This window comes from Piliocolobus tephrosceles, chromosome 9 (genome assembly GCF_002776525.5).
Source record: "Piliocolobus tephrosceles isolate RC106 chromosome 9, ASM277652v3, whole genome shotgun sequence".
Taxonomy (NCBI): Eukaryota; Metazoa; Chordata; class Mammalia; order Primates; family Cercopithecidae; genus Piliocolobus; species Piliocolobus tephrosceles.
The window spans coordinates 22,959,206-23,031,294 of NC_045442.1; the positions used below are offsets into that span (position 1 = coordinate 22,959,206).

Below are 72,089 nucleotides of genomic sequence, written 5' to 3' on the forward strand. Positions count from 1 at the left end.
AGCCCAGATCCTTAGATGGTCAACCTGACTTCTCAGGCTGAGGGAGTCAGTGAAGGAGCAAGTGAAAAGTTGAGACCACTCTCCAACAGGCCTGGGACATGCAGGTGAGCCCAGGCCCCATAAGCTGGAACCATGGAGGAGTTCATAAAAGGTTACTCCCATCCTGCAAGAGCAGTTCATCCCACTGGTCTCAGCTCTACCTCTCTAACACCCCCCAAAAAGGAGAGCCAACTCCAACAACCCCTTAGTGTCCCTGGAGATAGTGCTTTCTGCATTCCACATCCCACTGACAGATTTTTGGCTTCCTTTGATAACCCTAATAAAATGTGCCAGTAATAATTTATTTTTCCTTGGGAGTGCAAAAGGCTTATTGGGGAAAAAAAAAGAAAACAAAAAAAAGATAATTTGTTTTGCCTTAATTAAGAACTCCTGCTTGGAGTCAGTAAAGGAATGACCCTCCACGGCCTGATGATCAAACTCAGGGTTAAAGGTCTTGGCTCTCCACCCACTCCTAGTCTCCATGCCTCTGAACTCTCCATGACACCTTCTCTCTATTAGGTGCTGGACAAGACCTCCCTCACTGCCTTCTGAGGTTTGTTTTTACAACAGTAAGAGCTTCCATTTACTGAAAGCCCACTCTGGGCCAGGCCCCATACAAGCAAATGACCTGCAATCTCATTGATTCCTCATGGCCACCCGGAAGAGTGCCATTATTGTGTCTACTCGGAGATGGTGAGTCACACAGCAAGTGGCAAAGACTCAAATTGCATGTACTTGCTTCTGAGCCACACTGCCTTAGTCAGCTGAAAGTGAGCCAGGAGACCCCCAAAAGCCAGACAAGGACCCTGCCTTGAGTCGGCTATTCCTGGGATGAGATAAGAATTGAAAGTCAGAGTCAACTGCCTTCCCTCTGGGCCCTCTGGCACAGTGATTACCCTCATAGGTCTGGAGTCCAAAAGGCATGGGGTCAAATCCAGGCTGCTTCCATGCTGTGTGGCCTTGGGCAAGGTACTCAAGTTCTCCAACTCTCAGTTTTCTCATTTGTGAAATGAAATAACAAGCTGTTGTACAGTTTAGACTCATAGGGCTGGAACTGAGTCAACTCAGGCAGCAGGGGTGTCAAGGGCGCCCTTATGAACAGGCCACAGCATAGCAGGTCTGAGCAGGAACTCTGGAGACTGGCTTCTTGGGTTCAAATTCTATCTTTACCATTTATTAACTGTGCGACTTCAGGCTGGTAACGTGGCCTGCCTGAGCCTCGGTTTCTTCATTTACTAAAAAAAAAGAAAATGGGTAACTGCTTCTTCTCCTTCCCTCTCCTTTCCTTGCTGAACAATTCACGGGGTGGGAGGACTGGGGAGGAGAACACTGCAGTGTCAGAGTCTGTGGAGGGTTAGGAGGGCATCCGTTTGGGAGGTGGCATGTCACAGGAATCAGAATGGGAAGAGGGCAAAGCCCCAATGGAGGGGCAGCCCAGCACGAAAGGTAAGAGACCAAGTCGGGTGAGAAGGGACTCTGCTGGTTCAGGGAAGTGGTGGCCCAATATGGAGAGTCATAGAACAGGTGGGGCAAAGAGAACATACACTGTGAAGGGCAGAGGCCCAGCCTGGCATGGGTGTCAGAGTCCAAGTGGAGTGAAGAGGGCGTCCACATGTGGGGAGGCTGAGTTCCCGAGCTGATGACAGCATCTATGCATAGGTGACAGGTGGCCTGGAACGGGGGATTTGGGGCCCAAGCAGAGAGAAGAGTGTCTGATAAGGGAAGGATTAGTGGAGGACATGGACATTGGTCACCTACAGGGGGATTAATCAAAGAAGGCAACACATTCAGGATAATGAAACCAGAATTCTTGCCACTGGAGAAATGGGTTGCAAAGATGTAAAGGGAGAAAATGAGAATAAATTCTATGGTGTGAAATTGGAACTGGAAGTTTCAGCGTGAATTTATTTCTGTATGTATTTTATCTATATTTATTTCTTATATAGAGAATATAAATAAATCTAGAAGTAAATGTGTATCATTTATGTGTACCTTTTTGAAGACTTTTGAAATAAGCACAAACTTACAGAAAATTTGGAAGTACAAGTAACTTATTTTCTTCTATTTGAGAGTAAGAAACTGACCCGATGCCTCATTATTCCTGAACACTTTACTGACTTTTTTTTTTTTTTTTTTTTGAGGTTGGCGGGGTATGAGGACAGTGGGGGAGCATTAAGACAAAGCCTTTCTGTCAGCCAGGCTGGAATACAGGGGTATGATCACAGCTCACTGCAGCCGCAAGCCCCTGGGCTCAAGTGATCCTCCCAACTCAGTCTCCTGAGTAGCTGGCACCACAGATGTGCACAACCATGCCCAGCTAATTTTTTTTTTTATTTTTTGTAGAGACAGGGGTCTCCCTATGTTGCCCAGGTTGGTCCCTAGTGTGTGATTTATCCTGCATAAACTCAATATAAAGCAGGGATTTGACATAGTTGCATTACTCTCTTGTAATCCTCAGACACTATCCGAGTTTTGCCAGTTGTCCCAATCATTTTCTTTAGAGCAAAACGATCCAGCTCCAAATCATACAGTGCATTTAGTTGTCATGTTTCTTCAGCTTCCTTAAATCCTGAAAGATGGAATAGTTCCTTGATCTTTCCTTGACTTTCATGATCTTGACACTTTTAAAGATAACAGGTCAGCCGGGCATGGTGGCTCACGCCTATAATCCCAGCACTTTGGGAGGCTGAGGTGGGTGGATCACCTGAGGTCAGGAGTTCGAGACCAGCCTGGCCAACATGGTGAAACCCCATCTCTACTAAAAATACCAAAAAAAAAAAAAAAAAAAATTAGCCAGATGTGGTGGCATGCACCCAAGCTACCCAGGTGTAATCCCAGCTACCTGGGAAGCTGAGGCAAGAGAATCACTTGAACCCAGGAGGCAGAGGTTGCAGTGAGCCGAGATCGCACCACTGCACTCCAGCCTGGGCAACAGAGTGAGACTCCATCTCAAAAAAAAAAAAGGAAAAAAGGCGGCATGGTGGCTCACGCCTGTAATCCTAGCACTTAGGGAGGCCGAGGCGGGCAGATCACGAGGTCAGGAGATCGAGACCATCCTAGCTTAACACTGTGAAACCCCGTCTCTACTAAAAATACAAAAACAAGGCCGGCCATGGTGGCAGGTGGCTATAATCCCAGCTACTCAGGAGGCTGAGGCAGGAGAATGGCTTGAACCCAGGAGGTGCAGCTTGCAGTGAGCCGAGATCGCACCACTGCACTCCAGCCTGCGTGACAGAGCGAGACTCCATCTCAAAAAAAAAAAAAAAAAAAGGTAACAGGTCAGTTATTTTGTAGAATGTCCCCTAAGTGTCCCTTAAGTCTCCTTCATACTTGGATTCAGGTTATGCAACTTTGGCAGGAGTATCACAGAAGTGATATTTCTCACTGCATCTTATCAAGTGGTTCCTGGTTTCAATTTGTCCCGTTAACAATGATGTTCATTTTGATCTGTTGACTAAGATGGTGTCTGCTCATCTTCTCCATTCTTTTGCAATCAGTAACTCCTTTGTAATCAGTAAGAATTCTGTGAAAAACCATTAGGATGCTGCTGCATTTGTGCAAACTAGAGTCAGTGGTGGCTTTCACTGAGTTAATGGTAAAGTAGTGGAGAGGCAGGGACATGTTTCATAAAATTCAGGAAATAAAACCCACAGGTCATGGTAGCTATTTGGATATGAGGAATGGGAGAAAGGGAGAAACTAACAATGATGCTAATAGAGTTCCCATCTGGGTTGCTGGGTGCTGCAAATGCACTTGGTAGGTGTGTAAATTGGTTCAACCATTGTGGAAAGTGGTGTGGTGATTCCTCAAAAAGCTAAAAACAGAACTACTATTCAATCCAACAATCCCATTATTGGGTATACCCAAAGAAATATAAATCATTCCACCATAAAGACACATTCACATGTATGTTCATTGCAGCACTATTCACAATAGCAAAGACATGGAATAGACCTAAATGCCCATCAATGATAGACTGGATAAAGAAAATGTGGTATATATACACCATGGAATACTGTGCAGCCATAAAAAAGAACGAGATCATGTCCTTCACAGGAACATGGATAGAGCTGGAGGCTATCATCCTCTGCAAACTAATGCAGGACAGAAAACCAAATACCACATGTTCTCACTTATAAGTAGGAGCTAAATGATGAGAACATGTGGACACAAAGAGGAAAACAACAGACTGTTTAAGGAAGTCTATTTAAGGACAGAGTGTAGGAGGAGGGAAAGGATCAGAAAAAAAATAACTGTTGGGTACTAGGTTTAGTACCTGGGTAATAAAATAATCTGTACAACAAATCCCCACTACACAAGTTTACCTATAACAAACCTGCACATGTACCCCTGAACCTAAAAGTTAAAAAAATTAAAAAATGATATTCTGATTGTAAAATATAAATGGAAAGTAAAAAACAAAACAAAACAAACTTAAAATAGCTAAAAACAGTTTTGATAAAGGTAGAAATCCAGAGGACCTACACTACTAAATTTGAGAATTACCATTAAGTTACACTTATCAAGACCATATGGAATGACAGATAGAGAGATCAACAGATGAGAATAGAGTGAGAAATAGGCCTATACATATATAGTCAATTGATTTTCAGTGGTGCCAGGATAATTCAATGGGAGAAATACAATCTTTTTAACAAATGGTATTGGATCCAATGGACAGCTTCATGAAAAATACTTAAACCTTGGGCTGGGCACAGTGGCTCATGCCTGTAATCCCAGCAATTTGGGAGGCCAAGGTGGGCAGATTACGTGAAGCCAGGAGTTCAAGACCCACCTGGCCAACATGGTAAAACCCCATCCCTACTAAAAATACAAAACTTAGCCAGGTGTGGTGGCGCACGCCTGTAATTCCAGCTACTCAGGAGGCTGAGGCAGGAGAATCACTTGAAATGGGAGGCGGAAATTGTGACATTGCACTCCAGACAGAGTGAGACTCCATCTCAATAAAATAAAATAAATTTTGACTCTCACTTCACACCACACACAAAAATTAACTCAAAATGAATCATAGACCTAAATGTAAATGCTGATTATAAATTTTCAAATAAAAATAGAAAAAAATCTTTGCACAAACTTTAAAGATTAATAAATTAGATTTCATTAAAAGTAGAACTTCTGCTCTTCAAAAGCCACCATTAAGAAAATGAAAAGGTAAGGCACAAACGAAGAAAATGTTCACAGCACATATATCTAACAAAGAGCTTGAATCCAGAATATAGGAGGAACTTTACAACTCTGTATTAAAAATGCAAATCAGGAGATTTTTTATGATGAACAAAGACTGAAAACATAGAAGAAGATAAGCAAATGGCCAAGAAGTAATTTTAAAAAGCTCAACATTATTAGTTACCAGGGAAATGCAAAGTAAAACCATAATAAGAGCATCGTACACCCAGTAAAATGGCTCAAATCTAAAAGACTGGTGATATAAAATGTTGGTGAGGGTACAGAGGAACTGGAACTCTCATATACTGCTGGTGGGAAAATAATATGATACAACTACTTGGAGAGCAGTTTGGCAGTTCCTAATAGAGTTCAAATATACTTACTATACAACCTCTACAACCCAGAAATTGCTCACCTACTGAAATTAAATTCCTCCAGAAGAATTTAAAATATGATACGTCTACACAAAGACCACTATACAAATGCTCTCAGCAGCTTTATTCATAATAGCCAAAAACTAGAAACAATCTAAATATTCATCAGTAGTATGTGGATTTAAAAAATTGTGGTATGTTTATATGATGGAATATTACATAGCAATAAAAAGGAGTACAATAGCAACATATGAATTTCAAAGGCCAGGCACGGTGGCTCAAGCCTGTAATCCCAGCACTTTGGGAGGCCGAGACAGGTGGATCACGAGGTCAGGAGATCGAGACCATCCTGGCGAACACGGTGAAACCCCGTCTTTACTAAAAAATACAAGAAAACTAGCCGGGCGAGATGGCGGGCGCCTGTAGTCCCAGCTACTCGGGAGGCTGAGCCAGGAGAATGGCGTGAACCTGGGAGGCGGAGCTTGCAGTGAGCTGAGATCCGGCCACTGCACTCTAGTCTGGGCGACAGAGTGAGACTCCGTCTCAAAAAAAATAATAATTAAAAAAAATTTTTAAAAAAATGAATTTCAAAAATGTGTGGAGGAAAAGAAGCAAGATACAGAAGAGTATAATGTATTATTCCATATATTTGAATTTCTAGAAATGAAAAATTAATTTATATTGACAAAAAGCAGATAAATGGTTTCCTGGGACCAAGGGGACTGACTACAAAGGGGCATGAGAAACCTTTTTGGGAGTGGTAAAAATGTGCTAATTTATCTGAGGTATGTAACTATGAGTAGAATTACTAATCATAGGGTGGTTGTATGTTCTGGTTTTATGAATCATCAGACTTTTTCCCAAAGTGGCTGTACCAATGGTGGTGGTTTACATTCCCACCATCAGTATACAGGAGTCTCACTTGCTCTCTGTCCTCAACACTTGATACTGTGAGTCTTTTTAATTTTAGCCACACTGGTGGATATGTAGTAGTAATTTGTGATTTTAATTCACATTCTCTGAAGATTTTCCAATGTGTATTGGCTTTGGGAAATGCTTTTGCCCATTTTAAAAATTAAAATTGAGTTATCTGTATTTTTCTGATTATATTGTAGAATTTCTTTGTATAATGTGGAATTGAGTTATTTGCCAAATATAAATGTCAGTATAGCTTAAATTTGTATTATTCTTTTTATAAGTGAGGACGAACATCTTTTCATTGATTAAGAACCACTTGTATTTCTTTTTCTGAAGAGTCTTTATCCTTTGCCCATTTTAAAAATTGTTTTGGCATTATTTCATATAAATGATAGGAACTCTTTATATTATATGTTATGAAGATAAGATTAGCCTTTTGCCTTAATGTCAATGGCAATTTTTTTTTTCTTAGCTCGACACTTGTCTTTTGGCTTCGCTTATGGTGTATTTTTTGGACATGCAAAAAATTCTTTTTTTAAAAGAATTTTCTTTTAGATGTGTGGTCATTTTTAAGTCCAATGTCCCCATTAGATACCAAAAAGAGGTGATGTCAGACAATGTCAGGCAATGTCTAGCCACCTTGAACTGAGCCTATGGAAGGGCCTGAGCTAGTGGGGAGGGGAACAGGGTCTCAAGTCCTCTTTCTGCTACTTATGAGCTGTGGATCCTTAGGCAAGTCCCTTTACCTCCCCTTGGTGCAGTTTCTTTTTCTGCAAAATGGGGATATTGGGGACCACCTTACAGAGTTGATGTAACAATTAAATGAGATATTATACGAAAAGCACCTAACGCACAGCTGGCACAGAGTATAAACACTCCATACAAGGTACTTCTCTCTCTCTAAATGGTGTGTGTGTGTGTGTGTGTGTGTGTGTGTGTGTGTATAACAGGTGTAAGTAAATGTGTGTGTGTCTGTGAGTAGGAGGAAGCAGGGCCCAGCTGTAGGATACAACACACAGTTGGCTCGATTACTCATGGCCTCAAGATTAAAAAGCAGCTCCAAGTATTTACAGGCCCCCGGATAATTGCAAATCCCACAGCCTGGCTCCAGGCCAGAGCACTCTGCCTACCCTACCCTCCCCCACCTCCTCCACTGGTGGTCAGAACCTGGCTCCCCTACTCCCTCCGTGTGATGGCCTGGCCCATAGATACCCAGAGGATTTGAGACTCCAGGGTGGTCTTGAAGGGGAGAGACTGGGGCCTTGGTGGTCTGCTAAGCCTTCTGGAGATCCCCATCTGGACTGCTTGCCTGCTCTGGGGACCTCTCCAGGCAAGGGGATCAGTGTAGAGTCAGTGAGTAGAGGGGCTCTACATGGCCTGGGACTCTCCCCCTTAACACCTTGGCTCAGCCAGACTTGCAAATCTCATTCTTCAACACACTGGAGTTCACAGAGCGAGTGGGGCTTTATGTCTCAGTGTTTCTGAGAAAGGGCCAGGAATTCCTTTTTTGTGTATCCATTCATCCAGAGCTCTGGGAGAGCTGGCAGTTTAAAGGAGTCCCGCTGAGAATCTTCTAGGCAGACCAGGTACCTCTTCCCTGTGGAGCTTTGTGAAGCTGTTTTTCTCTGACTTTGCTAAAGATGAGAGGTGCATAGACACCTCTGGAACTAGCTGGAAAGGTGGCATGAGGCCAGGCAGGTCTCTCTGTTTCCCCAGTAGTGCCAGTCAGCCTCACAGGGCTCTGGTGCTAGGAAAAGGCTCACAGGCAGCACATCCATGCTCCTTCTTGTTCTACTCACTAGGGAAGTGGGCACCAAGAAGGGATATGATTTGCCTGAGGTCACTACATTAGAAGCAAATCCAAGCAGAGATCTAGAAACCAGGAGCACATTCTTTCCTCCCTTCGTGTTCCCAGCATCAGACATAGGGTCTTTAGTGTAATGGGAGCTCAAAGTGATGGTTGGCTGAATTCAAATACCAGGTTTCCTGATGACAGATCCAGTACTGATTCAGTTCTCTCCCAAGATGGCACTGGAAATATTCTACGCAAAGAAATACTTTGTAAAATACTTGTTGAGCGTAACTGTGGTAGATTAAAGATGAATGCAAAATCATGGCTATTCCTCCATGGAGAGGTGGAGCCCAATTCTCCTCTGTGTGAAACTAGGCTGGGCTTAGTACCTGCCTGACAAATTGAATGATGTGGAAGTGATGTTCTAGGACTTACGAGGCTAGGTCAAAAGGAATTTAGCGGCTTCCACTTTAGCCATTAGTTAGCACCCCCTCTCGCAAAACCTGAGCTTCCATGTAGGAAGTCCAGCCACACTGAGACCACCAGGCCAGAGAACTCACTTGCAGGCCTCTGGCTGACAGCATCTCTGAGTCCAGCCTTCTCACTTCCCCTAAACACACACCAGACACGGGAGTGATGCCGTCTTGGGCCCTCCAGTCCATCTGCTCTCTCCAACCCACTTAGGCAACCACCACTAATGCCATGTGAGGCAAAGAATCACCTAGTGAGTCCTGCGTGGATTTCCAATCTTCAAATTCATAAGATGCAATCAAATGGTGCTTGTTTTAATCTACCTGAGTTTTGGTGCTATTTGTTACACAATAATAAATAACTGTAGGAAAACTTTCCCTCTTCAGGAGCTGCTGTTGAGCCCGTTCCAGAGTGAGTACACGCAAACTTACCCCGCCCCAAATATTACAAATGTAACCTGGCTGCCAACTGGCACAAAAAGCTAAACCTAAGTCTCACGTAGCAAGCACTGCGCGCAAGGCAGTCTGTTCACACATAGTTCTCAAGCTACCTTTTAAGATAGTTTCATGTGGTGTCTCCATTTTACCTGAGAGGAAACGGAGACGAAGGTTAACAAACTTGCCCAAGACCACACAACTAACAAGTTGCGCAGCTGAGACTCAAAACCCACGCCTTTTTCCAGAGTCTACGTGTATTGTCTCCCTCGACGAATGGGTGCTACCTGGGGCTCTCCCCACTTAGAAGACATCATGCCCCTACAGGCTGTGCTGGTGACACAAGGGACTCTGAAGTAGACGTGGGAGTGAGGGTTCCAAAGCCCAGGAGAGCTGCCTCCAGGGTGATGAATGAGTCCAAACCCCAGGCCCAGCCTCGTTCTATCCACCCAAGCCCCCTCCTCAGGCCCCTGTCACAGCTGCCACCATCACAGCCTCCTATCCAATTACAAGCCCCAGACCGCCCCCCTCCCTGCCTCCTCTTCCTCCTCCTTCCAGTCCGCAGGAGGGCAGAGACCCATCCTTCCTGGGAACAGTGCTAAAGCTGGAGCACAAATCTGTCAAAGGCCGTGCCAGCTGCTGTCATCGCTGTGGCCCCCGCTTGCTGAGCTCATTCCCTGGGGTTCAAGGCAGCTGGTGCTGAAGAGGGACAGGAATGAGGGCCCTGCAGTGAGGATGTGTGGAATCCTGCAGTTGCCTTTGTTTAGATGTGTCAGACCACGCCAGGCCTGGGCTCTGCACCTGCTGCTGGAGGAAGTCACCTCCTACCTCCCACCCAGTGCATGAACATGTACACACATACAGTGCCACGTCTACCTCCCGCTCAGGACACGCTCGCTCTCTGTCTCACACACATACACACAGAGTGTCTCCTCTACCTCCCACTTCAGTGTGTGCTCACACACATACACATACATATGCTGACATAGTGTCCCTCCCACTCAGGGTATGTTTATGCTCAGCCTCCCACTCAGGGTATGTTTATGTACAATACACACACACACAGTGTCCCTTCTACCTCTGACATCAGTGTTCAGTGTGTGCTGACACACACACACATCCAGTGTCACCTCTACCACCCATTCAGCGGCCTCCCACACACTTGGCTCAGTGTGTGGAAGTGATGTGGAAGCTCCCACACAGGCCTGATAATTCTGGTCTTCCCCACTTAGTTGGTGACTCTTTCCTAATCTATTTTTATTTTCAGAGATGGGGTCTCAGGGTCTCAGGGCCTCACTCTGTTGCCTAGACTGGAGTGAGTGTTGCAATCAGGGCTCGCTGCAGCCTCCAACTCCTGAGCTCAAGGGATCCTCCTGCCTTAGACTCCCAAGTACCTTAGACTCCCAAGTAGCTGGGACTAAAGGTGTGTACCACCACTGCTGGATAAATTTTTTTTTTAAGTTTTTGTCGAGACTTTTTTCACTTTGGCCAGGCTGGTCTTGAACTCCTGGACTCCCGTGACCTTCCTGCCACAGCCTTCTGAGTAGCTGAGATTACAAGCATAAGCTACCATGCTTGACCCTGTTCTTAATCTAAGTTTCAGTTTTCTCATCAGAAAAATTGGTTAATCAAAGCATCAACTTACAGGTTTTTATATTTCAGGTCCTCACCAAATGATGGTTGAATAAAACCAAAGAGTCACTCCCCAAATCTATCATTCATCCCTATGGTGCAGGTCCCTAACCCCACTCCCTGTACACTTTCCCTTCCTTCCCACCATCCCACGCACACACGGACCTTGACCTGAGCTGCTCTTTATCAGGCCTGCCTTCCTCATGGCCACCCTCTGAGGCCTGAAGTGGGTGGTCAGAGGAGCTTCCTATGTTTTGGAAATGTATCTAATACTTGGAAAGACGTGACAAGCTCACTGGATGTTCTGTCAAAGCCACACTACAGCATGGTCCAACAGACCCTCTAAGGGTCATCTGACTCTCCAAGGGAAAGTAGCTTTAGTTGACCCACTATTTTCTGCTGATTAGACCCAGACTCTGTAAATGAGATGTTAACTTGCAGGGAAATAGGGGGCTGATAAACTGGAAGTGGCTCTTGTCTGCTAGAAAAGATAAACCTAGGGCGGGGCACAGTGGTTCATGCCTATAATCCCAGCATTTTGGGAGGGAGGCAGAGGTGGGTGGATCACGAGGTCAGGAGTTCGAGATCAGCCTGACCAATATGGTAAAACCCCCTCTCTACTAAAAATACAAAAATTAGCCGGGTATGGTGGCGGGCACCTGTAGTCCCAGCTACTCAGAAGGCTGAGGTAGGAGAAATGCTTGAACCTGGGAGGCGGAGGTTGCAGTGAGCCAAGATCGCACTACTGACTCCAGCCTGGGCAACACAGTGAGACTCCATCTCAAAATACTAAAATAAAATAAAAAAAGATAAGCCCAAATGTTAATGTCCTAGAGAACTTTTGTCATCCTGCTGGTTCCCTCATTAATAAGTCCCTGTAAGAGAATCATGATTTCAACTTTGCAAAAATTATGCTTCAACACTGATCTCAGGTTTCCAGAGGAGGTCAGAACTGGGGTGAGAGAACCTCTGAGGGTGGAAATTGGGAGGAAGAAGGTTGAAGTCGCTGTGAAGGATGACAGGCCATAGGGTGGAGAAGGCTGAGCTTAAGGCAGGAAGTGCCCCTGTGTCCTGAGTAAATGGTGCTGAGGATGCTGGTGGGAATATGTTGGGTGGGAGTGTTTGGGGGAGGCAGGGGAAGAGGAGCAGACAGAACTGGAAGAGGTGATTGCTCAAAAACAGTGGTCAAGCAAAGTGGCCACCGAACCAGGAGCTCATTGGTCTCTCTTCCTAAACCTGAGAGAGAAGGTGGATGAGGAAATCCGGTCTCTATGAGGGAGTGTTTCAAAGAAAAGAAACCTCAAAAAAAATTCTCATGGAGTAAAAGGAAGGTTCCAGAAGGCTTGGTGATACGAGTTTTTTGGAGGAGGTGGGGGTGAATATGGAAGATGGCAGGATGTAAGGAGCGGCTCCTGAGGTCCAGGAATGAAGGCAGCAGGGTGGGAAGCCTTCTGGAAGGAAGCTGAATCATAATGAGGCCTGTGACAGACTGACCAGGTCTGGGGCTTCCTACTGGAACAGGGCCTGGTGTGGACTCAGAGATCAGGGATGCTTCAGGTCTGAGTTCTGAATGCTGGGCAGGGACCACTGGGGTTTTTCTTAGTGGGCTAGGCTAGAGGAAACAACTATGGAGTTGGTCACACTTCATGCGTGACCACAGCAGCTTTTAACAGAAGTTCCCCAGAAACCACTGGTACAAGGACAATATCAGGTGGCAAGGAGCAGCCATAAGGCCCCCCAGCAGCATATCTGCACCACCAGGGCTGTGATTACCCCCAAGTCCCACCCTCAGAGCTGCTGCCGGCATAGGCTCATCAGCTGTGAACTTCAGGTTTCCCCTAATGAGGAGGCCGATGAATCAAACTGGCTAGTTTACAATTACTCTCCGCTCAAGAAAGGAATGAGCTTAATAGCCCCGAGTAAAATGGGGCAGTAACACATTACGTGGCTGGTCAGGATGGAGACATTGGCTCACCGTTCTCTGTAACCCCAGATCTCCAGCTTGGGGGCCTCTCTAAAGTTCTGCCAGTTTCAGGGACTCCCCTCTATATCCAGTTGCTGTGCCACTGTTTATTTATTGTAGTAAAGATAAATTTCACTTTCCTCATTGGATAAAAACACACAAAACAAAAAATCTCTGCTGCTTTCTTTTGTAAAGATGCCTCAGAAAGGACGTCTCCCAGGTTCACAAACCATCCTTTCCAAAGGTCAAAGTTTTAGCCGACCTAACTCCACTCTTTGAGGTCAATACATTTCCCTGGTTAGCAGGTCTCACCTGTGGCCCTCCTGGGCCCTGCCCGAGACCCAGTGTGGAATCTCCAAGGGGAGAGACTAGAAAAATCACTTTCAAGTGAATTTGATAATGAGGCAAGGACTGAGTAGGTTTAGATTAGAACCTCTGCAGTTTGCTAACGAGATAGTACACTGGGTTCCATACACATTTCTAGACAAAGTTCTGGCAAAGCTATTCCAGAATCTTACCTCACCACTAGGTTCCCCTCGGGTTGGGGGGTTGGGGGGCAGATGAACTAGGCCCCACAGCATGCAGCTTCTCTCTAGCATCCATTCCTCATTTCTCTATGGGTAGAATCTAGTTAAAGAGAACCATGGCAAAGACAGAAGCAGTCTGTGGGGCAGTCTCCGAGGGTGAAGCAGCCAGGGTATTGCAGGAGCTAGCCTACCACAGGTGGAACACTCACTTATTGCAAGAGGCTAGACGTCACTGTGGACCTCTGAGGTGGACGAGGCCTGCGGTGAAGCTGACTTCCACCACTTACAGCTGCATGGCCATGAAGGGTAATAACTTCTTTAAGGCATAGTCCACTCCTTCAGAACATGAAGAGAACAGTAGTTCTTTCAGGGTTGCTGTGAGCTTTGTCTACCAGGAAGAACAGAAATTACTCAGCATAGAACCTGACACATAGTCAGTGCTCAGTGAGTGCCAGCTACTATGTATTCAATAAACACCGGGTATAAATAACAAAAACAAAACAAAAACAGATAGTCCTGGCCCCAGCACAGAACTTACAGGGTACAGGATCTTAAAGGGACATTTACCTCTAAAATAATAGAAGACAATGGGTATTTGTTTTTAAAGTGACAGGAAAATAACTGTGGGTCAGAAATGAATTTTTTTCTGACCCCTAAAAGCAGGAAAAAAAAAAAGAGGAGAGTTCTGACCTTGCCCCTTCTTTAGACTTAAGTTTGTTGGAGCTAACAGAGTATAGCAGCACAGAAAAGGGGTGTGTCTTACACACCGCAGAGCATTTAGCTTTGGGACAAATTGTTACCCCTGCACCTGCCGTCATGTGTCTGACAGGTTGGCTACCTGGAACTGTTTCGAGTTGTCAACTTCCATATCCCTCCTGATATGGTTGGCTCTGTGTTTCCACCCAAATCTCATCTTGTAGTTCCCATAATCTCCACGGCTTGTGGGAGGGACCAGGTGGGGATAATTGATTCATGGGGGAGGTTTTTCCCCATCCTGCTCTCGTGATAGTGAGTTAGTTCTCACGAGATCTGATGGTTTTATAAGGGATTCCCCCCGCTTCACTGGGTGCTCAGGCTCTCTTCTGCTACCCTGTGAGGAGGTGTTTTTTCCACCGTGATTGTGCGTTTCCTGAGGGCTTCCCCAGCCATGTGGAACTGTGAGTCAATTGAACCTCATTTCTTTATAAATTTCCAAGTCTCAGATATTCCCTTAATGGTAGTGTGAGAACAGACTAATACACCTCCCTACATCAAGTGTCCCAAGTTTCTCCTTAAAAACCCTCTTATGGCCGAGCGCGGTGGCTCACACCTGTAATCCCAGCATTTTGGGAGGCTGAGGGGGGCAGATCATTTGAGGTTAGGAGTTCGAGACCAGTTTGACCTACATAGTGAAATTGCATCTCTACTAAAATGCAAAAATTAGCCGGGCATGGTGGTGGGCACCTGTAATCCCAGCCACTCGGGAGGCTGAGGCAGGAGAATTCCTTGAACCCAGGAGGTAGAGGTTGCAGTGAACTGAGATCGTGCCATTGCACTCCAACCTGGGCTACAGAGCAAGACTCCCTCTCAAACAATAAAACCCTCTTATACCTGCAAACTACAAAGTGAAACATAATTAATTGGATGTGAGAACCAAAAGAGAAATGAAATGCTTGGGGGCAGAACCACAATCCTGCTTTTCAGAGTGGGGAGATGAAGCAGGGCTGGGGCAGGTTCCTGTGAGAAAGCAGAGTGCTAAGCGGCAGGGTCAGGAACAGGCACAGGGTAGTGCTAGCGCTCCGCATGCAACCTTCCCCAGTCCTCCCGCTACCAATCCTCCACTAGCCTTTTCCTTTTCAAAAGTGGGAGTAGAGACTAGGGTTGGGCCAGGTGAGAGGAGTTGAAAGTTAACTGCTAGAGAATAGCAGAATCAAAGGCACTCAGCCGGCAACCTCCTCTGCCGAGATGCACGTGGGGCATACGCGAGAAAAGGGGCTCCTGGTTTTGAATTTGCAGCTCCTCCTCAGGTACCATCTGAAAGAGCCTCCATCACCCAGGATCTTGTTAAAAGAAAGCCTTCTGCTTTTGTGGCATGGCGTCCCAAGGGTGTGAGGACGGAGATAGCAGGAAACAATACACCACAGATTTATAGACAGCTTTGAAACCAACAAAGGTGCTTTTGCCCTTCCTTGTGGCTGGTCTATCTACAAGTGTTGACACTGGTTTCATTTTAAATTTAAAATGGCGGCTAGAGAGGTTGGTGGAATAGGATAAGCCAAGACTCTACTCTCACTTTCACTGCTTTCCGACAGAAATTGTTAGACAAGTTACTTTGCCTTCATGAAACTTAGTTCCTCTTCTGCAAACTGGGGTTAACACCACCCACTTCAAAGTCGCTGCCCTTAAGACAGATGATAAAAGGGCCCATCTGGTACCTGGTAGGTAATTATTATGCACAATGTGCATACATTGATATACAAAAAGAAACTCTCTGAAAGACTAATCCTTCTGCCCCAAGGAATCAAGAAATTACTTGAAATCAATGAACCCCTCTTTTTCATCTACTCAGCCAAGGGCAGAAGTTAGATGGACAGACCCCCTGCCTAGAAGCATGTCCATAAGAAAAAGAAAAACCAAAAGACAAGGGTCACTGGGAAGACCTCTTTGGCACCAGCTTCAGTGGTTTCTGGTTTTTGAGGTTTCTCAGAATCTCACAAATGAGATGAGCTCTGTCCATCACCAGGCCAGGCTCAACGGTCTTGCCAGCATTCCCATCAGTATCAAGGCAGAATGTTGCATCTCGGAGGATGAGATTTAGCCTGCTGTGTGACCACTGTGCTGAGGTAGAGGGGCAGGGCTGTGTGTGGCTCCCACATGCCTGCTCACCATGGGGATGAACCCTTTATTCTTAAACAGTAGGGAAACGGGACTTCTGGAACAATCCTAAGGCACATAATAGCCACATAATCCCAAGGCTACAGGGATTCTAATAAGATTTCTAATAAGAAAAGAAGTCAGCAAGTATTCCCTTCACTCTGAAAGAACATAAGAGACCCCGATTTAGACTGTCTTGTTGGGGAGATGACTTAAAAATGGTGAACCGAAAAGCAACATAATAGGTGAAGCCGTTTCAATTAAGGGATGCCAGGTTAGAGACAGCGAACGAGGAAAATTATAATAGAACAACCTCTTCTGGGTTTATATGAGGATTCAGAAAGTATAGAGGAAGAAAACTGCTTTGAGGAGAAACAAATAGGGCTACTGCAAGAAAGGGCTACTGTGTGATGGTTGATACTGAGTGTCAACTCGATTGAATTGAATAATGCAAAGAATTGTTGCTGGGTGTGTTTGTGAGAGTGCTGCCAAAGATTAACATTTGAGTCAGTGGGCTGGGAGAGGCAGACTCACCTTCAATCTGGGTGGGTACCATCTAATCAGCTGCCAGTGCGGCTAGAATAAAACAGGCAGATGGAAAGAGCAGACTTGCTGAGACTTCCAGCCTTCATCTTTCTCCCGTGCTGGATGCTTCCTGTCCTCTAACATCGGACTCCAAGCTCTTCAGGTTTTGGACTCTTGGACTTACACCAGCGGTTGGCCAGGGGCTCTCAGGCCTTCAGCCACAGACTGAAGGCTGCACTGCTGGCTTCCCTACTTTTGAGGTTTTGAGACTGGTTTCCTTGCTCCTCAGCTTGCAGACAGCCTATTGTGAGACTTCACCTTGTGATCATGTGAGTCAATACTCCTTAGTAAACTACCCTTCATATATACATCTATCCTATTCCGTCCCTCTAGAGAACCCTAATACAGACTGCCATTTTGTTAACAAGATCCAATTAAATAGCTGCTGCATACCTTTCTAAGCAACAATCCAACCTGTTGCAAGCACTAGGTACCTTGGCTAAAAGCATCCAGTTACTGAGCTGCAGTTAACACATAGTTCAAAAACTCTTGCAACAGAAAAATCTGAAGAATATCACACCTTGACCATCTCATTGCTCCTGGAACTCTACTGTAAGAAACTAGAGTTTGTAAAACTAGACTGAAAAAATGGAGGGGTTGGCATGTGTCAAGCGCCCCCTCTAGTGACTCTGGAAAAAAAAGTGAAGTAATTTGGGATTGAGGATACTGGGAGAAAAAATAGCAGCCCAGACAGTGCTGAAGAAAGCCTCAGCCTTATCTACCTTTGCAGCCCTCATTTCTAATTCTGAGGTGGTACGATAGATTCCTGTGTTTGAAGACCTCTCCTAGCAAAGACTTCTGCCTCAGAAGTGTTAGGGACTTTTAGTACATTACACCTTAACTGCCTCTGTTAGTCCCAAACGATTTGGCCTGAAACCCATGTCCTTCGATTTTCTGTGGTGGTGGGGTTTTTTCACCCATATGTACTTCCATGTTTCCAGCCTTTATCGCCGTCATTGTTAATTGCTGAATAATTTTAGGTGTATATTTATAAAGCCAAAGCAGGACTTGTGATCACTGCACAGTTTAATGTTTGATAATCAACTTTCCAGGCACTGATCTGAACACACAGTATCCATGAGATAACATTCAAATCTTAATGTCTCTTTTCAATAATACACTTATACCAATCAATGTGAGGACTTGAGAGAGGAAATATATCCGTGTGCTTCTTGCAAACCTAATCGCTAGGCTGCCGCATGTCCCCGTGCAATTACTGGCTGCCACAAGGGCTCTTACACCCAGGAGACTCTCTGTCTCTAGGAAGGGGAGAGTGAGTGCCACATGGTGGCAGATTTATGGAGCAACGCTGGCATCCTTCATGCAGAAGACTGGCAGCCAGGAGTAATCTAGTCCCCCTAGGACACTGACACAAGTGATCGGAGTATACCTAAATAGGTGCGGTCTAAAGAAAACAGGAGTGGAGAGGCAAAGGGCAAAGAAAACCAGAGATGGTGAATTGTGCCCTTAAAATCTGTTTCTGTGTCATGTGGAGGATCCATCAACACTGTGCTCTCTCTCCCATTTACATAGTTAACTTGGGAGAAAGAAAGAGCTAATGTATTAGAGTCTGTCCTACTTCTGAAGCAGGAAAGCCAGGACTTGGTTCTGGCTCTGGGTTATTAAGCTGTGTGTGCTCACTTATTCATTTGGGTCACTTACCTAATCTGGGCTCCAAATTTCATCTACAAAATTAAAGTATTAAACTAAAAAATGTTGTATCTCTGGATCTAAATATATCCCGTGAAGTGCTAACTTAGACAAAGTGTAGATATGAAAGTCATTTTTTTATTTTTTTGAGACAGATTCTCGCTCAGTCGCCCAGGCTGAAGTGCAGTGACACAATCTCAGCTCACTGCAAGCTCCGCCTCCCGGGTTCACGCCATTCTCCTGCCTCAGCCTCCCGAGTAGCTGGGACTACAGGGACCCTCCACCAGGTCTGGCTAATTTTTTGTATTTTTAGTAGAGAGGGGTTTCACCGTGTTAGCCAGAATGCTCTTGATCTCCTGACCTCGTGTTCCACCCACCTCGGCCTCTTGAAGTGTTGGGATTACAGGCGTGAGCCACCACGCCTGGCCGAAAGCCATTTCTAAGACATGTTTTGTGAAATCTGAGCTCTTGCCAAAATAATATTCCTTCTAGAAATGTTAACGCACTTCATCAAGAATTACTTGATGTGACCAAAATAAAAGCTGTTAATACTTCTAGGCAATAGGCAATTGAAGTAGATTCTGTTCTTACTTTTCTGGGATGAAAAGAATAATTGTTTCTTCCAAAAGATAAAACTAAGGAAACAAGGATATCACTGTTGCTCAATATTCACACAAAAGGAGAAGATAATTTCCACCTAATTACATATAATTTTAAAACAAGGGCCAGGTGCAGTGGCTCACACCTGTAATTCTAACACTTTGGGAAGCCAAGGATCACTTGAGGCCAGGAGTTCAACACCAGCCTGGGCAAAGTGAGACCACCCCCCATCTACTTAAAAGAAAAAAAAAAAAAATCAGAAATCAGCCGGTGTGTTAGCACATACCTGTAATTCTACCTACTTGGGAGGGTGTGGTGGGAGGAACCCTTGAACAACCCAGGAGTTGGAGATGACATTGAGCTATTAAGCCACTGCACTCCAGCCTGAACAAGAGTGAGGCCCTGTCTCCTCTTAAAAAAAAAAAAAAAAAAAAGAAAAGAAAATACCAAATAGGGAAGGAAAGATCCTCCTAAGTAGCAAGCTAACACTTTGCTGTTACCATTTAAACTGCGTTAATGTGCAACTGGTTCCATTTACACTTCCCTCCATTTAAGATAGCGGACTAAGCATAAATACACAAACCTGGATTATTAGCATTCTAGAATGAGATATGCCTGAGTAAAAAGATACAGAATGAATAGTATTTCGTAAATATAACACTTTTTCCTCCCAGGCTCAAGTGACCCCTTCTACCTCAGCCTCCCAAGTAGTTGGGACTACAGGTGTGGCCACCACACCCAGGTAATTTTTAAATTTTTTGTAGAAATGGGATCTCACTATGTTGCCCAGGCTGGTCTCAAACTCCTGGCTCAAATGATCCTCCTGCTCCAGCTTCTAAAAGTGTTGGTATTACAGGTATGAGCCACTATACCTAGCAGAATTTTTACAAAAAGGAGTTCTTAAATCTTTAAGACAGAACATAATCTCTCTACCTCTGTGGCAAGCACCCAACAACTGGAAGCTGTATCCTGTGTAAAACCATTTACTGGGTGATAGTGAAATCTGAATACTGTTCACTTTACTTAAACACTGGTATTCTCCCTTTGTGGGAAGCTGAATCAAAGTACTAGTCCTTTTATTTAGAGTTTTTTGTTTCTTTTGTTTTTGGATGGAGTCTCACTGTCTCCCAGGCTGGAGTGCAGTGGCACCATCTCAGCTCACTGCAACCTCCACTGCCCAGGTTCAAGCGATTCTCCTGCCTCAGCCTCCCGAGTAGCTGGGACTATAGGCCCGTGTTACTTCGCCGGGCTAATTTTTGTATTTTTAGTAGAAATGGGGTTTCACCATGGTCAGGCTGGTCTTGAGCTCTTGACCTCAAGTGATCTGCTCGCCTGGGCCTCCCAAAGTGCTGGGATTACAGGCGTGAGCCACTGCACCTGGCCTAGAGAGTTGTTAAAAGAGAAGCACCTTTTAAGAATTAACTAAATATTTCCAAAGACAAGTTTGCTATTGCTTACTTTTAAAAAAGGAATCCTCCCTATTTCTCCCTTTTCTACTGACTATATTATTCACAGTAAAATTATTTCTATAAATTGCATCATTTTCTAAAATTACTTTTTCACTAATTTTAAGTAGACAAATTCTTAACCTATGTATTAACCATTTCATGTTTTACATCTTTTTCAAAAAGAGCATAAAAAGTAAATAAAAATCCTTACAAATATTCACACTGACTTCTAGGACTCTACGCTGGGAAAATAATCCTAAATTTTGGGAGTTTTATGTATAAAGTATGGGTTTTTAAAATTCATTTTTGGTACTTTAGCCAAAAGAAAACAATCTAAGTCTCCAGTGGGATATTTAACTAAATTATGCTACTTCTACTTGACAGAATAGCATATGGCTATTAAAATTTTATTTCCAAAGCATTAAAACAGCAATATTTTATAGTCTTACTAAATTAAAAATCTAAGATATAAAATTATACACCTAGAATAAACATAAAAATAAACCACAAAACTTTTTATGAAGATTTGAAGGAAATGCCCCAAAATATTAATATTGGCAGGCCAAAGTGGAAGATCACCTGAGCCCAGGAGTTCAAGGTTGCAGTGAGCTGTGATCCTGCCACTGCACTCCAACCTGGGTGATGGGATGAGACCCCCCCATCTCTTAAAATATAATGAAATGCATTTTTAACAGTATTAACAAAATCTCCAAGTGGAAGAATCAGTACTACTCTGAGGAAAGGACTCTCCAGCCAAAGAGAAGCACTTAGATTTTCTTATGAATCATTAGCTAACTCCTTGGGTAAATGTCTGTCCTTCTAAGTTTCTGGGTTGATTAAGTATGCTCAGGATTGTCACATTTTTCTATTCAGTTTCATTAGAATTAACAATTCATGACTAAGATATCGCAAAGAATATAGGTTTTTACAAAAATTTATTGTTTCATGATTTAGGTGCTTTATTGTTATAAATTTACTGGCATTTCGTCATACTAATATCTTTGGGGAAATGCTTAAGAATAATATTAAGAAGTTTTAGAATGATGCTATGTCTGTAACATCCCTTGAATCGAATCTTGGAACTTACCTTACACCAAATTCTGTATTATAAGGAGTTGGTCATATCAGAGGAAATCTACAAATCATAAACTATACACCAAGCATTCATGATGAATATTCTTAGGTAGATGTTTAAGAAAAATTCTTGGGGAAATGTGTAAGAAAGATGGTAGAAATATTAGAAAGATATTATAGTTACATAACCCTTTGAATGGAGTCATAGATAGAACATATACCAAATTATCTATTATAGATCAGTTATATTACAGCAAAGCTATAAAGTATAAATAATACCCCGAACATTTAAACTCTGAAGATTCAGTCAAAATGAAAACTCAAAGTAAACGCGCATTTTAAAACTCAATTTAAAGTCCCATTACTATTTCTTTATTTTAAAAGTATCTCTCTAGGTATTTCTGGTTTCCAGTGATGGAAGAGTAGCTCCTAACAAATTCTCCTACAGATAAAAAGTATAAACTGAGGCCAGGAGAAATCAACAAGAAAAAGAAATTAAAGGTAAATATTTCAAAGGAAGAAATAAAATTGCCTCTTTCTTGCAAATGACATGACTGTCTATGTGGAAAATGTCAATCTACAAAAAGCTACAAGGACTATCAAGGTAGTCTTCCAGGGTCACAGGAGACCCACAGTGAGGGCTGCACTTCAAGACCAACTTTCAAAGAAAAGAGTATGGAAAGGGGAAAAAATGTAACTTCACAACGAAGAAACCTGGCAAATACAATGTTGGGTAGGTGATCAAGGTAAACATCATCACTGATAAAGCATGTTAATAATATGTACTATTATACGAGGTAATGAGAATCCTTCACTTCTGTGGTATCAGCCCCAATCTAACCATGAGAAAAATATCAAACCCAATTTGAGGGGCATTCTACAAAATATCTAAATATTCCTCAAAATTGTCAAGATATAATAAACAATGACAGAAACTCTCACAGACTAGAAGAGATGTTAAGTAAATGTAATGTAGTATCCTCTTTGGGATCCTAGAAAAGAAAAAGGGCCTTAGTAGAAAAACTAGTCAAATCTGAATGAAAGCTTGAGTTTAGTTGATAGTAATATATCAATGATAAATATACTATGGTAGGGGCTGATTTTGTGCTTCCCTTCCCAAATTCACATGTTGAAGTCCTAACCCTCAATACCTCAAATGTAACTGTATTTGGAGACAGGCCTTTTAAAGAGGTGATTAAGTTAAAATGAGGCCTTACATCGAATCTGATTAGTGTTCTCACTGGAAGAGACTATGACAAATGAAAAGCCACATAAAACACTAAATTAGTCATAAACCAATTATTTAATTGAAGCTATAAAAAAGGCAGTATAAGTGATAAAACAATTAGGAAAGAATATTTAGCATTCAAAAGATTTAAAATAGCAGGACATTTTACAAAAAGTTGTACAGGAAATAAAATTCTTAAACTATAAGTACAAACATGACATTACAGAGTATCTTATAAAATACAAAGACAAATATAAAAGGACTATGATGCTTTAAGTCTGAAAACTATTAATAATGGCCAAATATGTTTAGGTTTAAATTCACAGTTCCTGGGTATGAGAATCATATTACTATACACATCTCCCAAACCAGTAGGTAGTATTTTTCCAATTAACCATGTGTGGTATCATCTTCTACAAAGTCTTTGGCCATCTCTGCTGTGATCACATCAATATGACTAACCTGAAGAATAAATGTTAAAAACAAAATCTGTTAAATACATCTGTTTGCATTGTATAGGGTAATACATACAGCCTATCACCTACATTTTTAAATTTTTGGTTTTTTTTGAGATGGAGTCTTGCTCTTGTTGCCCAGGCTGGAGCGCAGTGTCATGATCTTGGCTCACTGCAACCTCTGCCTCCCAGATTCAAGCAATTCTTCTACCTCAGCCTCCCAAGTAGCTGGGACTATAGGCACACACCACCATGCCCAGCTAATTTTGTATTTTTAGTAGAGACAGGGTTTCACCATACTGGCCAGGCTGGTCTCAAACTCCTGACCTGGTGATCCAACTGCCTTGGCCTCCCAAAGTGCTGGGATTACAGGCGTGAGCCACTGCGCACAGCCTATCACCTATATTTTACATATGAAGTAAAATAATTCTGAAGCACTGACTTAAAAAACCTTTATTTACAGTGGTGTTTGTTCAATGCATGGATTTAAAAACTATGTATTTTAATGCTCTGAAGAAATACCATGCCTAAACATCTAAACTACCTTTTGTTCACTTTCTATGACTTTGCTATTTCATCAATAATTTTAAGGTTGGGAAGACACCCAGGAAAAGCTATGCAGTCCATACAAATGAACATATGTAATTGTTCAAGACTGTGCATTACAGAAGCACTGAATAGACTGGATAGAAAGATATGGTTTGCTAATGCCAATGAAAATAAAACGAATGCAATGTCATAAAATATTGCTAAACTTCATAGTTATTTGAAAGAAAAGTTTTTTCTTTAAAAAGACATCAGATAAGCAAAGACTTTCTAAGTTTTCTTTCACTATTTAACATAAAACCAGAATTCAACAAATTGATTAAACACAAACTTAAAAAATTACCTTATTTCTGAACTTTACACCATAGAATTTGTCAGCTGACTCAAGCAGTTCAGGCCTAAAAGTAGTTGTAATAAACTGAGCATGTACAGCAAGTTCCATAATCATATCTGTAAAAAAGGAAATAGTGCTTTAACAAATTTCTCTTTTCAGCAGATCTGAAAATTTAAAAAGCAACTATCTTTACTCTTACTAAAATTCAAACCTGCCTGAGTTTGATTTTTTTATACATGTATCAGCAAATATTACCAGCTTATTGTTAAATACAAAACCAAAACTGTACTGAACTGTACCTGACACAGCCTTTCTGTGCTGAGCATCCAGAGCCTGGTCAATCTCATCAAACAAGTAAAATGGAGCTGGGTCACATTTCTGAATGGCAAAAATCAGAGCAAGAGCTACCAAGGATTTCTGTCCACCTGAAAGCTGTTGCATTTCTCTCATTTCACCTTGTTTTCCTGTAAATGACACCTAAGAATAAATAGATTATGAGTTAATATCCTAAAGGGTAGAACCACCACCATCTTCCAAAAGTAACTTGCATATAATGCACCAATCAGATATGCAAAAGACACTATAAATTCTATTATGGTAATGCTCTGAGGAAAATGGAATATAAAGGTATTTTACCCTAATTCCAACTCCAGTAAACTGGTCAACTGATGGGACACTGCTTTGTGAGCCAGAACCCCTCTCACTCTCACCGCTCCCTTCTCCTTCATCTTGAGACTGACTGCCCTCCACATCTCCTTTCTTCATCACCAAAGTAGCTTTGCCACCAGGTACTAACTTCTGGAATACTTCACTGAAGTTCTTGGATACCTAAAAAAAAGCAGACTGAAATATAAATTTTGCTTAGGTAGAATTATACATTAACAAGTAAAATATTTAAAAGCTACCAATTATTTTTTAATCTTAACAAGGATAACAGACTGGATCCTTCTAAAGGCTGTGTAAAACATTCAAGTTACTGCAAACCTATATGCCAGATTTGTTCACATGTATTAGATTCACCTGTTAATGAGGAAAAAAGCTTTAAAATCTTTACAAACTGAGTAAGAGCTGAAGCTTTTGTCCTGTGTATATTTTTACTACAAAGCAAAACATACCTGTTTGAAAGTTAACTGAATAGCTTCGTATTTCCGAAGTTCAAGTACATTCATCAGCTCCATGATCGATTTGTAACCCCTATCTAACTCTTCTTGTCGCTTTATTAACTTTTCTTTCTGCTCGGAGAAATTTACAAACTGATCCAAAGCCTTTTTGTTAACATGGCTGTACTTCTTTAATTCTGTGTTACACTGCTCAAGTTTTCGAAACAACTAAAAAGAGAAAATATGTATTCATATAAATAAATTTACATACCAAGCAATTTGTAACAAGACTTCAAATTTAAAACCAACCTGTTTGAGGCTCAGTGTCTGGTACTTTTCAAATGCTTCCTGTGGAAGTGATCCAAGTTCTCGAATTTTCTTCATACACTCCTCTTTCTTCTTCAATAGCATGCCTTGCCGATTTGTCATCTTTTCCAGTTCTTTAGTATCATGATTTATAGCATCCATATGTTCTTTTTCCATATTTTTCCAGCGTTCCATACTCTTCTGAAGCTCCTTAATTCCAGCTTCTGTTTTATCAATGGAATTGTCCAAATCTAAGATGGGGGGAAAAACAAAATTAGGCTATAATATCTAGTTTAAAGCCAGTGTTATAGCGTTATTTGAGTAAAGATTTTTATGATCAAAACTACCAAAATAGGTTTTAGAAGTTTTTGTCAATGTTTAAAATTTTCTATGAAAATTTATGAACCACTGAAGTCAGTACAAAATTAGAAGTATATATGAGTCACTCAAATATATAATTTTCATTATTCAATGTTAATGCTTATAAACTAAAGTTATTTTCTTAGCAACTATGTGATAAGAGAAACTTGAGTCAGGTATTTCATATTTTATCAACAAAATGAATCATTTATGGTCTCAATTGTCACGAACATTTCAGTAAAACAAAAGTTCCTATTTATAGTCAACTTACTAAATTCCATTCACTAAACATTGTTTATAATGGAAAACAAAAAATCATTAGTATATGCTTCTGCCTATTTGGACATTTTATTCTGCAGTAAACAATTTTATAAAACAGGTATGTAAACAAAACTTTACTACATAAAAATTCACCTTCTGATCGTGCCATAGTGTCTTTTACTCTTTTATTGATGGCTTCAAGCTCTGATGTTGTGGCAGTGAGAACAGTACCCCCTTCTGTCTCTCTCAGCTCATTAAGTTCCTATAATAAAAAATGCAAATTCCATTAGTTTCAAATGTTATGACTGCCAACATTTTCTACAGCTATTGTCTGAACAAACATTCAAGAAAACCAAAAAATATAAATACTTTATATAATTAGAAATACTTAAAGTATCCATTAAAGGGAAGAAAAAGACATAATTACTAGGAAATTTCTAAGCATCTAACCACCACTGAAAAACTATAACATTTACTAAGTACTTAGAATGTGCCACGATAGCAATTATATAAAACAACTATGATAATGTTTAATTTACACAAGAAACTGAGGCTTAGAAATAGTTAAGTGACTTGCCCAAAATCACACACTAGGTGGCAGAATTCCAACCCAAGGCCCACAGGCACTAAGCTTTCTGTCCCCAAAGCCCATGCTTTCAATCAGAGCCTCTGATATAACCACTTGCAATAGGTCATGGACACCAAGGAGCCCTTAAAAAAAAAACACACATACACACCTGTTCTACTTGGTCCAAGCGTTTTCTCAGATTCTCATTGAGGTAAGTCTCTACTCGAGTAATAATACCTTCTAATTTAATTCTTTCATTTAGCAACTGTCTGTTTTCCTAGAATTAAGAAAAAGTTGTCTACATAAGCATGTACATTTCACACACAGGAAGAGTGCTCATCTGCTGTCCTCTCTAGTACTTGTGCTCACGTGAGCTGAAAATGAAGTTTAATACATTACATTCTTCAAAAAAGCCCTATACTTTATTTTTCTCTTATCAATTCATAATGTTAAATTTTTGTGGCTGGCTCTTTTTGTAATGCTTGCTGTCAAAAACGGTTTCTTTAACTGTTTTTCATTTTTTAGAAACAGTGTTGGTGGTTTATATCTATGCGGTTTTAAAAATCAAAGGCCGGGCGCGGTGGCTCAAGCCTGTAATCCCAGCACTTTGGGAGGCCGAGGCGGGCGGATCACAAGGTCAGATCGAGACCATCCTGGTGAACTAACACGGTGAAACTCCATCTCTACTAAAAAAAAAAATACAAAAAAAATTAGCTAGGCATGGTGGCGGGTGCCTGTAGTCCCAGCTACTCGGAGGCTGAGGCAGGAGAATGGCGTGAACTAGGGAGGTGGAGCTTGTAGTGAACTGAGATCGTGCCACTGCACTCCAGCCTGGGTGACAGAGCAAGAATCCATCTCAAAAAAAAAAACAATTCAAATGTTTAATTAAAATATTAAATATGTAAAGATAGTAAGATAAGTATGGTGAGGCTAACAAGCTCAAACTTACTAATAGCAATACTTACAACTAATAAGTAATGCTAATTAACTAAACTGTAAGGAAATGAAAATTTCTTGTATAATCCTAACCTAGCTAGAATGGTTTAGAAAAACAAAATCTTATTTACTCCTATGGGTATTAAAAGTCCAAGCCAGGCCGGGCGCGGTGGCTCACGCCTGTAATCCCAGCACTTTGGGAGGCCGAGGCGGGCGGATCACAAGGTCAGGAGATCGAGACCAGGGTGAAACCCCGTCTCTACTAAAAATACAAAAGATTAGCCCGGCGCGGTGGCGGGCGCCTGTAGTCCCAGCTACCCGGGAGGCTGAGGCAGGAGAATGCCTTGAACCCAGGAGGCGGAGCTTGCAGTGAGCCCAGATCGCGCCACTGCACTCCAGACTGGTGGACAGAGCGAGACTCCATCTCAAAAAAAAAAAAGTAAAAGTCCAAGCCTCATTTTAATATTTTCTCAGTTCTTTCATATTCCCCTAGTTAGCAAGAAAGGCACTTTTCACAATAGCCAATTACTAATGAATTTTTTTTTTCCAGTCAGCTGTGTACTTACCTGCTGAAGTTGACGAATCTCATCATTCAGTGCATCTACTCTCTTCTGATCTTCCAAACTCAGTTGAGAAAGCAAATCAGTTCCCAGTTCTGCTTTCAATGATTCTCTGGTAGACTCCATAGCGTGCAAGCTTGCCTCCAAACTCTGTAAGCTACGTTGCTATATGACGTTATCCGTTTATTAGTAAGGTATTAGCCTCTGGATTACTTATAGTGAAAATTTTAAAACAATCTATATTTGATCTGAGCTAAATACATAAGACATATCAACTCAAATATTAGTTGCCTATTAATGTAATTAGGACTCTAGCAACAAAAAACATACGATGTAATAGTATAGGTGGGGCAGGGTGGGCCAGATCATATTCCATGATTAAACTATACAAAAATCTTCAGGCATACTATAACAAAAAGTTGCCGGGCGCGGTGGCTCACGCCTGTAATCCTAGCACTTTGGGAGGCCAAGGCGAGTGGATCACGAGGTCCAGAGTTCAAGATTAGCCTAGCCAACATGGTGAAACCCGTCTCTACTAAAAATACAAAAATTAGCTGGGTATGGAGGCGCGTGTCTGTAATCCCAGCTACTCGGGAGACCGAGGCAGGAGAATCGCTTGAACCCCGGAGGCAGAGGTTGCAGTGAGCCGAGATCATGCCATTGCACTCCAGCCTAGGTGACAGGGCGAGACTCCATCCCAAAAAAAAAAAAGTTGTCAGAATGTGTTGGGATGGTACAACTGTAGGCACATCTTGTTTTTTTTTTTTTTAACCTCTTTGTAGTTTTAGTATTATACTACGTAAAAGATTGGTCAAAACTGTCAAGTTTATGAGACCAATAACATACTATCACTTACAAGTTTGCTTTCTAATTTTAATACAGTCTGGACAAAATGGAATCAAATATTCAACTAATTCCATTGTGCTTCAGATAAAAATGGTTACTGACAAAAACTGACCATCAGACAGTTATGTCATAGCTTCAAATGCCTATTCAATGAAGGTGGAAAGTTTGAACGTGCCAACAACAGGAGACTCTGGGTGTTCGTGGGTTTAAGAATGGTAAAATAGATGTAGACACCTAAAAGTATGGGTCCAGCCTGGGCACAGTGGCTCACACCTGTAATCCCAGTACTTTGAGAGAGCAAGGCAGGCAGATCACCTAAAGTCAGGAGTTTGAGACCAGCCTGGCCAACATGGTGAAACCTCATCTCTACTAAAAACACAAAATTAGCCAGATGTGGTGATGCACGTCTGTAGTCCCAGCTCCTCAGGAGGCTGAGGCAGGAAAATCACTTGAACCCAGGAGGTGGAGGCTGCAGTGAGCTGAGAACGCACCGATGCACTGCAGCCTCACAGAGTGAGACTGTCTTCAAAAAAAAAAAAAAGTATGGGTCCAAACAAAAATGAAGCATAAAATTCAAGGATAACCCATATAATGTATGATCCACATTAATCTGTAACAATTGATCTATAACCAAAGATATACTTACGAACCTTAGGCATGAAGGTTTTCTCTGACTGCTGCCTCTTCTCTTTTAGCATCTTCATTTCTGATAATATGCTATCTCTAGATGCTTTAAATTTCCTTTGCTGGGTCTCAATCTGTTGCATTTGGTTCATCAACTGATCAATTTCATTATTAATCCATATACAAGGCTAAGGAAAATTATCTCCAGGTGGTAAATGTATCACGTTCTGAATTCTTTTTAGACACAACACCATATATCCCTTCCTTTTCTTTACCCCCAAATAACATTTATGTCCTCAAATTTATGGACCAAAACAATGCTGAACTGTATTACCCAAAATGCGTTCAATCATAAAGAAGCTTGAAACATTTCACACCCCACCATTTCACTCTCAGAACAACATGTATACTGTTTTACTAAAAGCTATACAAAACAAATTCTTGGAAAACCATAGAGGCGGCTAGGTGAAATCTAACAATATTACATATTTTTAAATATCTTTTCATTCAACAAATGTGTACTGTTACTATGCTTAAGGCACTATGTTAAGGGTTTATGTATGAAGAGTAGTTCTTGCCATATGTGGAAGAAATAATTCAATCTAGCTGGATTATCAAACACAGGAAGACAGCTGGTACACACTGTCAACACCCTCCTTTTCCTCAGTATCTCCCCATACTCTCTTTGTGTCAACATCTTGCCAAATTCAGGCAGTTCTTTAAAGTGTGATATGCAGACCCCTGCAGGGTCAAAGCTCATGTGCTTATTCTTTTTCTGTGCTTGCACTGATGGCACAGAAGGTATATATCTGCAGTTTTTAAAAAATGCCAGTTTCACTTGAAGCAGTAAAAACCACTAACTTTGTATCTATTCTTGATGCTCAAGTACCTATATTTTTCAACTTGTTTGGCGAAATGGAAAGCACACATAAAGTACTTTTGTCTTATACCAAAGCACCATGGTGGTTTTAAGAAAATCCACATACACAATTGTTTCATTTGTGAATTGAACTAACCACTCCTCATGTAGCATCATTTTTATGTAAAAAAACAACTATGGTTACTCAGACTTGATTATCTGATAGCAATTTCCTCCACTGACATTAAATTTGCACCAAATAACTTCAAGACAGTAAAATCTAACATTTTTCACCCTCCCCTGCCACGCCCCCCCCTTTTTTTTTTTTGAGACAGGGTCTCACTTTCACCCAGACTGGAGTGCAGTGGTACGATCTCAGCTCACTGCAACCTCTACCTCCCAGGCTCAAGTGATCTTCCTGCCTCAGCCTCCCAGGTAGCTGGGACTACAGGCCTGTGCCACCACACAAGTACAGTGAACTGCCAGTCCTTATATATTCGACTTCTAAGCAGTATGTAACATTACCGATGCCTCTCACTCTCTTCCTTAAAACATTATCTCTTGCTTACATAAATTTAACAAGAAAAAAAAAAACAAAAAACACTACCAAGGTTTTACTTACACAATTCACTAACTGATCCTTCTCTGTTTCCTCTTTCTTTGCCTGATACAACCTGTACTTTGGTGTTCTATGGGTTCTTTTCTTCCAAGTGACTTGATGGTATTAGCTACTTAACACTTAAACAAAGAATCATTAAAATAGCTTTTAGTCTTCAAAAGCTAAACAAACATAAGCCCTTGAACTTAAAACACAAATTTTTAATACATATGTGAAAAAACAAAAGATTATATATGGCAACCAAAACACAGTTCTTTCCCCACAATATCTATCATTATGCACAAAACAAAAAGATATTTTCAATATTTCTGCGCAGGTTTTCATTGAGCTTTGCTTCAAGTTCACCTAGTTCTTCTTCTGCTTTTCTAACATCTTTCTGCAATTCAAGTCGAGACTTCCTTGTGTCATAATAACCCCCAGTTAGAGCACCCCGATGACTGACCTGGTCACCTATAAACAAAACATATGTGATAGGTCTGTATAACTTTTATTCAATGATAAATTGACTTATAATGAAAAAAACTAACCTGTAGGCTTTAAGTACATAATGAGAATTGAAAAGAATTTAAACCTCCCTGAAAAAATTTTGCTTTTCAATGCTAAAATTTCCTCTTTTTTTGAGACACAGTCTTGCTCTCTTGCTCAGGCTGGAGTGCAGTGCTGTGGTCACAGCTCACTGCAGCCTCAAACTTCTGGATTCAAGTGATCCTCCTGCTTCAGACTCCTGAGCGGCTAGGAACAGGTGTGCACCACCATATCTTTTTTGTAGAGACCAGGTCTTGCTATGTGCCCAGGTGGTTCTCAAACTTCCGGCCTCGAGTGATCCTCCTGCTTCAGCCTCTCAAGTATCTGGGATTACAGGGTCAAGCCACTGTGCCCAGTCAAAACTCGCAGTCTTTTTTTTTTTTTTTCTAACAAAAACTCGCAGTTTTTTTTTTCTAAAAAAAAAAACCAGTATAACACATTTTATTTTTTAAAAAATAATCCATGAATCACAGCGATACTTTTAAAAAAAATGAAAAGTGGAGACTTCTCTACAGAAGAGTGACAGCTAATAAATGCAGCAGCAATGACAGAATTCAAAAATCACCATTTTTAAACTACCAGTGTAATAACTGATTCAGGCAAGAGTCAACAAAGGTGCTAAAGCAACTGGTAAAGTTGTTGGGAAAACCTGACATTCATGTAGTCTTGAAGAATAATCTCACATATTATTAAATTACAAAGGGGCAAAAGGGGTACCTTTACAATGGAGAGATCTGCAGGTGATCAAACCTAGTATCGCTAACAGTGAGACCCATTATATGACACCATAAGTATAAACATTCATGCCAACAATATTTAAACAATGATGAAGCAATAAGACAAATCCAGAAAATGGAACTTTTCTGGATTTTTCTAGGTGGGGAGAAGGGAAGAGGAACTGTCTTATATTTAAAAAATCAGAAGACACTACATGCATACTTGATTGAATCCTAGATAGAAAAATATTTTAGTAAAACAAAGTTTGAATATGGATACTTTTAGAAGATACTAGGTTAATGTTAAATTTCTTAGGTGTAACAATGATACTGTGGCTATACAAAAGAATGTTCTTATTGTTAGGAGATGCATGCTTAAATTTTAGAGATGAAGTGTCATGTTTTACTTATTCTCAGATGGTTCAAAACCACAACAAAATGTACATATACAGAAACAAAGCTTGGGGGGAGATGGGTTTACCTGCTTTCTTTAACAAATAAAGAGAAAAAAATAAAAATTGAGGGCAGGTAAACCTATATACTGGGGGTTCTTAACCTGTTCCAAAGATAAAATTCAGAAGATCTGTGATTTGAATAGGAAAAAAATTTACATCTTTATTTTTATTAACCTCAAAATGAGATTTAACATTTCCTTCTATAATGAACAGGACAAGAACCACAGTAGTAGTATTAGTACCTGTGACTTTACCAAAAGAAGAGCTATTTTCATATTAGATTACACTTACCAGATCTCAAAATATTGTTTACATGTATTAGTACTTCAAACTTATGGTAGTTATTAGACCCACTACTAAATCTTGTTTTTTGAATACATTAAAGAATTATATTTTTTAAAATAACCTTGCCAATACATCTTTGTGATCCAAAGTATTTTATTTTAAGCATTAAAAATTGTGTTGAATGTGGCTTTTGTTGTAGAAAAGAAAAAAAAAAATTGTGAGGAAGGATCCATAGGCTTCAAATAGCCAAAGCAGTCCACACTGCAAAAAAGGTTAAGAACCCCTGCTACATACAAAATGATTACATTTCAGAGACATCAACTAAGTATCAAGTACAAACCCTGTCTGGACTCTTAATTGAACAAACCAACTATTTAAAAAACGATAAAATAATTGAAAATAAATACTTCTTTTTTCTTTTCTTCTTTTTGAGACAGGGTCTTGCTCTACCACCCAGGCTGCAGTGCATGGGTGTGATCTTGGCTCACTGCACCCTCTGCCTCCCGGGTTTAAGCCACTCTCATGCCTCAGCCTCCTGAGTAGTTGGGATTACAGGTGCACGCCACCACACCCAGCTAATTTTTTGTATTTTTAGTAGAGATGGGGTTTCGCCATGTTGACTAGGCTAGTCTTGAATTCCCGGCATCAAGTGATTCACCTGCCCCGGTCTCCCAAAGTGCTGGGGTTACAGATGTGAGCCATCACACCCGGCCAAAGGCAAAGGACGAATTTTTCAAATACTCTCAAAACCAGAATGCCTCCAAAATACTGTTAAGATATATTCATCAGACATGCATACAGCTCAAGTGACATATTACACAGATTATATGTCTCTCTGTTTTTTGAGATAGTCTTGCTCTGTCACCCAGGCTGGAGTGCAGTGGCGCGATCTTGGCTCACTGCAACCACTGCCTCCCGGGTTCAAGCGATTCTCCTGCCCCAGCCTCCTGAGTAGCTGGGACTACAGGTGCACACCACCACACCCAGCAAATCTTTGTATTTTTAGTGGAGACAGGGTTTCGCTTCATTAGCCAGGCTGGTCTTGAACTCCTGACTTCAGGTGATCCACCCGTCTCGGCCTCTCCAAGTGCTGGGATTACAGGCGTGAGCCACTGTGCCCAGCCAGATTATGTTTTAAATGAGTTGTTAGAATTTATCTGTTTAAAGCTAAGAATTAGTATTACAAACCTTCCAAAGTAATACAGTCCATAGTGAAAGCACGGGCCAGCTGGGTTGAAACTTCCATGCTACGACAAATAAGAGTCTTTCCAAAAACATGTTTGAAAGCTTTGTCAAATCTGGAATTGTACCTCAGTTTGCTGATCATAGGAATAGCATCCTAAAAATGAAATTTTGTGAACAGAGAGATCACAGTTAACTAAAAACTTAGAATTACAAAATTACATCTTTATGAAACACAAATTAAACCACAAACACCATTATATTTCAAAACTACTGGGGTTTTTCCTGAAGTAGTTAGAAGACTCATTCCACTAGAATATCCTGGTAATTTTGCTCATGTAATCAAAGTTTTCAACAGTAGAGCCTAATAGTGTAAAGAGTTTAGTGGTTCTGTAGCTAGACCGCCCAAATTCAAACACTGGTTTCACCATTTATCAGATGTGTGCTGCGGACAAGTTGCTTAACTTCCTCAAATAATAGTTACTTCATCTACAAAATTGTAGACAATATATACCTTCCTTATAAAGTTGTGAAGCCTAAATGAGTTAATATATGCAAAACTTAGAGGATAGTATCTCTCACATAAAAGGGCTAAATATAAACAGTATTTCCTCAGTTTTAATTTTACATATTTTACATATCTAAATTAGATATTCAGGAAAATATTTTGTCAGATAGAATTTCATTTTCTCTCTCCTAAACTGTTAGAACAGGATTTTTGGAATTTTTAAAATTATGAAAATATATCCCACATATAGAAAAACGTAGTTAAGTGTTCAGTGTAAATTAATAAAGAGAACACCAATATAACCACCACACAGCACAAGAAACAGAGCACTGCTGACACCCCAGAAGCCACGGGTGTGCTCATTTCTTAATCATATAGTATTTAACTATGATGGTTACCTGCCAGAAATGACCACTGCCATGACGGTGCTAATCACTTCCTTGTACTTCCTAGTTCTATTTTTTTTTTTTTTTTTGAGACGGAGTCTTGCTCTGTTGCCAGGATGAAGTACAGTGGCAAGATCTTGGCTCACTGCAACCTCTGCCTCCCCAGTTCAAGCGATTTTCCGCCTTAGCCTCCCAAGTACCTGGGATTACATGTGCCCACTACTATGTCTAGCTAATTTTTTTGTATTTTTAGTAGAGAGTTTTGCTATGTTGGCCAGGCTGGTCTTGAACTCCTAACCTCAGGTCATCTGCCCACCTCCCCCTCCCAAAGTGAGGGGATTACAGGCATGAGCCACCGAGCCCCGTCCTCATCTAAGTTTGGTTTTGTTTATGTAGCGTAAATGGAATCACACCCCATGTATTCCTTTGTGTCTCGTTCCATTCATACATCATGTTTTTGAGACCCAATTTTTCTTACCCAAACTTCAAAAACAATTTATAGATGTGATAGCAGAAAAAGCCAGACCCTCTGATAGCGTACAGGATTCTTAATGTTCCACTTAAATTATTGATCATTCACATGGGGTTTCAGCTTTAACTTCAGGGGATGGTAAAACAGTTGATACTACCATCAACATTCTGAAGTCAAGTACCTCAAAGCAATTACACCGTTCTAAGAATGGTGTCTGAAGAATATTTTTAATCTACCTAAAGTTCACTAGCTAGTAACAGCAATATTATGTTTCTGAAGTCTATCACCTTACTAGCCATTTTTTTCATTTAATTTATTTTTAAAATATATCAAGACACTTTAAATCTTTACATGACAGTTCCTTGGGAATTTTTCTCCAACTCCCTAACCTTAATTATGTCACTCCCAGATATACTCTCAAAGTATCCTGTACTTACGCTTTTAACACTGTACATTGGCAATGATTTGTTTCATATCTTGGCTTTTTTCTCTTTTTTAAATGATCCTCCCACCTCAACCTCTCAAGTAGCTGGGATTACAGGCGCACATCACTACACCATGGATCATGGCTGTGACTTCTGTCTCCCTCCCCAAAACCCACTCAGCACTAAGGTCCATGGGAAGACAGGTATTTTTATCTCATAGACCATTGAATCCCAGTGTGTAGTGACTGGGCACTAGCATGTGTTAAGACTATGTGACAAAAAAATAACATTATAAAAGAGAAATAGACCTTATCACACATTGACTCACATTGGTTTCAGGATAGGCAGTATCCCTGACATCTAACTTGTTAAGAGGCAGAAAAGTAACCTCTCCAGGAAGATTCATTTTATTAAACTCCATTAAAATCTTCGTGCTGACTTCATCTGAATCAACAATGTGATAAAATAACCTGAATATAAAGAGAGTAAGACAAATCTTTATTGATACTTTTTTTTTTTTGAGACAGGGTCTTCCCATGTTGCCCAAACTGATCTTGAACTCCTAGACTCAAGCAATCCTCCCACCTCAGCCTCCTGCATAGCTGGGACTGAAGGTGTGCACTTTTAAAGTGTTATAAACACTTAAGCATCAAACAATTAACTTTTTTGCTATATAATCCAAATAATTTTAGAAAAAAATAAGACTACTTTAAAAATTCCAAAGGCGGAGAAGGCAAAACTCCCAAAATGAGAAAGTTCTAGCTTCTATAATTAGAAACAAATACTTAGCATCTACTTCTTTAATTAGAAAGTTAAATAAGGAACCAAAGTATAAAAAGATAATGGAAGATATGATGCACAAAAACTACAAAAGTTGTTTCTCAGGCTATTCTTATTCCCTCTTCTAAAAATGCTAAATACCAAGCAAAAGCTTTAACCTGTTTCCAGCAGTGACTTCCACACATGTGTAGAAAGCTGGTTCACATTCAAAGTTATTCATCACAATGCCATGATAGCCATTTTGAACATGCTGGTTTATTCCTTTTCGACGAAAGTGGTCTAGCACTTTGTTTATGCTGTCTATTCCATTTAAAATGGCCTGTAAATTGTCAGAAATGAAAAATATTAAAATAATATCACCAATGAGACTCCTGGTAAGGAATGAGACCACAACAACATACATTTTAAAAAATATCAGTGATTAAACTAAACATCCTCTCCAACAACACATCACCTCCTCACTATATGCCAACTACATGTAACACCTTATATGATAGGTTCTGTTCTATAACAGCAGTGTTAAAAATGGGCTCTTTATCTGAAAATCAAAAGTGCTACTATTAATAGTATGTGTAGTAATAAAACTTTAAATCTCTATCATTTAATATTTAGAAGATAATTTGGACTCCTATTTATCACTTGGAACCCATGACCTACACCTTGAAAGGTAATAAATTCTTATGTAACGATGAACTCAATGACTCTGTAAACAGAGGTGATGAGAAGAAGCTGCCCACCTTTCCCGTTGCCGCTCTAAGAAGTTGTTGCTTCTTTTCAAGATCTTCCCTTTTAGCAGCAAGTGCTTGCTGTTCTGCATTCTCTTCTCTCCACAAGTAGCTAATAAATAAAAATTAGACTATCTTTAATTTTAAACACATATGAGGATGCATTAATAGTATACAGTGTAGAATCAAAATACAGGAAACAAGCCTGACCGGTTAATTTGTAACTTAAAGACCACATAACACCTAGTAACAAATATTATTCAAAAAATTAATGCATATTTTAGTCTAAATACTAACTTTCTTTCACTTTGTAATTCATCTTTCTTATTTTTCACTTCGTAATATTTTCTGTCCAGTTCTTCTACTCGAGCTTTGACTTCATTAAGATCCTGGTCCAGTTTCTATGGAAATAAAAATAAATTTAAAATTCAGTTTCATCAAACTAATCTACACTGATAGAAAGCAGATCAGTGGTTGCAGATGGATGGGGGAGGGAGACAAAAGGTGAGGGAGGAATTACAAAGGGGTATGGAAAACACTTGGGTAATAAACATGTTTATTGTCGTAACTGTGGTAATGGTTTTACAGATGTATATGTGTGTCAACTCATCAAATTATATATTTTTGCCACTTTCCTGACTAGGAAAAATTATGTACACTAAATATGTACAATTTATGTGAATTATACCTCAATGATGCTGTTGAAAAATCCAATTTCAGTTTTTTTTTTTTTTGAGACGGAGTCTCGCTCTGTGGCCCAGGCTGGAGTGCAGTGGCCAGATCTCAGCTCACTGCAAGCTCCGCCTCCCAGGTTTACGCTATTCTCCTGCCTCAGTCTCCCGAGTAGCTGGGACTACAGGCACCTGCCACCTCGCCCGGCTAGTTTTTTGTATTTTTTTAGTAGAGACGGGGTTTCACTGTGTTCGCCAGGATGGTCTTGATCTCCTGACCTCATGATCCGCCCATCTTGGCCTCCCAAAGTGCTGGGATTACAGGTTTGAGCCACCGCACCTGGCCTTCAGTTTTTAAAAGTTGTCTTTCGGCAAAAGAGAATACCACCAGAAAACAAAAACCATTAAATACTCCAAAACATGTTGCTAAAATAAAAGTTAATTTGTTCATTAGTGATCTAAATCTTCCTAGTTCTATAATAGATACTCCAGAATTATAGGAAAAAAATTCTAAGTTCTCATAATAGTGCATTATACACTTTCATACTGCCTCTTCTACACACACACAACAGAATATAAAAACTTTTCAACTATTTTACATTCAAGAAAAATGAGTTTCAAACAAATCTATAAGAACCTAACGTAAGATGCTGTTTCCTTAAGGAGAGTTAATGAACTGTATTAATTTAGTAAATTATACTGAGCTGAAAAAAAAATCCAATATCCTCATTGGCTAGAGTTTAAGGAAGCTGACACTTCATCCAGTTAGTAAAGTTACCAAAAGCCTAGTATGTACCAGGCATTCTTATAAGAGCTGGGGAATCATCAAAGACCAAAGCAAACACAAATCCTTGCCTTTTTGGGAAGCAATAAAACAAGCAAAATAAATCTGAAGATCATCCTTTAGGGGAAGGGCTTCAAACTGCTTCATGAGTTAATTATATTCATCTGTCTGTATTACAACTAATTATTGTCAGATATCACAGTAATTGTAAAGAGTCCCACAGAGTACTAACAATTATTAGTCCTCAATAGTAACACTGACTTTTTGTCCAAAATTTTAATGGACAAAAAGTCAATGTTACTACTAATTCCACTGACAAAAAGTCAGTGTTACTGTTTTACTGTTACTGAGTCATAAAACCTTAGATAATTGGCCAGGCGCGGTGGCTCACACCTGTAATCCCAGCACTTTGGGAGGCCAAGGGGGGCAGATCATGAGGTCAAGAGATCAAGACCATCCTGGGCAACATCGTGAAACCCCGTCTTTACTAAAAATACAAAAATTAGCCAGGCGTGGTGGCGCGTGCCTGTAGTCCCACCTACTCAGTGAGGCTAAGGTAAGAGAATCACCTGAACCTGGGAGGCGGAGGTTGCAGTGAGCTGAGATTGTGCCACTGCACTCTACCCTGGTGACAGCAAGACTCTTGTCTCAAAAAAAATTTTGGATAATCAGAATGACTTTCAACATCTTGGATAATTAAACCCTTTAATTCTACACATGAGGAACTTGGGACTCAGTGGTATCTGAAACCATAAAAGAGTAAACAAATTCCCTATGTAAAATTTAACTTTTCTACAGCAATTACTTAATTCATCCCCAGGCTATGTGAACACATGCTAAAAGAAGAGTGTAAACCTTTAAGAGTCAGTTTTCCTAAATTAATGTTTCAGCTTTCACAGTCCTAAACAATTCAAAGACTGTTGTGTTATTAACCAGCATTACAGCTTACAGTATTTCTAAAGTCCTATGTACTTTGTTTTTTTTCCAGGTGTATCTGAACACTAATGGTTCCCTCTCTGAAACCACGATGCTACTCAGAACCAGTAATAAAGTAAGCTACCTATATTAAATTCAAAATACAATGTTTTGTAGACTTTAAATGCATTACCACCTGGAAAAGAAAAAACATTTAGCATTTAGTTTGCACTGAAACTATCCAAGAGCTTCCCCTTCTCCACAGAAGTTGCTAGGGCCAAGATACCATCACTGACATAAGTTAGAAAAGTCTAAAAACTTAGTTTGGTAAGTATGTATGATATATATCACATAAATGAACCATAATAAAGCATAATAAAACCACCAAAACTACATTTTATTTTTCATACTGCAGGTTTTAAAAATACACTGTGGAAAAATTAATTTAGAATTATACCAAGAGGCAAAAGGCTATTTACATAATACAATCAGCACTATAAAATCATCTCTGTCCAAAAGAAAGGCTTCATCTTCACAAGTGGTCATTTTGAAAACCAAGTGTGACTGGAATACTGGAAAATAAATGAACTTCAAGCATGACAAAAAATGAATACTCTCACTGGAGGCTACTTCAAAAAGGGCATCTGCTGAGGTTAGTTTCATAAACTCAAGAGAAAATACATTTTATTTCAAGAAAGGAGGTGTAACTATTACAGTTCAGACTACATTAACCATATAAAGAACTACCTAGATTAACCCAAGTTTTCCACTCCCTCCACAAAGTACCATAACTAAAGCCCACAGCACGACTGGACTTCCAAAAACAGCAGGCTACTCCTGGCAATTTTACCTACCTGTTTTTTATGCTTACAGAGGCTGTTGCATCTGCTCCCCACTGTATTTTTTTCCGTTTATGTAAAGTGAGAATATGAGTACAAAGAAAACCACTCTTTAAAACTTCACTGAGGTTTTGGATACATTTAAAGGTGAGTCACCAAAAACTTAAAGTGGGCAAATCACTACAAAAGATTAGGGGCTGGGCATGGTGGCTCACACCTATAATCCCAGTACTTTGGGAGGCCAACGCGGACGGGTCACAAGGTCAGGAGATCGAGACCATCCTGGCTAACACAGTGAAACCCCATTCTACTAAAAATACAAAAAATCAGCCAGGCGTGGTGGCACATGCCTGTGGTCCCAGCTACTTGGGAGGTTGCAGCAGCAGAACTGCTTCAACCCGGGAGGCAGAGGTTGCAGTGAGCCGAGATCACGTCACTGCATTCTAGCCTGGGCGACAGAGCAAGACTCCATCTCCAAAAGAAGAGATTAGGGACAAATAATTATATATAATATATAATTAATGAGTACATAAATATTAATATATGTACTTTATAACAAATAATTTAAAATGTCAAGTCCCAAAGTCAAGAAAAAACTGAAGAACTGGTCCAGATTAAAGCAGATAAAAGAAACATGACAACTAAATGTAACATATGATGCTGGAATACCAAAAAATGAAGTTTAAAAAAAAAAAGTTACACCAGGCGTGGTGGCTCACGCCTGCAATCCCAGCACTTTGGGGGGCCAAGGCGGGTGGATCATGAGGTCAGGAGTTCAAGACCAGCCTGGCCAAGATGGTGAAACCCTGCCTCTACCAAAAATACAAAAAAATTAGCCAGGCGTGGTGGCGGTCACCTGTAATCCCAGCCACTCGGGAGGCTGAGGCAGAGAATTGCCTGAACCTGGGAGGTGGAGGTTGCAATGAGCCTTGTCTCCAAAAAAAAAGAAAAAAAAAAAAAGCAGCCGGGCGTGGTGGCTCACGCCTGTAACCCCAGCACTTTGGGAGGCCGAGGTTGGTGGATCACCTGAGGTTGGGAGTTTGAAACCAGCCTGACCAACATGTAGAAACCCCATCTCTACTAAAAATACAAACTTAGTGGGCTTGGTGGTGCATGCCTGTAATCCCAGCTACTCAGGAGGCTGAGGTTGCAGTGAGCCGAGATCGCGCCATTGCACTCCAGCCTGGGCAACAAGAGTGAAACTCCATCTCAAAAAAAAAAAAAAAAAGAATTACTAACAAGCTGTTTTAGACATACGTGACATCTTGTCAAAATTAAGGGTATGTAAGACACATGCTACCAATTCATAAAAACATATTTTAAGCTGGGCATGGTGGCTCACGCCTGTAATCCCAGCATTTTGGGAGGCCAAGGTGGGAGGATTGCTTAAGCCCAAGATTTCGAGACCAGCGTAGGCTACATGGCAAGACCTCGTCTCTAAAAAAAAAAAAAAATTTGCTGGGCATGGTGATACATGCTTGTGGTCCCAGTTAGGAGGCTAAGGATAGAGGATCGCTGAGCCTGGAAGGTGGAGGCTGCAGTGAGTTGTGTTTGTACCACTGCACTCCAGATTGGGTGACGGAACAAGACCCTATCTCAAAAAAATTAAGAATACATACATACATTTTAATATACTTAATTTACATAAAGGTTCGATGACATGAACATAATATTCTTAAAAAAGAACTCTATGTATATTGTGCAGGCCTTTTCTAAATAAGTATCTATCATATATTTTAAGGTCACATGTAGACTTATGTATAAAGAAAACTTGAAGTAGATAAAACTAAACACGTTTATCTCTTCTGAAAGATTTTTACAAAGTGGCTATAAATGTTCTTACATTATACTGCTCCAGATTTTTCTCTTTATTTGCTTCAGTGTCTTCCAAATCCTTATGTATAGCAGCAATCTGTCTTTTCTTGTCATTAATAGCCTGATCTAAAGACTTGAGTTCCTTTTTAATCCACTTATCCCTTTCTTCTTTTGATGTAAACTGGCTTCCTCGACCCTGCTTTGCATAAAGATCCGTTCTTTCCTGGGTAGCTTGAGCCAATCTACACAAAATAGAAGAGAATGGGGTGAAAAGGAGAATAATAACCAAGTTTAATTGTAACCAATAATGTCAACTGTACACAGAAACATAAAGCCATTTTTTGAAATGATACAAAAAAAAGAATTAAGTGTAAAAAGCAGCTACTATATAATTGAGCTCCTTGGACTATCTAGTTTTATATAATATGATGCAGAAAGTTAAAGTGTTGGTGAAAGTTCTCAGACCTAGCAATTCCTCGTTCTTCTTTCTCTTTTACACTGTTGAATTTAGGTTCTGTTTCTGCCAGTTCTTTCTGCTTCTCTTCTATTTTTTCAAGCAGCTTCTGCCTCTCTTTTAATAAACGTTTCTGTAAATAAAGATAAGTAAAAATGCAAACTGCTTTAAAATTTTTGCATAATTTAGGTCCAGCATGTTTTCTCACGAAAAAACTTGATGAGAAAACCCACCTGTAACATGAAATTCTTTTTTAATGTAAGAAACAAAGGGACAGTACTAAGTTGTTACTTGAGTACAAATTACGTTAACATAGTAAAGGTTAAAAAAAAATTCCAGCATATACCAGTCACAGAAAGGACTATCTTCTGCAGTTCCTACTCACCTGAACATTCATGTCTTTCATTTTTAGCATTTTAACTTACCCTTTGTTCACTATTGCCTGCTAGTTCATCTTGTAAATCCTTGGCTTTAAGCTCCAACTTAGTCCTCTGCTTAATTTGTTCTTGTCTTTCAGCACTAAGCTGTTCTTTTTCTTCTTTCATAGCTGAAATTTTTGTTTTCAATTCTCTAACTTGGCGTTCAATATCCTATTCAAAAGTATTAAACAGAAAATAAGTCAGGCAATTAGAAGTACAACAGCAGAATTGTGACACCATTAATTCTCTTTCACTTAACATTTAGTACTACTCTTCAATATTCAATTCCTCTAACTCCCCCTTGTGGTAATCATTCCGTAATTCTGGTACAAAAGGGTTTACTATGGTCAAAAACTATACGATGGCTGGACATGGTTGATCACACGTGTAATTTAAGCACTTTGGGAGGCCCAGATGGGAGGAATCCTTGAGCCCAGGAGTTTAAAACCAGTCTAGGCAACATAGTGAGATTCCATCTCTTCAAAAAATAAAAAAATTAAGAGGCTGAAGTGGGAGGATCACTTGGGCTTGAGAGATCAAGGCTGCAGTGAGCTGTGATCTCGCCACTACACTCCAGCCTGTGCAATGGAGTGAGACCCTGTCTTTAAAAAAAAAAAAAAAATTCAGGAAGCTGAGGCAGAAGGATCACTTGAGCCCAGGAGTTCGTGACCAGCCTGGGCAACATGGAAAGACCTTGTCTCTACAATACATTTAAAAACTAGACAGGTGTGGTGGTACACACCTGTGCTCCCAGCTATTTGAGAAGCTGAGGCAAGAGGATCACCTGAGTCTGGGAAGTCAAGGCTACAATGAGTCATGATGGCACCATGCACTCCAGCCTGGATGACAGAACAAGACCCTGTCTCAGAAGAAAAAAGTAAGTTTACATGAACTTTGTTTAGAATCTTACCTCCATTTTATCTCTTGCATCCTGTTGAGCATCTCTTAATTGTCTGGATTTTTCTCCACTAGTCTCTCGCTTAGCAGAAAGCTAAGAAAAAAAACAAGTTATATCTAACTCATTTTTGTATTTACTAAATATTTCATAACATCTAATAAAAATTTTTATATGAAAATAAACCAAAAGTAGCCAAATTTTTTACAAAAATTTTAAAAATGATTTTTAACTAGAAAACTGAAGCACTACCTAAATTTTTGTATAAAATGTCAACAATACTAATTACAAAACACATTCTAAAACTACAAGAAACCTTCAAAATGGTCTTCCTCTCATCTTGTCTGCCAAATAATACCATCTGATTATATTTCAGATAATACTATATAGCAACGACCACGTGGCTATTTTCCTTAAACTAAAAGAAAAAACTTGCTGACTAATAAATTCATTGAGAGGTTAAGTTTCTATTTAAAATCACCGAAAAGTGTAATTACGCCTTGAGTTTAACAAATTCATAAAAACAAAATTAATCTGATTTTAAGTGTCAAAGGCAAATATTTTACCTCATCAAGTTTAGCACGAGTCTCGTTAAGTTCCTGATTGTAAATGGTATATTCCAGGGCTCGTCTCATTTTATCCCACTTCTGATACTGAGCTAGTTCTTCCTTTTCTTCCTCTAAAGTATGTAATCTCTCTTCAATGTATTTTAACAACTCATTGATTTTTTCCCGTTTGCCCTCTTAAAAAAAATGAGGAGAGAGATGGAAGAATTGAATAAAATTTTTATGTAATCACTTCTTCAATATATCTTGAATTAAATTATTCTTAAGAACTGTAGCATTATTTCTTTGATGTAATGTGGTAACCAAATTTAAAATACTAAAATAGCAACCCATTTATGCTGGAGGTTGCAAATTTTTTTCTGTGAAAAATCAGACCCTGGCAATGACCTTGGGCAGTAGATATAGGTAACACCCACAAGCTTAGGATTCCAATAATGGAATGCTAGGCATAAATGGGTTCAGATCCTTCATTATGAAAAGCAACAGAGAACAAATTTACACATGGTGACACTGGTTCTTTTATAACATATAGTAAGGGCCTCAGTTTAAGCTTCCTTTTAAAAAGTCAGTGTGCCGGCTGGGCGCGGTAGCTCATATGAGTAATCCCAGCACTTTGAGAGGCCAAGGCAGGCGGATCACCTGAAGTCAGGAGTTCGAGATCAGCCTGGACAACACGGTGAAACCCTGTCTCTACTAAAAATACAAATATTAACTGGGTGTGGTGGTGGGCACCTGTAATCCCAGCTACTTGGGGAGCCTGAGGCAGAACAATCACTTGAACCTGGGAGACAGGTTAAATATTCCTATCATGGAGCTACTCTGTCACAAAAACAGTAATTTGCAACAACAACAAAAAAGGCAGAAACACATTTATTTTACCTGTTTCTTTCATTAAGGAGATGCTTTCTTCCTTTCGTTCATCATACACTCTAGTACCAGCTACTTCTCTTAATAGCTTTAATCTCTGAGAATCTGGTGCTGTTGCCATCTGGTTGATCTAAAATTTTTAGAAACATAATCATTATATAGCTGTAGCCTCCATTTAAGAACAAGAACTCCACGTTGAAAGGTTTTTAACACACATGAAGGCTGGGTATCCCTTATGCAAAAGCGTTAAAAACCACAAGTGTTACAGATTGTATATTTTTTCGGGTTTTGGAGTATTTGCATTTATACTTACCAGCTGAGCAACCCAAATCCAAAAATTTGAAATCCACATTGTTCCAATAAGCATTTCCTTTGAATGTTACATCCACATTCAAAAGGTTTCAGACTGTGGAGCATTTTGTATTTCAGACTTTTGAATTTGGGACATGCCAAGTTTTAAATAGATTATGATTTGCCTAATGTCATTTGTATAGCACATATGCCTACATATCTATGTTTCCTTTACTTAAATGAAATTTACCAAATAAAATCCAAATACAACTGTTACGTTCATAATTCTCCTTTATGAAATAGGGCTAACAAGTGAAGGAGTTATCTCACACCACTATCTTTTTCTCAGTCAATATGATAAGGTATAAGAGATGAGCTCCATTCTCAAAAAACAAAGTATTTTGTAAGGGGAAACCATCACTGACTACACTTTTTTTTTAAGCTATAATAATATACTAAAAGTACAATTCTCCCCCACTTTCCATGGGGAATTGGTTCTAGGACCCCCTGCAGATACCAAAATCCAAGAATGCTCAAGTCCCTTATATAAAATGGCATAGTATTTGCATAAAACCTATGCACATCCTTCCATACACTTTAATCTCTAAATTATAACACAATATAAATGCTATGTAAACAGTTATACTGTAGTTTTAAATTTGTATTATTTATTGAACTGTTTTAAAATTTTATTTATTTTAAATATTTTTGATCCATGGTTGGTTGAATTTGCATATGTGGAACCCACAGATACAGAAGGCTAACGATATGACAAAATGGTATGCTTTAAATAAATATAGAGAGAATGGTACAACTTAAGTGCTGTGCAACTTAATATATAACAAGTATCCCTAAACATCAAAAATGATACCACTGCATTAAAAAATTGAAATTATCTCTAAGAAAATACGGTCTATCAAAAGTATCTACATCAAAGAATCATCCTTCAGATCCTCATTATTGTGCGCTCCAATTATACATATTCGTTCAAGCAATTTACTCACTTAAATATTATTTATCAAATGGCTACAACATATTTGCCACTGCTGGGCACTGGAAAAGAGCAAACAAAGCAGAAAAGGTCCCGCCCTCCTGGAGCTTACATTCTAGTGGAAAAAGACAGAAAATAAGTATTAACAGTATAAGTGTTACGAAGAAAAACAAAACAGATTAAGGAAATAAAGCACATAGGGTTGGGGAGACGGCAATGCTTTTAGATGAGGCAATCAAGGATGGCACAGGGGCAGAAACTGAAATGAAGTAAAAGGGCCTACATTGAGAGCAGAGGGATCTCAGAAAAGTGCTCTTTCAAATCAGCCTCCGTTTAAAAAAATGCCTCCCACAAATAGTAAAATCGGAAAAAAAAACTTGTTCTTCCAGTACCACATTTTCTAAAACTGAAACTCCATATTCTTCCTAATCACTTCTTCTGAATGCTAACTTTCCAATACATACCAAAAAAAAAAAAAACCTACAGTATAAAATAAGTGAATATTCTCAGAATTTTCCCTAGTCCAAAAAAAGTGAAAGTATATGAGAAGAGAGCAGAACAATCAGCTAAAAAAGTATGTAGTTTGGCTGCTGAAAAAATGTAAAAAAACACAATCCCTATTAGGGAAAACAACATGTAGCAAAATAGCAGATTTCTGGTAATGTTAGCTTTTCAGTATTTTAATTGTGATAAATAACTAGGTAACACAAAATATTAATTTTAGAAAGTTTTTCAAATGTGATTTTTATAGAATTCCTACAATATTCTTAATTATTGCAACTTTCATAAGCCAATAATGTCTTCCCATACTTTCACCTCAGTAAGTAAAACCAGTCACTAAGAAAACAAGATCCACTTAATATGCTGAAATACTTCCATCTCAACATGCAATGGACAGACCTATTTAGTACTTTATGGCCATGCAAAAGATATGGCCATTTTTGCTTCAGCTTAACCACTCGAAGCAATAAACCAAATTCATCACTCAAGAATTACTCAGAAAACAAATTCTATTAAAAAAGGACATACAATTGTTTTACCTTTCCTTGTTTAACAATATAATAAGGATTGCTTCGAGAAAAACCAGCGCTTTCAAGGAGGTTCATCACATCATTTTTCCTGTTGACAAACAATGAAATTACTTTCAGGTAATTTTAAAGCACCACTAAGCAATGAGTAGACTAGCCCCTGGGTTGATAGCATTAGGGAGGGCAGATCAGTAATTAAACCAACTGTATCATCCTCAGAACTTTCTGATTCTTACGTTTATCCTCTATATTGATTTGTCAAAGATGAAGCAAATATTCCCCATGTATGAAGCAGGTAAAATAATACTTTTACTCTTTTGTAAGGAAATCATAAAGAAAAATGCGGCTGGGCAGTGGCTCATGCCTATAATCCCAGCACTTTGGGAGGCCAAGGCAGGCAGATCACAAGGTCAAGAGTTCAAGACCAGCCTGCCAACATGGTGAAACCCCATCTCTACTAAGAATACAAAAATTAGCCAGGTGTGGTGGTGCGTGCCTGCAATCCTAGCTACTCAGGAGGCTGAGGCAGGAGAATAGCTTGAACCCGGGAGGAGGAGGTTGCTGCGAGCCGAGATTGCACCACTGCACTCCAGCCTGGGCAACAGAGCGAAACTCCATATTAGGAAAAAGAAGAAAGAAAAATGCTGGCTGGGCGTGGTGGCTCACGTCTGTAATCCCAGCACTTTAGGAGACCAAGGTGGATCATTTGAGGCCAAGAGTTCGATACCAACCTGGCCAACATAGCAACACGCCATCTCTATTTAAGTACACATTAATTTTTTTTTTTTAAAAAAGAAAAATGCTTACGTGACCATCTTCTTGTCTAAGAAATACTGATCCTTTTTGGCACCAATAACTCTTCGAAGTGAAACTTCCTCTTTATCGATCTAAGAAAAAATATAAAAGCCCAAAGTTTAATAGTGAAGGAGAAAACTTTTTAAATAAGGCCATTTTAAAGTCCTTGATCGTAACTATTTATTTTAAAATTTCAATTATCTCACTAAAGATAATACTACGAATACTCAATACTCTTAACCAAGACACTTTTCACAACAACTTGTACATTCCCATTTGTTAACAGAGTATTCACTGTAATTTTAAGATAAAATCAGTATATAAACTGTAATTATAACAAATTATAAAAGCTTAAAAAGTTTCAAAGTATGAAGAAGATTAGCTACTCCAATTAAATTCTCAACATTACTTTAAAAAAAAAAAAGTTACTTACTGGTAACCGGTTGTCTGAATTATCAAAAATAATCTCCACAAAAGCAGAAATAACACGAGGACCAGTACCTTCCTAAAAATGAAAAAAGTGAGAAATTTGCCACTTAAGTAGTATATTCATGCCCTTTAAAGGATTCTTAACGTCTAGGGCATAATAACAAGTCTGATTCAATGGAGAAAAATTTCTACTAGACTCATATATATACACACACACTAATGTCTCTGCTGTTTTGGCAAGAGGGATACAAACTTTGGGGATATCCTGAGAGAGATAGTATATATTCCTCTTGCCAAAACATCAGAGATGTTAGATTAGGGTAACAAAAATTCTCAACCAAATAGTTTTTGATTCTAAATAAAAAATAAGAATTATGCAAGACATGTCAAAGTTAGATATCCTTAAATTTGATTCTACAGACCACTTTATTAAACTGCAAGACTGGGGCCATTTAATCCTATCTATTTGCTAATACCTAGCACATCATGAGACTTTTACAGTCTCATTTTAATGCTGCAAAGAAATCCTAATAAATCATGGGATAATTACCAAAAGTCTGTTTTTTAAAAAAATTTGAGACATTCTACAGTTTTAAATCTATTATAGAAATACACACATTTAACGTGTCACATTTAAACCAATCTGTAACACAAAAACTATGGTACCAAGTCCAGATACCTTCCAGATTATAGAAACTGTTACTATGCAGTAAAATCAATGAAGAACTGTACCAAAGAGGTTATTTTAATGCCAATCTGAAAAACCTAAAAAGTTTTCTATGGGAAATGAATTCTGATTACTGGGCTACAAATTCAAACTAAACAAGGGGAAAAGACAGACAAGAGATAAACAAAACAACTTCCTATGTGTGAGAAACACTGTTAAGATATATTGAGGAATTTCATTTTCTAGTCTTTAATAAGCAATATTCAAACCAGAAGGATTAATTATATCATTTTTTGTAGTCTTTCACGATTTTCTATCCTAAAATTCCTTTAGTCCATTACTCATATTTTTTCTCAAACATCCTAACAAGGTTTGAGGGAGGCATGACTCACATGAACACGAAAACCCAATCATCGTGCTTATGAATTACAAAAGGACCCATTTAATAAAATATTCTAACTCACATTACTGTAAATAAACAGGTGGTCCCCGACTTATGATGGTTCAACTTAACAACGGTGTGAAAGCAATTTACCATCAATAGAAACCATAATTTGAGTACCCATAAAATCATTTTTTTTTTTTTTTTTTTACTTTCAGCACAGTATTCAATAAATTATACGAGAGATTCAACACTTTATTATAAAACAGACTTTGTATTAGATCATTTTGCTCAACTGTAGGTTAATGTCCATTTTTGACTTACGGTATTTTCAGTTTATGATGGGTTTATCAGGACATAACCCCACTGTAAGTTGCAGAATATCTCTACTGTTTTTCATACTGGAAAATGATGTTTACTATCTAAGTACAAACATGGCTAAAACAACAAACAACTTGTATGTTGTTTAGTCTGCAATGGTTGTTTCTCTATGCTCCCAATTTTTGGTTCTGCATCTTAAAGTTCCTAATCTCCAATCTCAAACTCCTCTTTCTCCTCAGCAAACCTGCTTTTAAGGCTTTGCAGATCACATCCTTAAAGAAATTTATATGGAAGACATACCCACCTGTAGGTAAATCCTATAATTTTCTCCTAAACATCGTATAAAAATTAGGCCTTTATCTGGCATTAACATGTTAGGCTAAATTTCATAGCAGAATAAAACACTTAGGAGATATATCACGTCTCCTTTAAGAAATTTATATGGAGGACATATCTATAGGCAAATCCTGTAATTTTCTCCTAACCACTGTATAAAAATTGGGTTTTTATCTGGCATTAACATGTTAAGATAAATTTCACAGCAGAGTAACACACTTATGAGATAGATTGTGTCTGGTTCACAAAGAATCTGAAACTTGAACAAATGCTTTTTTAACCAGCATGGAAAATTTATTTTTAAAATACATTTAATATCAATAATGTCTTAAAGCAGTCTCACTCACATGCAATAAAGCCAACCGCTGTTCCGGACGAAGATGACTAAACTCATCGCTGAGAACAAACTGAATTGCTGGAAATACAAAAACAACTATTAGTATACCCTAAAAAAGTGTTTATAACTTATTCATAACTTCCCACACCTCAGTAGAATATAGTGTGTCTGGTAACAGACAATGCAAATAAATTATGTTTCATATAGACAAAAGGAAACGCAGAAAACGTGCCTGCACATAAGACTAATCAGGTAGGAAGTGATATAAGAAAAATACTGAGTTTTCATTGAAACATTTAAAGAAAGAAAATAAAGAGAAAGCACTGAGATACATGAAAAAAGACAAGCAAAACTAAGGTATACTTCTGGCCCAAAGTGCACACTGACCAGATTAGATTAACACTGTATGTGCTTTTTTCCCCACTAGACATAAATGATATGAGTTAAAATCTTTTTTAACAAAACAGAATGTATGAGAATATGCTTAAGTGGATACTTTACCAAAATAAATAAAACTAAGGAAATACAAGGAAATGTTTGAGATGCCCAACTTCTACTACACTTTTTATACTATACTGAGCTCTGTAAGAAGGGGCCATTCCTTCTTCCATATAGAATACCTAACTGGACCACCCTGCCTAGGAAGTGGAACTCTTTTACTCAGCTGTTCTTGTCCCAGTCCACCCAAGAGACCTCTGGCATTGTGTGTTTGGGGGGGGGGGGGCGGGGGCGGTGCCCGCATCAGCAAGTACGGGCATAAACATTAATGTGTGTGCTGTGGACACAGGTGGGGGTGAGGAGACTTCACACTGCCCTCAACCCTGAAGATTCTCAAATACTTCCACTTCAGTCCACTCTCATCATTGCCAAATTACAACCATAACAGGATATACAGGCTACAGAGTGCCTTTCAGATTCATGTGCACAGAAGGGACAGAACCTTTACTCTTACTAAGCCAGTCCACTAAATGCTCCTTTCCCTCAAGCATTACCCAACTAAAAAGTTCATATTTTTCAACTTACTCCTTGACAGTCTAATTTTGTTAAAATGTTTTTCTCCTCAAAGGATTTGTTAACAGAGGCATTGCTATTTATACTTAAATGCAATTTATCTTTAGAGAGAATTTTCAAAGCTCTACTTACTATCTCTAAACTGACAACAGTCTGTTCAGTTTCAAGTTTTTTATACCTCTTCATTCTTTACAAAGATGACTGGTTTAGAAAACGTTTTTTAAAAGGTGAAATAAGAAAGATGAACCATTTTCCAAAACAATACTATCAACTATTCTACCGCATTTACATACATTTAAAATATGCATTTATAACATTTATATATTACATTCAAGTTTAAAAAGCATTTTCATACTTACTATTGCATTCCATTCTTACAAACCATCTAAGGTAGACAGGGCAAACATCCAAAAATCTCCATTTTTAAAGTGAAAAGAACAATTTGAGAGGCTACGTGTTTTGCCAAGTCTCACACAGCTAATCAGTCACTGGGTATAAAGCAGAATTCAGATCTGTACATTCTAAACCCTCTACACTAAGCTGCAATCCCATATAAAGTATTTCTTGGGTTTCATGCATACATAACCTCAGAAAATTAATGATTCTAACAAACTACCCTAAGATACCCAGGTCTTAATATATTTACAATTCAAAAAACAATACCTACCATAAAAAAAGTTACTTTTTCCAGATCCATTTCTGCCCACTGGAAAATTTCAAAAAGTACCAGTTATTTTACATAAAAACCAATAAAATTAAAACTGTTTACCTTTTTAAAAATACTCAAAATTTTTAAAATCCAATTTTCTAATACATCTTAACATCTGGAATTAAACAACCGTGAATAAAAGAAACCAATAAAACAACCATAATCACCAAATGAATTCAATTTTGTACAGACTTCTAACAGTTTTTTCTTTAAAGATATTTCACAGTTGATCCTTTTCCTCTTACCCAATAGCTTACAATGAATAGGAGTAGCTAAATATACTACCTGGCTCTTATAATTTATCATATTACAACGGATATATAATTCTATTTTAACTATATATATGTTTAACAATTGAAAGAGTCATATATTGCTAACATTCTAAAACAATCATTTAGAATCCTTACAGTGTTCTCATGTTTACAATCAACCCTATATTATCATGTGTAGTCTCACAGAACCACAAAAGTATAAATAATTTTAAGGTACTTTTTGACTAACAAAATTCAAATATAAGCAATTCAATATTTAAAAGGATATCAAATCCTTTTAAGTAAGTATATTTGTTTAGTGAAATTTTCAGTGTTAAGACTCATAAATAACTACGTCAGTCTTCTCAATCTTGAGCCAGAAATATTCTGAGCAAATTAACCACACAGTTACCACCTTTAATGCAAAGTAAATCCCAAAAAGATCATGTCATGCCAGAAAGGACACACTTTTTTAAAAAATGCGTATGACAGACGTAGGAGCCAGCTTGAAGGGGGCTTTCAGTAGCTAAATCTAAGGGTAATCTGAGCACCAAAATGACTAAATAAATTATAAATCATTGGTGGGGGGAATAATCCATGCATCCATACCAATAATAAAAAGATAAATAAGTAGGTAAGGAAGGAGGAAAATTACCAAATGCCAAGTTGTAAATGTGAAAGGAGATCTGGAAATGAAAAATCATTTTGTGACCATCAGAATAAAGGCAAGGGTCATCAACAGATGCTAAATGTAGGCACAAAGTTTGAAAAGGAGCACAAGATTTACATGGTCCAAAAGCATCTGCCTATATTACTTATTAGTTGCAAGGGAAAAATAATACCTACACAGTGGAAACATTAGACCTTGACTGGGTGATCAAAAGTAATATTAAGAGTCAGACCTCATGTGCCTCCAGATGTGATATCCTGAAAGGGACACAACGTCACTTATGTCTTAAGTCTCAAAAATAACAATGTTATAAAAGACAAAAGCTGTGGAAATGATCCAGATTAAAGGAGACTAAAGAAGCATGACAACTATGCAACACCTGCTCCTAAATTAGATCCTGTACTGGAGGGGGGAAAATGCTATCAAGAACATTTCTAGGTCAGTCAACATAACTGGAAAATGGACAGATTTTTACTATGTATTAAATTTACTTAAGTTGTAAACTGTACTTTGATTATGAAAGAGACTATCCCTCCTCTTAGAAAGTACACATTAAAGTCAGAGATAAAGGACTGCGGTATAAATAACTTACTCTAGGAAAAAAGTGTGTAGACAGTGGAAATGATATAGCAAGTGGGAAAATGTTAACAATAGGTGAATCTAGGTAAAGGGTTTATGAGTAGTCTCTGTACAGTTCTTATTGGGGCAATTTTTCTGTAAATTTGAAACTATTTCTAAATAAAAGTTTAAGATGACAATTTATCATTAAATGAATAAATATTTCAAACCATAATCCATCTATAAATAACTGAAATTTTAAGAATTTCTTTGTAAGAATTACTCCTACCTATAGAGTGGAACACTACATAGCAATTTTAAAGGATGCTGAATATTTAATAAAGAAAGATATTTCAAGATTTATCCTGAAGGAGAATAACAATTACCAATAAATTATATGATGAACCCATTTTTATTTAAAAAGGCTTACTTACAGATGTATACAAAGACTAAAAACAAATTGAGGTAAACACAGTTTATATGTGGCCCCAGATTCATCTTTCTCAACCCAGGCCTTGGCTGCCAATCAATGGAGAGGCTCAGTCTACTAATACCTCTGGTGGATTCAAGCTACCTTGGGAGTACATTCAGGTACTCCTGAATTGTGAAGATGGAAAGGAGGCTATAACTCCCTGACTACTTCCGGGTGTTAGTTCCCAGGGCACCACAATCCAAAAGTTTGCAAGCATTACTGCCGGATGTAGAAAACTTTGACCAATGAAAGACAGGTGCCAGCAAACAAATCCTTGTCCGAATCCAAATCCATTCCTCTATCATCTGACCTTTCTCAGGCATGGTGGGTCAACAAAGTCTGTAAGTTATTCAACATGACTGCAAACCACCTGTGTCTTCTTTAGAACTCTGTGACCAGCTTTTCTCTTCATTCTCGCCCTCAAACTGCACCTCCCATTAAAGCCTTAGCAGCTAAGCCTGTCTGTGCTGTTTTCTAGGAAACCAGGACTAACCACAAGTATAGACATTATTAAGAATGGTTATCTCTGAAGAATCATGGTGTGCAGTAAAAAACAAAGAATGGTTACCTCTGGGTAAAAGGATTATAGTTTATCTTAATTTTCTTCCTTTTAGCTTTTCCATAACGTTCTATAACTAACATGTATTTCTTTTGTTAAAAGGTTAGGGGGAAAAAATCCCTAAAAAGATACATGTTTGATGCATATACCCAACATCAGTACAAGAGATATTTTTTAATAGTCAACATCATTCATCAATCAAAGTGGTATGCTTTCACCAGATATTTTTAAGGCAAATCTCAGTACATAACTACTTTTGGTCTTTCTTACATTACTAACGTGCCTGGTTTTAAAACATGTTTAATCAGTAGTTATCTTGGGTTCATTCGTTTTAAACAAAACCATTTTCCTTTGTAACAGTGACTATTAACAAATCTAATGCTGCAATCACAGTAGTAAAACAGCTAACTGATAATAGCTAAAACAATGGTATTTGATGGACCTTATAGATAAAATGTAATCATTCTAGCTAATAAATTATTTTACAGATGATTTATAAAATCACACAAATGAAATATTAAGATACTTATTTTAAGGTGCAAATTAAAGAAAATAGAAATCTAGTAATTCTTATTTTTCTACATTTCTAAAGATTTCCCGACTGATGAAAAAAATCAGAAAGTACTTGTATGTAAACAAAACCCCAGTACAATTAAGCCACCCTATGGCATGTCAATTCAATTAAATGACTTCAGTAGATAGAACACAAGCGGGAAAAAAAGTATGTCTTCTTTATTTCCAACTACAAGGCTGCTATTGATAAATCGAGGGCAAAAAAACTTGACTTCAATTTTATAATTTTATACAAAATAAAGTATGATTCTCTAAGGGTCTTCTGGAAACATTACTAATATGAATCTCACCTGCGTGCCACAGACTGAATTGTGCTCCCCTGAAACAACTGACACCTTAAACCCAAATGTGATAGTATTTGGACATGGGGGCCCCTGGAAGATGATTATGGTTAAATGAGGACATGAGGATGGGGCCGTGTGAGCACACAGCAAGAGAGCAGCTGTCTGTAAGCCAGGAAGAGCGCCTCACCAGAACCTAACCATGCAGGTATCCTGATCATGGATGTCTGACCTCCAGACTGTGAGAAAAAAAAATATCTTGTTTAAGCCACCAGTCTATGGTATTTTGTTATGGCTGCCTTAGCAAACTAATATACCGCTTAGTCTGGACTCTGTACAGCAAAACTGCATCAATAGCAGTCTGGTTTTCTGGTGTCCAGAAGCACTCCTTTCATCTATCCTGTAAAATACTCAGCAGAATGTCAGAAAACATTTTTGTTAGCTGTATCAGCAAAATGGACACTACAACCTGAGCCATCTATAATGACTACATATTGTTAATGGCAATCACCATTAGCCCTTTATCCTCACACTTACATAAGGTTTCTCATTTAATCTTCCCAACAGCTCTGAGACAGGTTTACAAACAAGAAAACTGAAACTTCTCAAAGTCTCAAAAAGAACATAAAACTCGGATTTTTTTTTTTAATTATTATTATACTAGGGTACATGTGCACAACATGCAGATTTGTTACATAGGTGTATACATGTGCCATGTTGGTGTGCTGCACCCATCAACTCGACATCTCTATTAGGTATTTCTCCTAATGCTATCCCCTCCCCCAACCCCCCACCCCCCTACAACTGGGATTGGAACCCCATTCTGTTATGCTCTAAAGTTTATGCTCTTCCAATCTAGCTACATGGTCTGTCCTTAGAGACACTGAATTGGAGGGGGGGGGGGCGGGGGGGAAATCCTGGGATCTACTTTGTGAATAAAAACTGTCTTGTCTCTGAAATAAGGCAACCGCCAGCATTTTAAGATATATAACAAGAACAGAAGAGCGCAAATGCTTTAAAACACTCTTACACATACATACAAGGCTACCCAGATAAAAAATGGGTAACTTATGAGTGTCTTATCCAAACATTTTAAGTTTATAAAAATAAGCAATTCATCAGTGCAATAAGACAGAAAAGTTATTTCACGCAGAAAAATATACATAACTTTACTTAATATTCAAAGACAATTCCTGTCTCCTTAAGCCAAGACACAAATCGACAGAATTTACGTTATCTCTCTAGACTATAAATATGACCGAGTAAACCAAGAACACTTACCAATCACATTATGTTTTGAACTGAAGGGATCTACAATTGTTTGATCTCTGTAACTTCGAAAACCCTGGATAATCACCTAGTAAATAAAAAACATTTTTGAGAACTCACCCCCCCCAAAAACAATACATTAACCTTTTTTTCTTGAATTTCTTTCTTGTTTCTCATTTAATGCAATATAGAAAACCTGCAATTTCATATAAGAAAAATTCATTTTGGAAAGTGGTGATTAAAAATCTGCTAAAAAAAAAAAAAAAAAAGTCCATTCATCGGTAATCTTTGCCAGTGCAATGCTGCTGGGTTTTATTTTTTTTAGGCGTTATAGCTGTCAACCTGTTAAGGATCTTTCAAAATCAAGAACACTGTGTGAGCCTAACTGGAACACTAAACACTGCAATACAATACCAAGTCTATCCAGCAGGCCAACCGGCCCCAGCTCTCCTGACTCCAAGACCACCGAGTGCTGCTTTCAGTCACCGGCCAGCCAGAAAGAGCCCACGTTCCAAAGCAGTGCTCAGAGGCCGACAGATCCAACAGAAAACCGTCTCCAAGGCCGTGTGCCTGGGCTCATCTTTGTGGTGGACTCCCGCGCGGGAAGACCATTTTGACAGAAGTAAACAACCGAGGGAGGCGGCGCTCCGCATCCTGCAAGCAGGAGGGTCCCGCTCACTTCATGGGTTAATCCGGGAGAGGAACGGCCCCCCGCAGTGACAGCTGACACCCCAGCCTGTGCCCCCAGGGCCGGGGAGGCCACGTTTCCACACATCGCACACACATGACCCGTGCGAGGCCACCCGTGCAGGACCACACAGCCCTTACCGCCCGCGGCCGCCCCGGCGCGGTGCCCCCGCCAGCTCTCGGGCCGCCCGGGAAGGCCCAGTCCCACCCAGCGGCCCGCCCGCCCGCCCTTCCACACCTCTCGGAGATCCTGCCTCACCCAGACCCGCGCTAGCGGGGAGGCCCGGGCTGCAGAGGAGCACCCCAATTCTCCGCGACCCCGCAGCCACAGTCCCCGCCCAGCCCTGGTCCAGCCTGTGAGGAGAGGGGAAAGGCTGCGGGTGGCGCCGCAACACTCCCGCCTCAAGGAGCGGTCCCTACCGGCCCATGACTGGGTGGAAGGACGCGAAGGCCTTACCTGCTTTATGTACATGATTCCGGGCCCCTGGCCTGGAAGGAGACTTGCCCCGGAGCAGCAACCGCGCGGCTGCAGAGTCAGGTGAGGCGCCTACGCGACCCCTCCCCCAAAGCGCCGCTCGCTCCCCTCCAGCCAAACAAAATGGCGGCTCTCGTGGAGGCGGAGTCCGCGCCTCGGAAGGAACCACCTTGCAGCCCTCACAGGGCGTAGGAGGAGTCAAGTTCAGGTCTGCTGTTTCTTTTAGGCAAAACCAGTCTTCCACAGCGTTGTTTGATGGATTTCATTTGAATATAGAATTCTGTAGCTAATGCTTTCCTGAGACTTAGTCAAAAGCTTCACTCGGAGAAGCCATGACCGTAAGGTTGGTCCGTACCCCCTCCGAGCGCGGGGCCAATGGTCGCGTCCACGAGGGGGAAAGGTTCCGCGCCAAAGCCGAGTGGGAGACTCCGAGGGCCAGTAGCGCTGCGGGCCGTCGGCCACGTGATTCCGCACTGTTTAAAAAAGCGGACCGCGCGCGGTGTGCCAGTTCTGGAACACATGGAATGCTGGCGACTGTTGGAATTCTGTGCACAGAGTCCCTGCTGTCCCTTTGTTATAGCTCTCCCTAGGAACATTTACAATCTTAGCACGCCCCAAGCTGATTCTGAACTGCCCACTCGCAGGACAACCCCGGAGGGATTTGTCCATGCTCGAAAATTTGTTTTCATATGTGTTAATTCCCTCCGGAACTGTTTCTACTCTGCCATCTGCTATAAATCTAGGCAGATCTGTATAATTGCAACAAAGATTTAGGTACGGCTGAAAGGTTTTAACCTACTTTAAAAACAAAAAAAAACAGCCTGAAAGATTAGGTGCTAGTGGCAACCGTAGGTCTATCTGATCCCTATCAGTCTTGGTAGAAAAACATCGTTTGTTTAAAAAGTGGATCTCTGAGCTCTGAAATTACTTGCTGGGAAGAGAACAAAATAACCCAGATCATCCCCAGCCCTCCAGCCCGCTGCTGGAGGCAATTCTGGCCCTGATTATTTCTAGATTGAACTATTTTTGATAGCCTCCTAACTGCCTCTGTTAACCAGGGTATCTTCCTAGGAGTCCTTTATGTGGAGCCCGGATAAAATCCTATCCAGCCCTTGGTTTAAAATAAATAAATAAATAGGCCAGGTTGAATGGCTCACTCGTGTAATCCCAGCACTTTGGGAGGCCGAGGGGGGAGGATCACCTGAAGTCAGGAGTTCAAGACCAGCCTGGCTAACACGGTGAAACCCCCGTCTCTACTCAAAATATAAAAATTAGCCAGGCGTCGTGGCGGGAGCCTGTAATCCCAGCTACTCCGAAGGCTGGGGCAGGAGAATTGCTTGAATCCAGGAGGCAGAGGTTGCAGTGAACCAAGATTGCACCACCGCACTCCTGCCTAGGCAACAGAGGGAGACTCTGTCTCAAAATAAATAAATAAATATTTAAGCATTTTCTTTTCTTTCTTCTATTTTTTTTTTCTGACAGGATCTCGCTCTGTCACCCAGGGTGGAGCGTAGTGGCTCGGTCATGGTTCACAGCAGCCTTGAACTCCTGTGTTCAAGCCATCCTCCCACCTCAGCCTAGGGCTGTGGCCACCAAGCCCAGCTAACATTTTTTTTTTTTTTGGAGACTGGGTCTCCTTATATTGCCCAGGCTGGTCTCTATCTTCTGGCCTCAAGGGATCCTCCCACCTCTGCCTCCCTAAATGCTGGGATTACAGGCATGAACTACTGCACCCAATCTAAACATTTTACTTCTAGATTTTAGTTGTATTATTTAAAGCTTAAGCCAGATGTGGTGGCTCACACCTGTAATCCCAGCACTTTGGGAGGCCCAGGTGGGTGGATCACTTGATGTCAGAAGTTTGAGAACAGTCTGGCCAACATGGCAAAGCTCCATCTCTACTAAAAATACGAAATTAGCTGGGTGTGGTGGCGGGTGCCTGTGATCCCAGTTACCTGGGAGGCCGAGGCAGGAGAATCACTTGAACCCAGGAGGCAGGGGTTGCAGTGAGCCGAGATTGTGACACTGCACTCCAGCCTGGGTGATAGAGCAAGACTCTATCTCAAAAAAAAAAAAAAAAAAAAGTTTTAAGCCTCTAATTCCTAGTCTACAAAATGAAGATGATAAAACTCCATCATATTTAGAATTACAAACAGGGTGCATAAGATAATCCTGTTTACCTAAAATTGTTTATACATATGTAGGTAAAATATGAAAAGATGGTGACTAAAACATTTGAATGGCTTTCACAGTGATGGGAGTTTTACTTTCTTCCTTAGGCTTTTCCATATTAAATGAATCTTATACAATTAGCTTATATTATTTATATAGGCAGAAAAAAAGATCAGTGAAAAACCTAAAATAATCAAAAGGTGAGCCGGGCGCGGTGGCTCAAGCCTGTAATCCCAGCACTTTGCGAGGCTGAGACGGGCGGATCACGAGGTCAGGAGATCGAGACCATCCTGGCTAACACGGTGAAACCCCGTCTCTACTAAAAAACACAAAAAACTAGCGGGGCGAAGTGGCAGGCGCCTGTAGTCCCAGCTACTCGGGAGGCTGAGGCGGGAGGCTGAGGCAGGAGGCTGAGGCAGGAGAATGGCATAAACCCGGGAGGCGGAGCTTGCAGTGAGCTGAGATCCAGCCACTGCACTCCAGCCTGGGCGACAGAGTGAGACTCCGTCTCAAAAAAAAAAAAAAAAAAGGTGATTTTGAGAATGTAATGCTTTTGTTTATGTTTATGTATTTTTTGTCTGTCTCTGCAAGAATATAAATCCAAGAGAGAAGGGACTTCATTTTGTTCCTGCTGTTATTTAGTAACTAATTCACAGAAAGTACTCAGTAAATACTTATGAGTGAAAAATGCACAGAAGCAAAGTACTTACCACTGTGCAGGGCTCACATATGCCAGCTATTGGTGTTTAAAAGCTCCCTATGTCCCCATTTCACCCACCTTTCATCCCTCTTAGGAGCATCATTATCTTCTAGTAAGTACGTAGGCGTAGAACATATTGATCTCCTTTAGCCAGGATGAATAGTTCTTCAAACCTATGAACTATCTGGAAGCAAAGGGACATTCCTGAAAGAAATTGCCACCATAAAGCAGAATGCCAGCTGCAGTGCCTACTAGCTCATAGCTAAACAACGGAAAACTGCAGTCTTTGAAACAGTGCCCCAAAGAATTAAAGAAGCCTGTGACTAACAAATTCTTGAATTTGCAGGATAGCAGATGAGAAAAGAAACAACTTGCTGAAACTCCCTCCACTTGTAATATTAAAAAACTGGCTGAAATTGCTTGGAACCAATCTGACCAAGTGGAGTTTGTGCAGAATGATTTGCTGACATCACAGCCTGAATTTCCAGTGCATGGTTCATACGAACTCCCCCTGAATTTGACACATGATCCATGTGGTGGCACGAAGAGGTAACTGTGCATGCCTCAGCACTTTCTAGACCTGCCCTTTCCTTCTGCCAATCACCTACTAATCCCAGAATCCACCAATGAATTTTTTTCTAATAAAATTACTACCTTAAACCTAGCACAGAGAGACACATTCGAGCTGGATTCCTGTCTTTTTAGTCAACTTGCAATAAAAAGCTTTTCTCAAAAACCTGGTATCATAGTATTGGCTTCTAGCACATCAAGCACTGAGCCCTTTTTGCTTGGTAACATCATTTCACATCTAAACATCCCATTAACAGCACATGGCATCACCTCAGTGCTTTTCTTTCTCTCTCCCAGCCACACCTCGGATTGATTCAGCATGATCACTTAGACACACTGGAGTGGGAGGGAGGAAAAAGAGACATTAATCATAAGTCTCTTTAAGAATAGAGTCTTTAATGCTCAAAGCACAGACACATAGCAATCATAATCCCGTATATTTGTGTAGCTCCTCACCCACTTCAAAGTGCTATCATGTGTATGGTCTGTCTTAGGTTTTTCTCTGATGCTGTGAGGAGCAAGAGTACTTATTTTGCATTGGGTTGGAAACCCAGGGGTCTTATGCTGACTCCATTTGACAAATTCCATGACTTGGGACATGTCATTTTACCATGTAACTTTAGTTTTCCTGTAAATAAAATGGGAATATTCTCTGCCTTTCCAGGCAGCAAAGATGCAGATAGAGATTTGCCCCAACAGGCAGTGATCAGACTTTGGGAGTGCCGGCTCACATCCCGGTTCTACCACTTGCTGACATATGACCTGGGGAAGATTAACCTCCTGAAGCCTGTTTCCTCGTCTATAAGTAAAGATTTTAATGACATCTATGGAAATTTCCTTGCAGATAAATTAGGATGGTTTATTTAAAATAACTGGCACAAGACATAATGTTAGCTATTTGTATTATTAGTTCATAGCCAAACTTGTATTCAGCAAATCCCTGGGAAAAGACAGCAAAGAGCTTTCAGTTTAGAAAGGTCAAAATGCCAGGAGAAAACTGACCAAAGACTCTGGGACCACCCAACCCCTCATTATTCATTTATTCATTCGTTGAACAGATATTTACTGCTTACCTCTAGCGTGAGTGTGTCTTTTTTTTTTAAGACGAATCTCGCTCTGTCACCCAGGCTGGAGTGCAGTGGCGCAATCTCGGTTCACTGCAAGCTTCGCCTCCCCAGTTCACACCATTCTCCTGCCTCAGCCTTCCCAGTAGCTGGGATTACAGGCACCCGCCACCACGCCCAGCTAATTTTTTGTATTTTTAGTAGAGACAGGGTTTCAACGTGTTAGCCAGGATGGTCTGGATCTCCTGACCTTGTGATCCGCCCGCCTCAGCCTCCCAAAGTGCTGGGATTACAGGCGTGAGCCACCGCGCCTGGCCTGAATGTGTCTTAATAGTGTTGAGGAGGAAGAAACTTTTCCTCTGCCCTTTTCATGTTTATGGATGAGGTGTGGAGTAGGGGGTATCCATGAACAGAAGAGGGCAGGAGCTTAAGACTTGGTGGTGATCGCCTGTAGTCCCAGCTACTCTGGAGACTGAGGTGGGAGGATGGCTTGAACCCAGGAGTTCAAGGCTGTGGTGAATCATTAATGTGCCACTGCACTCCAGCCTGGATGACACATTAGCAAAAGAAAGAAACAGATTTTAATCACTTACGTACATGTGGGAGTTCACAAAGAAATGTGACTCAAAAAGGCAGTTACAATTTGGGGCTTAGATACCCCAAATGGAGTTTGAGACCAGCCTAGCCAACATGGCGAAACCCCATCTCTGCTAAAAATACAAAAATGACCCGGGCATGGTGGCCTGCAACTGTAATCCCAACTACTAGGGAGGCTGAGGCAAGAGAATTGCTTGAACCCAGGAGGCGGAGGTTGCAGTGAGCTAAGATCACGCCACTGCACTTCAGCCTGGACTCCATCTGAAAAAAGAGAGAAAAAAAAATCCATTTTGACTGTGTGCTCATTGGTCAGGGAAATAGCCACAGGATGGGTTTACGGACCCAGTGCAACCAATGTGAAACAGACTTGAGCCAGGACTTCATTTATCACCTGGCCTTTGTAAGCCTCCACTGGATCAGGGGAGCCATAAACATGTTTGAGCTCAGTGTCAGCTCAGATCCTATGTCCAACAGCACTCAAAAGATCCGGGTGTTCCCCTTTTCCTAGGGTTCAGTACTCTGTTAAGTTTTAGGGTCAGATTGAAGGAAATGATACTGAATATACCCAAAGAGAAAATACACCTTCCTTAGGACTCAGCTTCCCCTTCAGTTGATAGGCTGTGGTGTGAGATCTGCCTCCCGTACATAAACTGGATGAGGGGTTGACACTTCCCATTGCGGTGACTGATATCAGCCTGTGCTCACTCAAGCCTAATCTAATTTGGTATGTAAGTGAAGCTGTACACACTGTCACTGGCAGCCGACTTATCTCACTCCTAGGACAACATGGGCTATGAGCCATAGCCACAAACTCCTATGGATCATAGACTTAAACACGTCTAAGACAAAATTATAACGGATTTAGTTTAAAGATCTTAATTGGCTTTACTTGTGATTCTAGAATCAGGCAACACCTCCTTCTATGAAAAAGAATGCATATTCTGGTGAGTTGAGCAGAGGATCACGGCTTTCTAGGTAGAAAAGGGCTGAGGAAAGCAGACAGAAAACAAAACACAGTTGTTTCAAAGTTGCTCTCCTTGTAAAGGTTGAAGCAGAGGAAGCTTCCTCATCGTGCTGGCTAAAACAGGCCTATTTGGGAATTTGGCTATTTTCTCTCTCTCTTGATTTCTTGAAAGGTCAGATAAACAACTTAGTTTTGGCGTGGTGATGTGGAACTTCAATATGAGTAAATCAGTTTTGGTTTGGTCTATTGGGTCTAGTGCAGGAGCTCCATGAAAACCAATGACCTTCTATAAATTTTATTTAACAAACCTAAGAGCTAAAATTGCAAAACTCCTAGATGAAAACATAGGAGTAAATTGTTGTGACTTTGTGTTGGCAGTGGTTTCTGTAATATATAGCCAAAGCACAAGTAACACACACAAAGAAGATTAATTGTACTTCCTCAAAACTGTTGTTCACTAAGAGAAGTGAAAAGACAAGCTATAGACTGGGAGAAAATATTTGCAAATTACATACCTGACAATTTACGTGTGTGTGTGTGTGTGTGTATCCAAACTACATAAAGAACTCTTACAACTCAACAATAAAAGACAAACAACCCATTTTAAAAATGGGCAAAATATTTGAATACACATTTCTCCAAAGAAAATAAACAAATGGCCAATAAATGTGTGAAAAGATGCTCCACATCATTAGTCATCAAAGGAATGTCAATCAAAACCACAATCAGATACCACTTCATACCCACTAGGATGGCTAAAATAAAAAGACAGACAATAACAGGTGTTCGCTGGGATATGGAGAAATTAAAAGCCTCGTGTGTTGCTGGTGGGATTGTAAGATGACGCAGCCACTTTGGAAAACATTTAGGCACTTTCCAGAATAGGAAAATCCACAGAGACAGAAACAGGTCAGTGGCTGCCTGGGGCTGGGGATTGGAAGGGAAGGTTTGAAAATGGAGTACAGGTTTGTTTTTTAGGGGAGGAAGGGAAGTGTTGAAAATATCCTAAAATTGTATTGTAATGATGGTTGCACGACTTCTTGAATATAGTGAAAACAACTCAACTGCATACTTTAAATGGGTAAATTTTATTGTATGTGAAATATATCTTAATAAAGCTGGGAAAACCTAGGAAAAGATTTCAACAGTGAATCTTTTAACCATACCAATATTTAGACCATGTACAGATGACAATGTATAGATTATCTAAGTCATTCTTGAACCATTTCAGAAAATATAACAGTGCTGTATCTAATTGAAATACATTATAATTTCAAATGTACTATTGAAATCTCAGGTTTAGATCATCTTTACACAAAGCTTGAGCTATTTAGATTAATGCAGAAATCCAAATTCTGGCATAGAATCAAATATGCCATGTTCCAGATTCCCAACTTTTTATTCAGTAGTAACTGTATCACTAGAAAGTTCAACACAAAACTACATTATTTAACAATATTGTAAGCTGATACATTTTCTGGTTTAAATTATCTTTCATAATTTAAAAGGCATTTAATACAAAATCCCTAAATCTAGTATTTTTGGAAGAAAGCAATGAAATGCAAAAAACAAGTTACTAAGAAGAGGGAGGTCTGGCCAGGCATAAGTGGCTCATGCCTGTAATCCCAGCAGTTTGCGAGGCCGAGATGGGCGGATCACAAGGTCAAGAAATCAAGACCATCTCGGTCAACATGGTGAAACCTCATCTCTACTAAAAATATAAAAATTAACTGGGCATGGTGGTGCGCACCTTTAGTCCCAGCTACTCAGGAGGCTGAGGCAGGAGAATCGCTTGAGCCCAGGAGGCAGAGGTTGTTGCACTGAGCCGAGATCGTGCCACTGAACTCCAGCCTGGGCAACAGAGCGAGACTCCGTCTCAAAACAGAAAAAGAAAAAAAAAAAGAGAGAGAGAGAAGTGAACTACAGACACATGATGCAGGGACATGGGTGAATCTCCAAAATATTATATTGCGTGTGGCTGGGGGTGGTAACTCATGCCTGTAATCCCAACACTTAGGGATGCAGAGGTGGGAGGAATGCTTGAGCCCAAAAGTTTGACACCAGCCCGGGCAACAAAGCAAGACCCCATTCTCCACAAAAAGGAAAAAATGTATGTATTATACTGAGTGAAAATAGCTTTCCCCTGATGTATACATACTGTATAATTCTATGTATATGAAGTTCTTGAACAGGTGAAACACATCTAAGGTGGAAAAAAATCAACTCTGACAAATGAGAGCACATAGGTTCAGAAGAAAATCAGAAAAGTGATTGCTCCAGGGAGAGTTGGAAAGAACCAGGAAGGAACATAGGGAATTTTCTGGGAGATGATGATAATGTTCTGTATCTTTATAGAGATTTGGATTCCACGGTTTATGCATTTGTCAAAACTCAGTTAAGAATTTTGGAGGAGCTTCTGAAGACTCTTAGGGAATGGGCAGTTACCCTGTGATTCTCCCTGAGCGTGTACATGTTAAATAAATTTGTATGCCTTTTCTCGTATTAATCTGCCTCATGTCAGTGATTTTCGAACCTCCAGGGGAGCCAGGGCCTTGGCCCCTATACCTCTCATTTCTGGACATCCAGTAACTTAGATGCTTGCAATGAAATATGTTTTTGGTAACCTTTATTTTAATATCCAGCATAACTGAAGTGGAAATTATTCAATTTTCAAGCTCCCACAGACTGTTACATAAGACTCACCTAACCCTGGAACTAAAATTCTTGCAGTTCTTCTGAATGGTACACAGAAATACTAGAATGTTCATAAAGGAAAGGACATTGACGAGGAAAAAAACACCTTGAGTCCTGTGGGGGAAAGAAAAGCCTGGAGAGTCAAGAAGCTGGAGTTCTCAACTTTCCTGAGCCTGGGTTGTATCAGCTCTAAAATGGGAATAAAAATATCTGCCTCACATGTTTTCTGTGAGTTGAAATGAGATGAGGAAGGTGGAAGACCCTAGAAACAATGACTGGCTCCATCGTAGACTCTTGGTCAGCATGGTTGAGTCACAGTCCTTGTGGGGTGAAGTGGGGTCAGGCAGGAAAGTGACGTGGAAAATGTCTGCAGACTGGGGTGGATTTGGGTTCACGAAGAGGAAGGATGAAGGCATTTCAGCAGAGGAGAAACACTCACCTGAAGGCACTGAAGTGAGTAGGAGCCTGTGGTGTGTGTTAAAAATCCTATCTAAGGCCAGGTGCTGTGGCTCACGCCTGTAATCCCAGCACTTTGGGAGGCCAAGGCAGGCGGATCAGGAGGTCAGGAGTTCGAGACCAGCCTGAACAACATGAAGAAACCCCGTCTCCATTAAAAATACAACAAGTAGGTGGGAGTGGTGGTGCGCACCTGTAATCCCGGCTACTCAGGAGGCTGAGTCAGGAAAATCACTTTGAACCGGGGAGGCAGAGGTTGCAATGAGCTAAAATCACACCTCTGTACTCCAGCCTGAGTGACAGAGAGAGACTCCATCTAAAAAAAAAAAAAAAAAAAAAAAAAAAAAAAATCCTATCTAAGGAAATCCCTGACAGCTAATTCAGCGGAATTGCTGATGGAAAGAAGAGTGCAGGGTGACTAGCCACAGAATTCTCCCTTTCTTCTTTTTTCTTCCATAGGAGATGAAAGCAGGAGTCTTGCTTTTTGGTGAAGGAGGAATGGCAGGAAAAGCAAACCAGATAAGCCACTCCCCTAGTGAAAGAGCCCCAGCCTGGAAATCAGCAACTGGTCCCAGATCCGTCACCAACTGTGCTGCAGACCCATGGGTGTAATGGCTCTGTCTGTGCTTCAGTTTCCCTGTTGGCCACATGGAAATCATGTCCCTTTATTTCGTTAATTTATTTATCAGCAAATTAAAAAGTAGGAAAACTCCCTGAACTGCATGGTTATATAAATTTAAGATGTTACTAGTGCACAGCCCAGTCTGAGTGAGAAAATGTGGTGGTGATGCGGAGAAGCTTGGAAAGTGAAAAGTTTGAAGGAACTAGCAATATGGGTTGTTGCTGAAGAATCAAAAGGAAGGCCGGGCACGGTGGCTCAGGCCTGTAATCCCAGCACTTTGGGAGGCCGAGGCGGGCGGATCACAAGGTCAGGAGATCGAGACCATCCTGGCTAACACGGTGAAACCCCATCTCCACTGAAAATACAAAAAAATCTCCGGGCCTGGTGGCAGGCGCCTGTAATCCCAACTACTCCGGAGGCTGAGGCAGGAGAATGGCCTGAGCCCGGGAGGCGGAGCTTGCAGTGATCCGCGATTGCCTCACTGCACTACAGCCTGGGCGACAGAGACTCCGCCTCAAAAAAAAAAAAAAAAGAAAAGGAAGCCAGGCACTGTGGCTCTCATCTATGGTTCCAGCTACTTGGGAGCTTGAGGTGGGAGGATCACTTGAGCCCAGGAGTGATCACAACTTCAGTGAGCTGAGATCACACCATGCACTCCAGCCTGGGCACAGAGCAAGACCTTGTGTCTACAAATAGTAATAAAATACTTTTTTAAAGTAAAAAAAAATAATTTTGGCCAGGTGCAGTGGCCAGGTAGCTTCAAGGAAAGATTTAGAAAAGAGAGACAAATTCTTTCATTGCTTCTCTCGCAGATACCTGGGAGACATTGCAAGACCTCTTTGGGGACCTTAGCATCCCAGAAGTTCTACAGTTCTACAGCTGCAAGTAATGGATTCTGCCAAATCCAGGGAGCTTGGAAAAGGTTCTAAGGCTCAGATGAAACTGCAGCCTGGCTAACACCTTGATTTCAGTCTGATGCTACCTGGGCAGAGGGCTGTTACCTGTGCCCAGACTTCTGGCCATATTTCAAAAAATTTCTGAGGCTGTAGACTCTTTCACACAACAACAATGTAGTTGGTGCAGTAAAATATCTGGTGCAATAAAGACTCCAACGACAGCAAAGGTGAGGTACAGGGCAAGGGTGAAGTGCACATACGATGTACCTTGATGTCATAGTTTCTCATTGCCCTCCTTATCTCCCCTCTACTGCTAAGAGATTCCAGTCTCATGAATAAGAAAGAGATACCTCACTATCGCCCAGTTCCTATTCAATTCTCATGGTACCCAAGAGATAGAGCTGGCACCCCCAGAGATGTTCCCAAATTATAGTTCTGTCTTGGTGATGCCTGGGACTGTCAAATCACCCGAGAGAAAACCTAGGACACTCCCATCCTGGAAGATGAAAGAAGAACATTTGTGAGAAGGTGGAATTTAGAAAAGAGAGACACACTCTTTCATTGCTTCTCTCACAGAAGAGAGATATCTAGGCGATGTTGCAAGACCTCTTTTGGGACTTTAAAGAAAAACCTTACAAAGGAGGCTTTTCAGATACTTGTAACAAGCCCTCAGAACTAAAGACTGGACTCTTATACCTCACAGGAAATACAGGTCCTCAGCCCTCCACTGAATGATGCCAGGAAAATTGTCATTATTGGAAAATCCTGGTAATTTTAAAAAGAAGTACCCAAGAAACTCTCAGTAACCTTCATTTTGCTTCTCTACTTAAAATTAACTTTGTGCCACCATAATCTTCAAATTTTTATTTTAAAAAACTCAATTCTCATATGAGCATGTGTCATAGTTTGATTTAACTTATTAATGAGGGAATCATTAAAATGACAAAGCTGGTTTAGAAGAGAATGTAAGAAACTCAAATTTACACAGGCATTAGAAAAAAAGAGTGCTGAAATATTATTCCTAGGTTAGACACAAAACTAGTAAATATTCTACAGGATGATAAACTATAACCTTTAAGGTTATCTTTTTCTAAGGGTCAAAAGAAATTCATCATATCGTATCAGTTTTCTTCCATTTTCTACAGCATTGTAAACCATCTGGGCCTTAAGCAATTGTGAATACTGAGTCATTAATTATACTGAAAAGCCTTGCAAATTTTTGTTGTTGTTATAGTTCCAGGTTTTGCATTACTTTTCTGAATAAGGACCTTGAGAATAAAAGAAAAGTTAGAGAGAAACATTCTTGGTAACCTTAAACATTCTCTAAAAGCTAAAGACCAAACCCTTTTACCCCTAGAGAGGGTTACAAGCATTCTCTCTCCACTGAGCTAATCACAGTAGGAAAATTGCAACTATTATGAAAAACCAATCATTGGAAAAATAATTGACTGAATAAATGGGTAATCCTCCATATATTGCTCTTATACTTGTACCAAATCCTCACAGCCTTCATATGCCATGTAAATGCAATCACAAAATATGTGGCCTTTTGTGTCTGACTTCTTTCACGTAGCATAATGTTTTCAGGACTCATACATGTTGTAGCATGTATCAGTTACCTCTCCTCTCCTCTCTTTTTCTTTTTCTTTTTTTCTTTTGATAGGGTCTTGCTCTGTTACCCAGGCTGGAGTGCAGTGGTATGGTCACAGCTCACAGCAGCCTCAACCGCCTGGGCTCATGCAATTCTTCCACTTCAGCTTCTGAGTAGCGGGGATTACAGGCGCATGCCGCCATGCCCAGATAATTTCGAATTTTTTGTAGAGATGGGGTTTCACCACATTGCCCAGCCGGATTTTGAACTCCTGAGCTCAAGTGATCCAACTGTCTCAGCCTCCCAAGTGCTGGGATTACACATGTGAGCCACCGTGCCCAGACTTTGCCTGTTTTTTATTTAGGTTATTTCTTTTTATTGTTAAGTTGTAAGAATTCTTTGTATGTTCCGATCCTAGACCCTTATCAGGTACATGATTTGCAAATATATTCTCCTATTTCTGTGGATTATCTTTTTACTTTGTTAATAATGTCCTTTGAAGCACATACATTTTTTTATTTTAATATAGTCTAATTTATCTGTTTTTTTTTTTTTTTTCTTTGGTTGCTTGTGGTTTTCCTATCTAAGAAGCCATTGCTTAACATTGGGTCCAGTTTTTATTACTGGTATCTGTGAAAGTCTTCATCTGACTACTTCACACTGCCTGGAAAATACTTCTAGGAGAAATACCCACAAGATACCATTCAGGCCTTTGCTCAATTGTCACCATATAAGGAAGGTCTCCTCTGACCACCCTATCTAAAGTAACACCACCTCCTGGTCACTCAGCAGATTTTATATGACTTTGTCTTTCTTCAGAGCACTCACGAAGTGACAC

General features: G+C 40.1%; 1 protein-coding gene and 1 non-coding gene across 2 annotated transcripts; both read right to left on the minus strand.

The window, feature by feature from the left end:
• Positions 1-22,830: 22,830 nt before the first annotated feature.
• On the minus strand, positions 22,831-59,064 carry SMC3 (structural maintenance of chromosomes 3). Its single transcript, XM_023206598.2, has 29 exons — positions 58,908-59,064; positions 57,776-57,851; positions 53,089-53,127; positions 51,421-51,488; positions 49,372-49,443; positions 48,951-49,030; positions 48,156-48,234; positions 45,846-45,963; positions 44,967-45,142; positions 44,416-44,496; positions 43,512-43,676; positions 43,098-43,219; positions 42,661-42,874; positions 37,906-38,009; positions 37,621-37,720; positions 37,042-37,202; positions 36,432-36,573; positions 34,319-34,469; positions 31,447-31,599; positions 29,698-29,849; positions 28,208-28,366; positions 26,875-26,982; positions 26,291-26,399; positions 25,520-25,767; positions 25,226-25,438; positions 24,747-24,938; positions 24,410-24,587; positions 24,120-24,226; positions 22,831-23,237 (listed from the first exon to the last, which is right to left on the minus strand). The coding sequence occupies exons 1-29, from the start codon at positions 58,920-58,922 to the stop codon at positions 23,166-23,168; spliced, it is 3,654 nt and encodes a 1,217-aa protein (XP_023062366.1). The 5' UTR covers positions 58,923-59,064; the 3' UTR covers positions 22,831-23,165.
• LOC111538958 lies at positions 50,374-50,472 on the minus strand. The gene has a single exon (XR_002730525.2). It is a non-coding gene; the product is annotated as a small nucleolar RNA U13 (small nucleolar RNA).
• Positions 59,065-72,089: the final 13,025 nt, after the last annotated feature.

Coding starts and splice junctions, on each gene's coding strand:
- SMC3 (XM_023206598.2), bottom strand. Junction 31,600..34,318: donor GGACTGTATTACTTTGGAAG/GTTTGTAATACT, acceptor TTTTGTTTATAG/GTGACCAGGTCAGTCATCGG. Junction 26,983..28,207: donor AGATTCGTCAACTTCAGCAG/GTAAGTACACAG, acceptor TCTTAATTCTAG/GAAAACAGACAGTTGCTAAA.